The 72,089-nt window shown below is 40.6% G+C and overlaps 3 protein-coding genes across 3 annotated transcripts; all 3 read right to left on the bottom strand.

Annotated features, from left to right (window-relative positions):
* Nucleotides 1–23,372: 23,372 nt before the first annotated feature.
* On the bottom strand, nucleotides 23,373–29,708 carry LOC129253275 (uncharacterized). The gene is made up of 2 exons (XM_054891581.1): nucleotides 27,971–29,708; nucleotides 23,373–23,560 (listed from the first exon to the last, which is right to left on the bottom strand). Exons 1-2 carry the CDS (start codon nucleotides 29,706–29,708, stop codon nucleotides 23,373–23,375), a joined length of 1,926 nt encoding a protein of 641 aa, XP_054747556.1.
* Nucleotides 29,709–40,787: 11,079 nt separating this feature from the next.
* Nucleotides 40,788–42,356, bottom strand: LOC129253268 (uncharacterized). The gene has a single exon (XM_054891573.1). It carries the CDS (start codon nucleotides 42,354–42,356, stop codon nucleotides 40,788–40,790), a length of 1,569 nt encoding a protein of 522 aa, XP_054747548.1.
* A 12,313-nt stretch (nucleotides 42,357–54,669) lies between these two features.
* Nucleotides 54,670–56,520, bottom strand: LOC129253258 (uncharacterized). Its single transcript, XM_054891561.1, has one exon. It carries the CDS (start codon nucleotides 56,518–56,520, stop codon nucleotides 54,670–54,672), a length of 1,851 nt encoding a protein of 616 aa, XP_054747536.1.
* Nucleotides 56,521–72,089: the final 15,569 nt, after the last annotated feature.

The raw sequence follows: 72,089 nt of genomic DNA, 5'->3' as shown, positions 1-72,089 counted from the left end.
AATAAGTCCATCTTTTGTATTATATTTACTTCCCGTCTAACCATTTCCATCCACTTGTAGATCCTTTGAAGCATCCTTGTGAGTATTTCATTCATCATGGATTTCTACCTGAGATGGTAACAGCTAAGTCGCCAGCACTCCCATTCGGTCCGCTATTCACAAGTTTGATGAAAATTAAATTTTTTACTAGGTTCCATAGAAGAGGGCAAACCATTCCTCCCTATGGAGTTCCTCTGCTTGCCTTTTCAAGATTGTACTGGGCCTCCATTCGTCCATCACTATCAGACATATTAATAGGCTGCCAAATGCTGAATAGCAGGTTCCCCTTCAGCTGAATCAAAACTTCCGTAGAGACATTGTTAAAGGGATATGTCTCATCGCATATTCTCCACAGGGCAGCGCTTCCTCTATCTATAACATCACTCAGTGAAGAGCTTTTTCGGCGGACTTCCCCTGCGTGTACGCATGCTGATGTGGTGACAGTAGGTTGGGTTCAATTATTTCCTTAGTATACGAATCTAGCAGCCTTTCGAACGTTTTCCATACGAATGATGTTAGGCGAATTGTCTTTAAGCCCAAGTGACTGCTTTAAACCAATTAAGTATAAAAGTAACCCTAAGGTCGTAATTTAGCCTCAAACAGTATAGGAATATTTCCTTCAGCCATGGTAATAGCACAGAGTTTCCTTTCTGCAGCAGTCTGACTTCAGTGACCAATCCAACATGGTTGTTGAGATGAAGTCTTCCCAGTAACCCGGAAAATGGGTATTTGTTAGTACTTTCAGTGTTTCATTCCAATTTAGTGTCAATTCCCCTGTATCTTTGCAGATGTTGGAACAGTAAGAGATTTGGCAAAAATCTTCCTTCCCATGAGTTCTCTTGGCTCTCCTAATTGCCTTCTTATAGATGGGTAGTAAACCTCTGGAGAGAGAGGAGATAATTTCATTATCTTCTTTGTTGAGCAATGACCTTGTTCTACGATGGCGGTTTGGCTTTTGCTTACGCCTTGAATGTGGAGCAGATTTATGATAGACCAGAAGAGTTTTAGAGGCCAGAAGCCCCCTTTCCGTCTTCAGATCTTCGCAAGTGGAAATATCGGATGACAGGTACAGGTAACATTTTACAGGTTGTTTTTCGTGCCGAGCCCAGTTTGTGTTTTTCGGTTTCTGAAAACTTCTTTTTTGTGTGGTAGCTTAAAAGGCATTGTAAAGATTATGTACCTATGATGAAAGAAGGAGTTTTGTTTAAGAACCCGCCAATCTAAAATTTGTAGGATGTTACCGTAACAGATAATAATATCTAATACTTCTTTCGATGTTGGACCTATGTACGTCAGGGTATTTCCTCAGTTTGCTGATATTTACGTTGTTCTGTAACGTACAGCCTGTTTCGCGGCTACAGCTTCCGACACCGTCTCTTCGCTCCCCATCATGCCCATTTCGGTCGCTTCACCGCCTTTGAGCTGCAGTGCCTGTGTCGCTTGCATCACGGATTTTAAACCGAGATCACGCTCCACCTCGCCAGCCTTCAGCGCGTTGTCGTTTCAGTCCTTCTGGTGACAAATTTTGAGTCGTAGATAAGCACTGCAGGTGCCCCACGACATCTCCCCAAAACGCGCATAGAGCTTGTTCTCTGTTTCCTTATTTATTTGGATAATCAGATCATGTTATTTGTTGGCGTCTGGTTTCCCGGCGTGGAGAAGTTTCCAATCTGCCGTTAATATCAGGGATTTGTCGATACGCGGTGACACGCTCACGACAATTGAGCGTTTCAGGGACCACTTCAACCACAATATTCTTATCGTTGTGAAACTTAGCCACAATGTGCCACGCGACGAGCAATTGTTGCAGACTCTGTGGAAACGTTTGCATTGGAACATAGATCATATTTCTCCTTGATGACACAGCCAATGAGGCATATATTGCGAGGATTCTTATTTTTTGTGCCAAAGAGCGCGCTATAAACGTCATCGCCTTGCAGCCTGATATGGCGGTGCAGGAATGGAGCGACTGGACATTGCAAATATTTCCCATTCAGAAAACTGTTAAACGAACATTTCAACCATTCTACCGAGATCTTTCTCCCAAACATCTAAAAAACATTCATGGACATTAGGCCGGGTCGATTTGTGGGGAGGCAAAAAAATCGCCCATTGCTCTGTAAAAATCATATTCTAAGGATCAAAATGTTGCCTAAGGAGCGATACCTCTAAAACGAATTCTTATGTCCCCCAATTTGGGTCGAACTTTTTAGTTTCTTTTCTCATGTAAAGGCCAAAAATGGTGATATTTTGAAATGATTGTATGGGGAACCCCCCAGAGGAGTTCCAGGGGGTATGCCACTGGCATGGGTGAATCGGTCGTCCAAAGTTAGTGGGGGTCGGTCATACATTTGGACTCGATTGGAGCACTCTAAATGGGTCAAAGTGGGATTTTTCGTTCGACCCAAATGGGGGACAAGGTCCAAAGACGCTTAGTGGGTGTTGGCAAACATTTTTTGAAATTCTATAACTTTATTTAACTAAGGTGTAGAAAAATTAATTAAAAAATTTGGTTGCTCTGCCTGCCCTGCTGTCTGTTCGTATTCTGCCTTTATTTTTTCTACACGGCTTTCGATTCCTATGTTTTTCCCGTTTTTTCTTTTTTCATCGTCCAATCACCGATCGACACGTATTTCAAGGTTGCTTTTGAGCCACAGTAGGATCAACCCTCACCGTGCTACCACACTGTCCGTAACACTTCCCCCTGGTATATCCTGCCGATCAGGATGTACCGAGCTTTTCAGATCTAGAACGGCTATTTTAGCAGCAGGTCTTTCATAGATTCCACAGACTGTCTTGAGAGTAGCGCTTTGAACCCTTCCATCGGCACTCGTTCGCACTCCAATTACCTTACCCTTGGGCCAAGAGTTCCTTGGGTTGTTTGGATCAACTATGTATGCAATATCTCCGAATTTTATTGCTTTTGCGCCTTCGAACCATTTAGTTCTCCTAGTGGTGGTGGGCAAATATTCGGTGACCCAACGTCGCCAGAACGCGTCCGGAAGGTTTTGTGATGTTCGCCAGTTACGACGCATTAGGACGTCCTCAGTAACTGGTTCTGAAATCGGCTTAACACCATTGGAGCTGCCTAATAGGAAGTGGTTGGGTGTAAGTGTTTCTTCTTATTCGTGGTCAATAGGAATATAAGTCAACGGCCGCGAGTTAACTGTCATCTCCACCTCCATTAAAGCAGCACGAAGAATCTCGTAATTTAGACAGTTAGATGGCTACACCTGTTGTAGGACGTCCTTGACTAAGCGAACTAGCGGCTCCCATGCTCCGCCCATGTGTGGAGACGCGGGTGGTATGAAATGTCAGTTGGTTGCGGCCGAAGTAAAGCTTCCCTCTCAATCGATTTTGGTCTAGGAGCGTAAGTGCAGATTTCAATTCCTTCTCAGCGTCTTTGAAATTTGTACCGTTGCCACTCCATATCTCCAATGGGCTCCCTCTACGTGCCATAAAATTACGTACGGCAAAAATGCCGGAGTCTGTGGAAAGCGAATATGCCACTTCAAGAAGTGGGCCAAAGTAGTCAACCCCAACATAGGAAAATGGACGACAAAATTGCGGGCTGTAGGTATGCAGGCCATTCTAGGTGGACGTTGTTGAGCCCTCTGTTTTTGCATACCTGACAGCTGCATCGAATTCGATTAAATGCGATGCGAAGTTTTAAAATCCAAAAGTGTTGCCGAATTTCATTGACAACTGCCTCCGAGTCCACATGATGATATTTGACATGAAAGCGATTTATAATTAAGTGCGTAATATGATCGTTAGGCAGCAAAACTTGGTCCGTGCACCTTATTATTTTAACTCGGTCATCTATTCGCAAAACACCGTTGTCATCCAGATAGGGTGATAATTTGAATATTTTGCTAGATTTGTCAATTGCCTTCCCAACCGATAAAGATGTTATTGAATCCTTGTAAACGTCTTGCTGGGCTTTCCTCCAAAGAAAGTTTTCTGCCTTACGAAAATCGTCGGTAGTTGGAGCGCCTTGTAAGACTTGATTATCTCGCACTACGCTTAACCAAATACGAGCGCAGTACAAGGTCGTGGCGGTTGCTCGGAGGAGACGATCGCATGTAGAAAATCTCTCAGGTTTGGGCACCAAAAGAGTTGATCTGAAATTAAACAATGAGCTCCAATAAACTGAGGATGGAGCTCTTCTGTTGAAATACTTTGCGGTCCGTCAGACACGGGCCATTCGTCACACAGAATTGAATTACCATTTGAGTATCGTAGGTACCATACAGCTGCATAGCTACTTTCACTTGCATCTACAACGGTATGTAGTTCTATTTTAGGTGTATCGTCAAATTTGATTCGCGCATAAGAACGCGCAATCTTTAGGTTTTCTATTTTTGGAATAAGGTTAATCCACCGCAGCCATTTCGCAAATTGGTCAACTGGAATTGGGTTGTCCCAGTCGCATCCAGCTCGCCATATTTCCTGCAAAATAACTTTGGCGTATACAACGTAGAAACCTATCAACTCAATTGGGCCGTATATAGTCATAACCAAGCTCAGAACTTCGCGCTTGGTAGGTCGCCGCCGAGAAAGTAAGAGATCAGAATTCTTATATTTGGATAATACACGAAAGGCGAAATGGTCACTAGAGGTAACCCACCACATGCCTAATACCTTTTCAGTTGGCTGCTCGCTCTCAAAATCAAGGCATAGTGCATCAGTGGAGCTGCCATTTAGGGCGGCTAGCACACGACTTGTATTCGATAAGAAATTTCTTGTGTGAAAACCTCCCATCGCATGTACGTGACTCACATCTCTCGCTAACTTAATAGCTTCTTCTTCGGTGTCCACGCTAACTAACATATCGTCGACGTAATGGTTTTCTATTATGCACTGCGAAGCACCAGGGCAGCATTATTGTTCTTGATATATTGAGCGCAGCTGGGCGAACAAGTGGCCACAAAGGTCATAACAGTCATCACGAATGTAGTTGGCTCGCTGGCATTCTGTTCATACCAAAGAAAACGCAAGAAGTGTTGGTCTTGTTGCCGGACCTGAACTTGGTGAAACATCTCACCAATATCGGCCGACATGGCAATTCGCTTTTGTCGAAATTTAAACAACACCGACAACAAAGGGTTCGTTAGCTCTGGGCCTTTAAGCAACATGGTATTTAAGGATACACCATCTACCTTTGTGGCTGCGTCCCAGACTAAGGGCACCTTGCCTGGTTTGTTGGGGTTAATTACTGCAAAAACCAGTAGATGTCAGTATCTTTCAACGGCGCTATCGACTGGTGTCATGCGTCTAGCGTACCCTTTTTGAATATAATCATTAATTTTTTGCTGAAGCACCGCAGCCAAGTTAGGGTCGCGTTGCATTTTCTTCAGCAAACACTTCACTCGAAATAAGGCCACTGATAATTAATTCTGGTCGCCCAAATCGCATTTGAAGGGTAGCAATAATTTGGGGCACCCAAGAGGAATGCAACAATAAATTTTTAACTGCATTTCGCGCTGGCCCTTCTAATGCCTGCTGCAGTCTTATAAGATTCTCATAGTCCGAGAATCCACAAACCTTCGCGGTTATATGCGGCATAAAATAACGGCCACTCTGTTGACTTGCCATCATATTTCGGCAACTCTTTAGCAAGGCTGTTACGAGAAGCAATCTGGTCTCCACTCAAGCGTCGAGAAATCGAGACACCAAAAGATAAACTATTAACATACCCAGCTGTTGGCAAAGTAGTTTGTGCCGGTGCACAGTGCGGCCGATTCCCAAAAAGCTGGCCAAAAGTCAAAAAAAAAAAGTTTCTAGATAAAGTTTTTTTGTCTTTGGGTTGGCTACAGTAATGCCTTGAGTAGTGAAAACCGTTCATAGCAACGTCCTGTACCCTAAGTATCCTCTGTATTTTCAGTCGCAACGTGGCCTTCGTTTGAGCATCGTATTACTGTCGATGAATAGTGAAAGTTGTACACATTTGAAAGATTTTGTAATGGAGTAAATTGAACAAAACCAAATGGAATCATCTTCGGAAGATTAGTAAAATACGAGAAATCTTTAATACATATCAATACCTCGACACAAAATTTTTAGCTGCAGCAATACGTAGATACATTTTTTGCAATTTTTTTTATAATTTTGAGTTTTCAAACTGTATAGTAATACAACGCCGTCATATGCTGCTTTGAAACCTATTAAAGGTTACTCAAAAAAGTAATGATTACTGAATTAAACAAGATTCAGCTGTTACACTTGCTACCTTGCGACCCCGAAAACATATAAATTTACATGCATCTTGATTATGTTCCAGAATATACGCTATTTCACGTGAGGGGGTGGCCAATAGGGATGGAAGGGAGTGGATTTTCAAAATTTTAAGATCAAATTCGTAATCAGCGACCCCGAAAACCCCCGAGTAAGAAATTTTGAATCAATTACTTAATTTTTTTAGTTTTGGCCAGCTTTTCGGGAATCGGCCGCACTGTGCGGTGTGCACAAATTTTTTAAATTGTTGGCAAACATTTTTTGCAATTCAATAACTTTATTTAACTAAGGTGTACAAAAATGAATTTAAAAATTTGGTTGCACTGTCTGCCCTGCTGTCTGTTCGCGTTCTGCCTTAATTTTTTCTACACGGCTTTCGATTTCCTATGCTTCTCCCGTTTTTCCTTTTTTCATCGACCAATCACCGATCGACACGTATTTCAGGATTGCTTTTGAGCCACAGCGGGATCCACCCTCACCGTGCTGCCAGACTGTTCGTAAGAGTAGGTAAATAGGCAGAGCTTTATCGGAATATGCACATCGTCATAACACCACAATTCAATTTCCATTTCCTGTTAAGCAAAAGTATTACTCTCAAATACGCAAGGCTTTCGATAGCGATACTGCAGACATTTGCTTTCTTTTACCCATTGTACTTCCTGAAAATAGGACTAGTTCCACGTCTGTTATACACCGTGTAGATTGGTTTTTTATGGTACCAGTGGAAACCCCAATACCGGCATACCCTTTTTATTACAGTATAAAGGGCGGCCGCCGTAGCCGAATGGGTTGGTGCGTGACTAGCATTCGCAATTCACAGAGAGAACGTCGGTTCGAATCTCGGTGAAACACCAAAATTAGTTGGGTTAAAACTGTAGGTCCCTCCAAGGCCAAGTGGGTCGTTATTTTGTTCTGCATCAGTGTAGTATTGATCTGTTTAATTTGGGCACGAATGTCTCACAGGAAATATCAACAGCAACAGCCCCTTTTCGAGAACTTTGTCAATGTATCGGTGCTTCAAGCTCTGGTAGGCATGCCTTTTTGGTCAAGAAAGTCCATTTCAACCATTCATAAAATCGTCTGCGTTATTATCTCGTTGGCCGGTGTCATCCTAGGTACCGCTTACAGTACTTACTTGCAGAGTTTTCGTGTAGACCCATCCATAGGGTCCTGGTCAAAGACCATTGATGACTTATTAGCACGCGGTATCAAGGTGGCAGTGTCAAATATTACCGTACATTGGATGGAGTATAATAAAGAATTTGTTGAATACCTTCAAAATTTAACATACTTCAGCAATTATTTGGGTTTATGGACTCCCAAACCTACACGAAGTCATTACTGGGATACAATTTTCACATAAGGAGAATTTTCGGGGCGATCAAAAGTGGCGATATTTGGCGGAAGCGCCGCCACATAGTTAAAGCGACCTCTGTTTCGTTTAAGAGATTACTTAAAGATGCACACTCGTCCAACTGCTTATCTCAAGGCTTAGTAGGCATGAGTTGAGACAAGCTTCAGGCAAGGAATAAGATTGACGAGATAATCGATTTCATGAGTCAATATGACGAATAGCTGACGTCCAAGAGACAAAAATGCGCGCCAGCTCTCCCCTGATAACTGGAGAGGGCTACAACGTGCATCGAAAAGATCGCAAGCGAGACATTGGTGTTGGCCTTCCATTTATATTTAACCACACTGTGCAGTATCGTCCTACCAGCAAAGACATCGCCCGCAGGGACAGGGGTGGGTACGGTCTCCGGTAACGGAGTTTATATCACCAAAAAGGTGTTTTAAATGTTGGGAGTATGACCATGTGGCGACAACATGCAACGGACCAGATCGCACAAAGGTTTGCAGGCGGTGCGGCAAGGATGGGCATCAGGCAACAACTTGCAGAAACGCTAAAAAATGCGTACTATGCGAGGGATCACATGCTGCAGGTAACGCCAAGTGCCCACATTACCAAGAAACAGTACGCAAAATAAGAACATGAAGATTTGCAGCTGAATATCAAGCACTGTAAGCAGCACATGACATGATAAGGCAAACGGTTGTAGAATACAAAGTGGAAGTGGCTCTTCTCTCGGAAATTTTCGTAGACTTCCACTCGCATAATTGGATGCCCGATTGTGACAAACTAGAAGCAGTCTGGGTGGTGGGCAGTAAGACAACCCAGAATAGGATATCTGTTGCAAATGCCGGATTCACATGGACACAGCTAGATGGTTTATACTATGTGAACTGCTATGCACCATCAAGGTGGAGCTTAGAAGATTTTGAACACATGATGACATGTACTGAAATTGGACCTTAGAGGAAAGCGGCCGACTCTCATCGCAGGAGACTTCAATGCATGATCGAGGACAAGGGGTAGTCGGTACCCAACTCCAAGAAGGCGATGATTAGAGGAAACTATGGCAGCAATGGGCCTTGTTCTGCTCAACACCCCAGGAGTGAACACATTCGACTGCACCAGCGGGTAGAGATTTCTGACCACATGAAAGATGTGTGTGATGCAGCCATGCCAAGATGCTGAATACCATGAACTCAAGTTTGAGCTGAAAAGAGCTATTAAACAGAGCATAACTCGATGCTTTGAGGAAATGGGAAACAGCGCTGGCAATGATTCCGGAGGCCTTGCGTACAGAATAGTAATGCAGAAAGTGAAAGGACTGCGAGCAGCCCAACCCACATGCCACATCCCGCTCAGTCAAGTGGTAATGACGTTTTTTTCCCAACAGGAGGAAACTACTGACCGACTCCAAAGACCGACTAGAAGAAGTCTTAAAAGAAAAAAAGGCACCAGGCCCACAAGGCGTTCCTAACAATGCCTTTAAGGCAGCAGTGCAGGCAACGCCAGAAATTTTCGCGTCGAAGCATGACTTAATGAAGGGACCTTTCCGCGCAGATGGAAATTGCAAACACTAATGCTGTTACTCAAAGCAGGCAAGCAACCAAATCAGTCCTCGGCATACAGACCCCTGTGTATGCTCGACACAGTAGGTAAAGTGTTTGAGCGCACTATTTGTGACAGGCTACAAAGCTATCTGGAATACCCAACCGGCCTATCTGACAAACAATTTGGCTTCAGGCGAGCTAGATCGACTGTGAACTCTATTAGAACGATGAAATATATAGCGGGCGACGCCATTAGCGGAGGACACACACGCATGAAGTTCTGTGCAATTATCACGTCATGCGTATCATGCGTTCAATGCGACGAGGTGGTCAAACATTTTGCTGTCTCCAGAAATCTCCAAGTCCCTGGATATCTAATACGTATAATACGGAGCTTCTTTCAGGATAGAATATTACAGTATGATACGAATGATGGTCTAAAGTCATATAAAGTCACTGGTGGCGTCCCCCAAGGATCAGTCCAAGGACTGGCTCTCTGTGGAATGCCATGTACGACGGAGTACTTAGCTTAGCTTGCCGGATAAAGCAACACTGGTAGGTTATGCCGATGACATCGCTCTCGTGGTTACGGACAAGAAGCTAGACCACCTGCAGGAGAAGTGTAATGATGCAGCAGCTAGAGTCCAACTATGGCTCTCTGCAACGGGGCTGAAGTTGGCAGTACAAAAAACTGAAGCAGTAACTGCGCGAAGAAAAAAAAAATTCGCGAAATTGCGGATAAGTGGCACCGACGAAATGCACTAAGAGTCGCGTGCGCATACAGGACCGTATCAGACAACATGATTTGCGTCATCGCTGGAAAGCTCCCAATAGATATACTTGTGCAAGAAATGGGACAACTTTATGACAGACAAGGAGTAAAGCCGACCACTGAAGCGAAAGCTGCAGAACGTCTGCATTCGTTAAAAAAGTGGCAAAGCAGATGGTAGTTGTCTGTTAACGGACGTTGAACCTATAGACTTGTCCCCAAAATTAGCAAATGGCTGACAAGGAAGCACGGAGACGTAGACCACTATTTAACCCAAATATTGAGCGGGCACGGATGTTTCTTGGAGTACCTTCATCGTTTTCACATGGAGGACAATTCGTTCTGTCCAAGCTGCAACAATGCAACAGAAAGCGCGGGGCACGTGTTCTTCTACTGTGACGCCCCCATATTGGGCAATTACAGCATCGCGCTAAAGCTAAAAATTGCTAGCGCTGGTCTGATCAATAGCATAAACTGACGACTTATGCTATCTCTGTGCTCATTTGCCCATTATCGTCTCGATTAAGAGACCTGCCGACTTTGTTTCTACGAATCACCAAACCTATATTAACTTTAACAAAACTAGTTGGACCGGGTTCCCCGAATAAGGGATCACAATTTGAATATTCGACAACTGGTCACGTAGCATAAGAGGATCAAATAGGAGGAGTACTTGAAGTCCTGCAACTTCACCACAGGTGCTAGTAAGCTTGGATCCACCCTAAGGTCTCTATGTAATCCAACGAAACACAACGATCCGGTGAAAAGTAAACAGTTGCACTTCGTCGGACCCGAAGAAATTCTCGAGTTGTTTTAGCCGACATCCTCCGGTCGAGAAGTATAAGTATTGTGCCATTAGATAGGCCACTTTTTTCCTACGATGAAGTTCAGGGAGCCAAACGAAACGCAGAAGCTTCTAAAGTCATTGGCCCTGGTTGACATAAGATGCTGATGTTGAGAAACCTGGATCTATTGGCAGTAAGATATCTCACAAAGGGGTTCAACTTATCCATGACCACTCTCAGAATTCCTGGCAAGAGGAGTCCTATTGTCCAATAGCTCCACTTTCCCAGAAGTGGAAACACTTGAATTCCTCCCACTCGCACTCTATAAAACGAAACATCTGTCCCCAGCCACACATCAGTAAACCCCCAGATAAATCGCTGGTCTTACCAAAACCTCTCCTGTGACTGTCCTAGCAACAGTGGATTTAAAGAAGACTTTCGGGCTATGTTTCAGACCTAGACAAATCTTATTATTCGGAAGTAATCAACAAACTAGAACAACATTTGGACGAAGTGTATAATCCTAAACGGAGACCAAAATGGCAATCAGAAAATGGCCAGTGTCCCACACAGAAATGACACCCCACGCACATGGGGCGCTATGAGTTTTTAGGTTAAATTAGATGTAAGAAACAAAGTGCAGTTTATTATAAATGAAATTTAATAGAAAAAATATGTCCTCATACACCACTAAAAACAAATAAACTAAAAATTAATTAAAAACATTACCTTATACACTGTGACCCTTAACACCTAAGGCACAATAAAAAATATACCAAAAAAATGATTTTAATTAAGTTAAAAGTGTGAAAATGGATGCAATAGAGGGAACACTTATGACATAAATACAAAAATAATATTTATATAATGGATAGTAGAATTCGGTATTTTACCATTTACCAAGAAAACCAGTTTAGTCATCAAAACAAAACGAAAAAGTTCGGGCAAAGAACGGAAGTTTTCAACTCAAACATACACAAGTCGAGCATCTTCAGTGCGACCAAAACATGCAGCTTTTTCGCAATATAACTGCGCTGCTTAGCTTAATCGAACTGTCACCTATCTTACAACAATTCAACCAACTGGTCAAGAATATTTGCATTGCAACAGCCTCGGAGCAGGAAATTTTCACTTTCATCTACACGAACATCGGGAGTACAAATTGCGGTACACACAGCCACTTCCACTTAAATGTGCCACTCATCTTGCACACACTTCACACTCAAAATCCAACAACAGCCGTGATCAACATCGACAAGCGTACGCCCATCGAAAGCTACAGCGAGCAGTTCAATCGTAAAGTACTTAGTATTGTGCAACTTAGCCAGAACAAACCTAGAGATGAGCAATTGTTGCAGTCACTGTGGAAACGTATTTACTTGAATAGACAGAGTGCACTTATACTGCTTTTCGATGATAGGGCCACTGAAGCATATGTGGCGAGGATTCTTAACTTCTGTGCAGAGCAGCGCGCACCGAATGTAATCGCTTTGCAACCTCATATGGCAGTGCAAGATTGGAGCTACTGGACATTGCAAATGTTTCCCATTCAGAAAACTGTCAAGCGAACATTCCAGCCATTCTACCGAGATCTTTTCCCCAAACATGTAGAAAACATGCATAGACATCCTTTACGTGTAATGGACAATGCATGGCATCCACAGTTTTACAACTACACACCCAAACATGGACCAAAGACGCTTAGCGGGTATATGGGCAGTGCTTTAACGGAATATGCACATCGCCATAACGCCACAATCGAATTTCCATTTTCTCTTAGAAATGAAGTTAATGCTATTTCCAGAATGCGTCAAGCTTTTGAAAACAACGAGGCAGACATTGGTATGCTTACACCCATAGAAATGGGTGATAATATATTTCGATCCACGTTTGTGGTACTCCGTAAAAACTGGTGTCTTATGGTACCAGTGGAAAACCAAATACCAGTATACACTTTTTATTACAGTATAATGAGCAAGTGGGTCGTTATTTTATTGTGCATCAGTGTAGTATTGATCTCTTTGATTTGGACACGAATGTCTCACAGGAAATATCAACAGCAACAGCCCCTTTTCGAGAACTTTGTCAATGTATCGGTGCTTCAAGCTCTGGTAGGCATGCCTTTTTGGTCAAGAAAGTCCATTTCAACCATTCATAAAATCGTCTGCGTTATTATCTCGTTGGCCGGTGTCATCCTAGGTACCGCTTACAGTACTTACTTGCAGAGTTTCCGTGTAGATCCACCCGTAGAGCCGTGGTCGAAAACTATTGATGACTTATTAGCACGCGGTATCAAGGTGGCAATGTCAAATACTACTGTACGCTGGTTGAAGCATAATAAAGAATTTGTTGAATACCTTCCAAATTTAACATACTTCAGCAATTATACAGAGCTACTATTGCTACGAGACACATTAGATCCCAGCTACGCATTTCCAGTCTCCGGCATATGGTTCATCTACGATGAGCAACAAAAGTATTTCTCGAAACCCCTTTTCCGCTTATCGGACATTTGTTTCGGAAGAAATATACCATCAGCATTGCCACTGCAGAAGAATTCCGTATATCTTCAAAGCCTAAATAAACTCGTTTTGAAACTGCAGGAAGTTGGATTAATGAACTACTGGATGCGTCACAGCTTCGTAGAGTTACTGGAGATGGATGTGATTTCACTAGAAGATCGAAATAAGCAGCCTCTTTTCGTTCCAATGAAATTGGAGGACTTGCGTGTGGTATTCATAGGAATGGGTGTGTTAATTTCTTTGAGTATTTTATGTTTCGTGTTGGAGTTGTTTTGGGTAACGCTTCGAAAATATTTCCGTGGAATGAAAAAAATAGTAAGAAAGATAATGAAGATTTAAAGATTTAAGTATGATAGAGTATTTATTTTTTTCTATTTAGGTGGGTGAAGAGAAAGTTTCTAATTTTATCCGCTAGATGTTTTTAGTGTGCCATCGGACGATTTGAGAGTGGCATTATGCTTCATAGAAAGTGCTTTGAAAATTTTTTTATTAAGTATTATAGCGTTCAAAAATAAAGATAAAAATGAATAGTTCCATATATATTAATTACTTAGTTCCTCCACGCCGGAGATACATGCAGCTAAAAAGATTTGTGTTGTTCATGAAATCATTTTATTATGTAACAGCACAGCGGTGATTCCAACGATTGTGTTCTGGTACTCATCGAAAAAAAGCATACATTTCACTTCACCTAATATTTACATGCTTATACTTATCAATGTCAATCTACATATTAAACTATTACAAATAAACAGCAGTTGAAAAATTTATAATATTCTTGTCTACTGTCTCGCTGGGGTAAGAAATATAAAAATTATTTATGATTGGTACAGAAAGGGGAGAAATGTATCTACTTCTAAGCCTCTAATTTGTTGCAGGTAAATTTTTGCATCCAGAATCGACCAGATATGCACAACACTTATTTAATATATGCCTAGCGTCTCCAACGATATGGAAGTGACAAAGGCTGGTTCTTCAACCCAAACCCGGCAAACCTACCATAGAACCGTCTAGCTTTAGACGAATCCGACTACTCGACTCTGCAGGTAAATTACTGAAGCGAATCATTTACAGCCGCCTCGAGAACGTGATCGAACCCGCAAGTTGACAGATTCAGACAATCAGTTTAGTTCCAGTAGTAGTGTTCACCGTTGAGGTGAATACTGCCACAAAAATTGCACGATAGGTGATAAGTGATACCGGATGGCTCAAAGGTTCCAAAGACTGCTACTTAGTAGTAACTCTGGATGTAAAAAATGCATTCAAAACCGCAAGTATCTTGGTGCACTGTACAAGATCAGAGTACCGCTTTATATATATAAATATAAAAGGGTCCATTTTAGGGTGTTTGGCCGATCTCCTACTCCTATTTGAGGTGTGCGTCTTGATGTTGTTCTACAAATGTTCTTCCCAATTTTTAAGCCGACTCCGAACAGAAGTTATTTTTTATGAAGAGCTTTTTAGCCTGCCGAGGAGCGACCAATATTAGATAGAAAAACTTTTTCTCAATTTTGGTATTTCAGCGAGATTCGAGCCTATATTATCTCTGAATTCCGAATTGTAGTCACGCACCAACCCACCCCGCTACAGCAGGTATCTCCTTACCTTGCCTCGGAAACGCGTACTGGATTCCGATACAGCAGCAGGCAGGAAGAGTTATAAGGTGTCACGCGGCGTACCCTAATGTTCTGTGCTTGGACCATTACTATTGGCCTTCATGTACGATGCTGTTCTGGGCCTCAATATAAATAATGGCGCCAACATTATCGGGTTTTTTGAGGATATCGTAGTAGTCAAATTTTGTACGGAGCTCCTGTCTGGCATACGAGGTGTGTTCAAAAAGTATCGGGATATTTGGTTTTTTATCAAAAATTGTTTATTTATTCATTAATATCTATTTTGTCCCCTTCAAAGTAATCCCCATAAGATATTATGCACTTGTGCCAACGTTTTTTTCAACCTCTCAAGCACTTCAAAAAATCATTGCTTTTTATCTTGTTCAGCTGCTCCTTCGATGCGGTCTCTATCTCGACAATCGTAGCGTAGCGTCGTCCTTTCATGGGTCTCTTCAGTTTCGGGAACAAGAAAAAATCAAAGTGGACCAGATCTGGGCAATACGATGGCTATGACATCATAAGTGTGTTTTTTTAGCCAAAAAGTCGCATACAAGCTGCGATGTGTGAGCAGGGGCGTGATCGTGATGCAAGAGCCAATTTTAGTTCTGCAAATTCCGCATAACTTGCAGGTAATATTCCTTATTGGCCGTTCTACCCTGTGGAAAGAACTCATGATGCACAACGCCCCTGCAATCGAAGAAAACGGTAAACAGAACTTTTACATTCGAGCGAACTTGGCGCACTTTCTTCGGTCTTGGTTCGTGCGACAGCTTCCATCGAGATGATTGAGCTTTGGTTTCCACGTCATAACCATAAACCCACGATTCAAATGCAAATTTGGATCGTCACGGACAGAGTCCAACGTCTCATTAGCAATATTCATGCGATGCTGCTTCTGGTCGAAATTGTTTTGGTACGAATTTTGCGGCGACCCGTCTCATGCCTAAATCATTGAAAAAATCGAGTCACACGAGCCAATTAATGTGTCGAGGTCCTCAGCTGAACTGAACATTAAGAATGGCCGAACTCATCGGAATGAGTGAGAGACATGAGTGTCAACATATCGCCACAAAAAAATTGAAATTCGAATATTCGTAACCTGCGAATATTCAAAATTCGCGATACTTTTTGAACCCACCTCGAATATCTACGCAATATTCGTCTTATTTCTGCGATATAAAGGCAGCGTATCGCCTTTAAAACTGTGACGGAAGAAGCAGCACTAGTTATCGCTGGAAGCAGTGTTAGCTAAGAGTGTCACGCAAACATGGGAAACTAGTACCCAAATTGGGCAGAATAAATCAAACAACACAACGAAGTGCCGCTGCATTCCTGACTTGCGAAGCTGGCTCGAAAGAAAACACGGAGAACTGGATTTTTACCTGATTCAGTTTTTAACCAGGCATGGATGCTTCAAAGCATACCTCCATCGGATGAAACACGAATCAGATCACAGTTGTGAATATTGTAGAGAAAATGGCATGGCACATGTCCACCCCGTATTCTTCGAATGTAAGCGATTCAATTGCTCTAGATTGAAGCTTACTGCAACCCATGCTACAAAGTAGGGAAAAATGGGAGGCAGTATGCGATGTCGATTGTCGACTGTTTTGTGAGAGATTTTATCGCCGCCTGGGTAGCAGTGAAAATGTGCAATAGATATCATATCCAGGTATCGAGTCGCACCGTACTTATATCACGGCTCTTATTATTGCCTAATGGCCTAATGTTCAAGATACTGCAGTAGGTGGGAAGCCAAAATCTGCCATCTGTTGTATGTATACACAAAAATTTATAAAAAAGAATTATAAGTCACGAATAGCAAATCAGAAAGTGATCCAACACATATTCTGAAAACTGGTTAATTTAGAGGCTTAATATAGATATATGTAATAAAAAGTTAATTTGAAAAAATTTTCAAAAACGTTTTTTAATTCTGAGATTTATTCAATGGTGAAAATTTAGATGTAAACTTTTTGAAAAATAAAATAAAATAAAATAAAATATTTCCAAGCAAGTTTTGACAAAAAAATTAAATTCTTTGCAGACATTTTTTGAACAAAAATTATACCCACATTTCCTATCACCTTCTAAATCTTTTTTTTCGAACCCTTTCACATTCGGTAAAGAAGGAATCATCCACACCTTCATCCTTTCGTAAACTTGAACTAATCTAGGCTAGGTCAATGCGTTTTAAATCTTTTAAAATGACAGATTACGAACCAGTTCTCATTTTTCCTTGTTCCCAAATACTGATTTATACTTTTCAAATTTAATGCCAACAAATAGCTATTTTTCTCTATTTTTTACATCTGCACCAACTGCCTTACTTACCAAGATTACTAACCTTTCACCACATTATTTCTGAAGCAGCTTTTGGTAAAAGTTGCCCAACTCAATAAATAAGAGAATCCTCTTTTGGTTTTGTAAGAAGGTTGAAATTAAAATGTCCGAAACATTACAAAAGTGGCATCACACTAATGGTATGTGGGGCATGCTCCCACTCCTCTTCGGCTGATTTTCACCCCGGAATCGCGGTAGAATTTCTTCGAGGTAGAGCCACGTTTATGTCTATTGACACTACAGGTTCCTGTGCCCATGTTCCACTCCTGTGGACGTATGGAGACTTTACGCCATCGATAGTGTCCACTCCTTCCACTGCCTCGAAAGCTGTTGTGGGAGGAATGAAAAATCGGAGAAAGTGCAATAGTTCGATACTCGCAAACTCTTGTCTTGTCTTCGCTTTCGAACTGTAGTGAGTGTTTAACTCAAGCGCCTGTATCTGTCATCGGTTCCTTTTTTTACTCAAAGTTGTTTAATTATGACTTAGCTGGATTGAGTACTAACGTAGCAGACGATATATGTCCAGAAGAACTTCAATAAAAAATAATCTGGCTGGCCTTGCCACCTAATTAAATAAATATTATAATAGTATTGAATACTTAATCAATCTTTCTGCTGCCCGTGTTGTTCATGTAGTTGAAACTGTTGCTGTCGCTTCTGGGCTTTCCTCTCCCAGTCAATTTGGTTGAGCCTCATCACGACTGTAGCCGCGAACATTTTTACAGTGTCCCATGTAGCGATGGTCGAACACATTTCCTGAACAAATCTTGTGTGAGATGGCGGATGTTCGAATGTCTTCTTCAGCACTGTTCGTTCTTCACTGAAACGTTTTCAGTGAAAGGCTACAGTTTCTGCGATTTCGACTGTGGTCGAGTAACTGGGGCAAAAATAGCTACCGACCAGCTGGAAGCGGTTAGGTATTCCAGGTAGCAGCCGTATCCAGTGAGCATCTGAGTTAGATAGTAGTCGATATCGCCATGCTTCCTATTCATTCACTCTTCAAGATTTGGTATGAGATTGTATGTCCATCGGCCTTTGATTGACTCAACCCATCTTCTTCACCATTCAGCCATCCATCGCGTTCTTTCTGCAGCCTTTTCTGCTACGTCGGTTTCACTCCATATAAGCGATGTAACTCCATCACATGGATGACCTCTCTTTGCGGGTCACCTATGTTAGGCAAAATTCTTGCGAGTGTGCGATTAACAGCCACTACTTTACAATTAACTGCTGCCAAATGATGATTGAAGCTTAGCCTCGTGTTGAGCATGACTCCGAGATCTTTAATCGGCTCCTGCAAGAATATTTACGGCCGACGAACCGTAATCCTCATAATCTTTTTTTGCTTCCGTGCGCTTATAAGCACGGCCTCCTTTTCTGGGCTGCCAGCTCCAAACCCGCATTACAGAGCCATCGCTGTACTCTCGCTGCTGCACCGTAGAGCTCTGACTCTTAGTTTTGAATTCGCCGTTAGTACTACTTTATATCCATGACTTTGTTTAATTTTGTTACTCGCTTTCCCTTTCCGTCGTCGGTAAATACATCGTCTAAGCCATTTCTTCCACTACCGATTCAGACGAGAACGAAAAGAAAGCAGTCTAAAAGGTATAGATAACTGATAAATTAAGTATAGTTAATACGCATTTCGATATAAAATTTTCAAATAATTAACCCCAGCCTACCCTATCGTATTTTTATGTCAATAAAAGTTTCTGAAAAACAAAAATATGCCAATCTAAGTACGCATTTATTTATTAAATTTTTTTAATTTTAAGTGAAAGCCTTCAATATTAACATCAAATAAAGATTATAAATATAAAATTTTATTTTTGTAATAAGTATAAAATACTTTATTATTTACTGCATTATCTTTCGCATCATTTCTGTCATCCGATTAAAAAGTTTATGCAGTTTTACCCAAAATATCTCCAATATAAAACAAAAAATGCTCAAAGTAATTAACACACCCATTCCCATGAATACCACACGCAAGTCCTCCAATTTCAGTGGAACGAAAAGAGGTTGCTTGTTTCGATCTTCCAATGAAATCACATCCATCTCCAGTAACTCTACGAAGCTGTGACGCTTCCAATAGTTTATCAACCCAGCTTCCTGCAGTTTTAAAATGAATTTATTCAAACTTCGACGATACACGGAGTTCTTCTGCAGGGGCAATGCTAATGGCATATTTTTCCCAAACAAATGCCAGTAAACCGAAAAAGGGGTCGGGAGAAATACTTTTGTTGTTCATCGTATATGGACCACATATCGGAGACCGGATACGCATAACTAGTATCTAATGTATCTCGAAGTAATAGTAGCTCTGTAAAGTTGTTGAAGAATATTATATTTCGATCGGATTCATTAAATTCTCCATTATACTCCATCCAATGTACAGTAATATTTGAGACTGCCACCTTGACACCGCGTGCTAATAAGTCATCAATAGTCTTTGACCAGCGCTCTTTGGGTGCATTCACACTGAAACTCTGCAAAAAGGTACTGTAAGCGGTACCTAGGATGACACCAGCCAGCGAGATGATAATGCACATAGCTCTATAAATTGTTGAGTTTGACCTATTTGTCCAAAATGCCATGCCCAATAGACCTTGAAGAGCCGATACATTGACAAAGTTCTCGATAATTGGCTGTTGCTGTTGATATTTCCTGTGAGATATTCGTGCCCAAATCAAAGAGGTCAATACTACACTGACACAGAATAAAATAACGACCCATTTGTCCATTATACTATAATAAAAAGTATATGGAGGTATCGGCTTTTCCATAGGTACCATAAAACACCAGTTCACATGGTGCACAACAGACGTGGTACTTACCCTATTTTCAGGAAGTATTAAGGGTAAAAGAAAGCCAATGTTTGCAGTATCATTGTCCAAAGCTTGGCGTAATTCAGAATAATATTCTACCTTAAGAGAAGAAGGAAATTGAATTGTAGCGTTATGATGATGTGCGTATTCCGCTAGAGCTCTGCCCATATACCCACTAAGCGTCTTTGGTCCTTGTTTCGGTGTATAGTTATAAAATTCTGGATACCAAGCATTGTCGATTATACGTAAAGGATGTCTATGCATGTTTTTTAGATGTTTGGGAAAAAGATCTCTGTATAATGGTTGAAATGTTCGTTTAACAGTTTTCTGTGTGGGAAATATTTGCAATGTCCAGTAGCTACGTTCCTGCACCGCCATGTGAGGCTGCAAGGCGATGACGTTTATAGCGCGCTCTTTGGCACAAAATTTAAGAATCATCGCAATATATGCCTCATTGGCTGTGTCATCAAGGAGAAATATGATCCGACTCTCTATGTTCCAATGCAAACGTTTCCACAGAGTGTGCAACAATTGCTGGTCGCGTGTGGCGTTTTGGCTAAGTTGCACAATGATAAGAATGTTGTGGTTGAAGTGATCCCTGAAACGCTGAATGGGCGTACGGATGTCGATGTTGATGACAGCTGCTGGTGGATTTTGAGTGCCAAGTGTGTGCAAGATGAGTGGCACATTTAAGTGGGCCGGATTAGGAGCACCGGAATTATATTTCCCGATACTCGTATAGACGAATGTACTAATTTCGTGCTCAGAAGCTTTAACTACGCAAATGTCTTTGACAACTTGGGCAAATTGTTGAAAAACAGGTGATAGCTCGATCAAACTGAGTATTGCGGTTAGGTTATGAAAAAGCTGCATTTTTAGTCACACTGAATATGCCCGACTTTGGTATGCTAGACTTAAATGCTTTAATTTCTTCCAACCGTTTCGCTTGTGTTTGTTAAATAAACTGTTTTCTTTGGCAAATTAGTGAATTGCACTATCCATGTAAGAGTAACTATTTTTTTTTTTTTGGTATTTATGACACAAGTGTTTGCTTTATTGCTTCTATTTTCACACTTTTAACTTAATTCAAATAATTTCTCCTGGTGCACTTTTTATTGTGCTTCAGGTGTTAAAGGTCAATGTATCCACCAATAAGCTCCTAAATGCATTAGCATTCACGCATTACGATATTTCAATATCAAGGGCTATTTTGAGTATTGTTTATAAAGTTAAGTGAATTTCTTTTGACTTTAGAATGCTTTAAATCTGTCTTGAATGACCTTGTGTTAGAAACATTAACACTCGGTTCGATATACCGATGACGTAGCGGCAAAGATAGCTGAATAAGTGTCCGACAGCGAGGTCAACGTAAACGTCTTATCGCTATCTCACAGAAGGGAAGGAATCAGCGACTTTGACAGGGAGCTGAAGCTGTTGAGGCAACTCGAATGAGGAAACCGCCATACACGAATCATGTGCTGGTATCACCTGAACAGATTTCTTAAGGTGGCTCATAAAAGCTGGTTCGTCTTCTTCCTGATTGGCGCGATAATTCTTACGCGATTTCGAATTTAACAAAGCGCACCAGTCGTTTCTGTCTCATACTAACCGGCGCCATTTGCTTACAGCAAGTCAACCCAAATACTTTCCACATCATCTTTCCAACGCAGAGGATGCCTTTCCTCTTCTTCTGCTGCCATCAGCTGGTACCACATAAAAACTTTCAGAGCCGAAGCGGTAGCATCCATACATACGACATGACCCAAGCCTCGAACCCACTGGATTTTTATTCCCTGCACTATGTCTATGGCGTCGTAAAGCTCATATAGCTCATTGTTCGTGCCAAGATCCAAAACTCTCCCATAGAATCTTTCTCTCAAATACTCCAAGGGACGCCTCATTGGCATCGTCTAAGCTTCTGCGCCATACGTTAGGACGGGATAAACACAAGAATAAGTAGCCGTCGCCATCTGATATCCCTTAACGAATAAAATAAGCTATTAGTCTCCCACCGTGGGCAGAATACTTTTATTATTAACGTACTCGAACTTCCATAATCTCAAAAATATTTGTCAGTTGACATAATATTTCAGTTGTCAAATGTTTATCGAAATTGTGATAAATATCGTAGGTTTTACTACAAATTGGCGCTAATTTTAAACAAATTATAAAGTTAACATTAATATCTATATATTGGCGAACTTCCAAATAAAGTAGGCGTTTTCTTATCAGGACTGCCTGACTTATGCAGAAGTTTCTATTGAAGCTCACCTAGGCTTAATAATATGCCCAGCGAAGTAACTCATATCCTGTATGTGGTGTGGATGTGCTAATGACGCTTACAACCTGAAATACGTACGAGTAGTTATCGGTCATGCACTTTAATAATTCTCCGGTGGGCTGTCCTACGCATAGTAATTTTTTAATTGTTCGATGTATTTTATCACCAAATTGCAACATTTATTTCAAAATATACGAACTTATATACGCTAGGAAGTTTGAAAAAGCTCTCCCAAAAGCTCACAAGGTGTTTATATATTAGATAACTGCCATGAAAGTAATTAAATTTTCAAACTGTTTTTTCCGAATTCAGTATTTTTTCAAAGTTGAAATAGGAGTAAAGCAGAGAGATGCGCTGTCCACCCTTGGGCTCAGTCTGATCCCAGACTATGTAAGTAAAGACGCTGATCCCTCTGAGACTATAATCACCAAAGTTTCCCAAATGTGTGACATTGCTGATGAGCTGGTTATTCTCGCAAGAAAAGCAAAACCAAATTTCTTTGGATTAAAGACCGACGGCGCGGCCCCCGTAGCCGAATGGGTTGATGCGTGACTAGCTTTTGGAATTCACAGAGAGAACGTAGGTTCGAATCTCGGTGAAACACGCACACCACAAATAGGAGCAGGAGCTTGACCAAACACCCAAAAAGGGCGTACGCGCCAATTATATATATATACTAGCAAACCCCGCCCGCTTCGCTGGGCACACTAAAATAGAATAGATATGGTTTATTGTTTTTTGTTTTTCTATTTGTTTTTGAGTAAATATATAATGCTGTTGGCTTCCCAACACGTGAACAGCCAACGTATAGTTGACCATGGGTGAATACTGGTTCTTCTAAATTCATCCCGCATATTTCTAAAGTTTGCCCTTGTGATTTATTGATAGTTATTGCAAATGCTAATCGAATGGGCAGTTGCAAACGCTTGAATTCAAATGGCAATTCAGGTGGAATCATTGGAATTCTCGGTATTAGAACGTCTTCATTCTTGTTAAAATAGTTGATTCGATAACATTATTCATCAATCGTTTGACTACAAGTCTAGTTACGTTACATAGCAGCTTTGTTCAAATTGATGTCTCTGGGACGATTTGATCTGGACGGTGCCATTCGTTGCCGATTCGCTTCATTTTCTTCTTGACGTTCTTCTGATGTCCCGTTATTCCGAGCATTTCTCATGCGCCTATTATTATTTGCCGAGCGACTAATATGAATACGCGATTGTCTTGGCATTTGTACTGTAATAAACATTATTGTAATTATGGTATTCTGAAATTTTGTGGACTATTTTTTTTTTGTTTTTTTATTTTTTTTTATATTTTTTTTTATCATTTGATTCACTCATGGTGCATCGTAGTTTATCGCATATGAACCGAAAAAAATAAATCCACTAAATTTGATGAAAACTTACATTAATTAATTCCAATTTACCACGTGAAAATTCCTAAATGTATAAGAAAAATATAAGCACGTGAGCGATTGTTAATTGAAAAAATAATAAATTTCTTTTTTCTTTTTGACGATTGTTTCTTAGTTATTCATTTGCGTCGATTTGAAATTTAAAAAAAATCTTCTTTCTTCATGATCATCAAGTGTTAACAATGTGTGTAAGTTTGGTTTAATTCGGCGCAAAGACACGGCGGGTCCACGTTTTGGCATATATCTCGAGACCCTAGTCATCAATAGGTATGAAAATTACCCCGTATTAAAGCACTTATCGACAGCTTTCATTTGATGCCCATATTGTACATACACAACCAAAGGTTACCCGGGTCCACGTTTTGACCTATATCTCGAGACCCTAGTCATGGAGCGGCATGAAAAATACTCTGAACTAAAGCATTCACCAACAGCTTCCATCTGATATCCATATTATACAAACACATTCTAGGGTCCACGTTTTGGTCTTTATCTCGAGACCCTAGTCACGGAGCGGCATGAAAAATACTCTGAACTAAAGCATTCACCAACAGCTTCCATTTGATATCCATATTGTACAAACACATTCTAGGCTCCCCGTTTTGGTCTCTACATCGAGACCCTAGTCACGGAACGGCATGAAAAATACTCTGAACTAAAGCATTCACCAACAGCTTCCATCTGATATCCATATTGTACAAACACATTCTAGGGTCCACGTGTTGGTCTCTATCTCGAGACCCTAGTCACGGAGCGGCATGAAAAATACTCTGAACTAAAGCATTCACCAACAGCTTCCATTTGATACCCATATTGTACATACACATCCGAAGGTTACTCGGGTCCACGTTTTGACCTATATCTCGAGCCCTATCCACCAATAGGTATCCAAACTATACGTAAACCTACTTAACAATGTGTGTAAGTTTGGTTTAAATCGGTGCAAAGACACGGCCGGTTAGCGAACACACACAAAAAGTTGAGTTTATTTTATATATAAGATAAAGACCGACGAAATCTATAAGAAATACCTTGCAAGACTTAACATCCTGAGTAAAGCACCAGGCCTTGGACTTGGCGTCGACTAATTCTCAGTAGAATGGTGATACAACGATGGCTATACAATACCGTGTGCAAGATGCAAAGAGAGCATATTTGCCCATATAACTGTTAGAAAACAAGTTCATGAATAGAAAAACGAAAATTAAAATATATAAAACACTGATTCTGTAGTAACGTAAGGATGCGAAGTGTGGACGCTGAAAGTGGATACAATTAAACATATTGGAAAGAAGAATACTAAGACCAGTACGAGAAGAAAAAGCTCTCTATCGCATCAGATATAACAGCGAGCCAGATGAATTCTGGTTCCATATGTAGAAGTCCATGCAAGTGTAGAAAGTCACTGATCACCATTCACAAGGCATGCAGCGGAAGAGTCCAGTACTTTAATGGGGAAGGTGTATCTACCCGGCTGGTTGATTTTCTCGTAAGGCAAAGGCTGACATCACTGACAAAGAAAAATATACGCCCTTGTGACGTCTACTACAGCTGCCAGGTAAAAGTATGATGACATGATTTCGAGATTGTAAGACACTCCGTTTATTTAGGAAACCGCGTTAACTCCGAAAAAAATATCAGCCTTGAAATCCAACGGAGAATCTCGCTTTGAACTAAGTAGACAATTGAGTAGTAAAGTCCTCTCTCGACTAATAAAACCAACACTATACAGGGTTCTCATCATGCCCGTATGGCGCAGTAGCTGGCACATTGACAACATCCGGTGGAGCGTCACTTAGAGTGTTTGAGAGAAAATTTCTGCGGAAGATTTTTGTTGCGTAAACATTTATCGCGCCAATCAAGATGGTTAGACGCCAATGACGACGATCTAAGAAGCATAAGAGCGACCAATTATCATAGCATGCATGGAAGAGGAAGGTAAGGCTCACAACGAGTTGTAGTGTTACATATGATGGTGATGATACTATGGAAGATAGTCTCGAGATTTTGGGTAAAATTATAAGATCCATAGCCAGAATAACTCCTTATAGCATACTGCATTTGAAGAACAATTCAAGGAAATGCTTTCCATATTTTAATAATTTTTACTCTTTTGTATATCTTCAGCATACGTGGTGAAGTGGGGAAACCGCTTCGTCTCTTTAATAAAAGTTTTAATATTGATGCAACATCGCCAGGCATCCACAAAAGTAAGAGTCTAACCAGCTATTAATGTTCTGGCAAGATCGAGACAGTGACAGACGAAGTATTCAACGCTCTCCACCTTATTCTTGCAGCTCCAACAGAAGCCCTAAGGGGGGACCCACATACGCTTTCCATGTGTTTCCATCAGGTAATGCCAAGTGATGAATAAACTACTGGAAAGTCAGTCTAGATTGAATATGGACTTAACTCTGTAATTATACCTTCTATGCTAAACCTGTCTAGTGTGGTCCCCCTCTCTCTGTGTGGTCCCCCTATTTGGCTTCCGCGATGCGGTTCGCACTGATCCCGAGCTTATATATATATATATATATATACAACCCTTTTGGGTGTTTGCCCGAGCTCCTCTTCCTATTTATGCGTATTGATATTATTCCACAAATGGAGGAACCTACAGTTTCAAGCCGACTCCGAACGGCAAATATTTTTTTATGGGGAGTTTTTTCATGGCAGAAATACACTCGGAGGTTTGCCATTGTCTGCCGAGGGGCGACCGCTATTCTTCATTTTGGTCTTTCACCGAGATTCGAACTTACGTTCTCTCTGAATTTCGAATGTTAGTCACGAACCACTTCATTCGGCTACGGTGGCCGCCAGAGTTTCCTTTGGTATAAAGAACGCCCACATACTACGCAGAATTCACTATATTCAATATCAGTTCGTTTCCTATGCAGCTCATCAGTGACACTATTTCCAGGAATATATCTATTTCCATGGCCTCAGACAACGTTCATGATACTTTAGAAAAAGTTCTACATTCGATTACTATTTTGGATGAAGTGCGTGAAACAATAAAGCATTTCTTCTACGAAAAAGCTTCTCATGAAAAATATCTGCCATTCAGAGTCGGCTTAAAACTGCAGTTCCATCGATTTGTGGAACAACATGCCACGCACGCCACAAATAGGACCAACACCTAACATATTATTTATTTTGTTCCCGTTTTTAACCTGACATTTAGCTATTTTATGGTAGCTTGACTGCCAAAGCTGATGGTGAATCAATGATGATCAGTTAAGTTGCGAGAGACGAGTACCTGCCCAAAAATGCAGCTCCGCTATAGAACTACTTCTACGAATAAATGATAAGGTTCGAATACTAGTAATAAAAATCATTAATGGCTATAAGCAAGATCCGTTTCCACACCCCGGACAAGTCGTCAAGGACATCAATTGAGAATTAGATAGCCCTCGAAGAAACCGTTGTCGCGTACATATATAGACGAGGGGAATGAACAAAATATTTTTTAGTTATTTTACGGCAGTCTCAACGTCATGACCATCCGAAAACCATAGTCTCCGTAACTCTTATTTTAAATTTAAAAAAAGTCAAAACCACAGCCTCTATGAGCGCCTGGAACATTTCTATAAAAGCTGCCCAGCCACAACATACAAATTGTGCTTGCCGACTTCAATGTCAAGGGTATCCAAGTTACACAGCGAAATCTTTGCTGCCGGCATAAGGCTGATCGTCTTCGCTGAGGACTGAAACGTGGTAGTCTGAAGCAATAGATTCCATAACAAAGGAATTAATTCAGCTACATGGCCTGCCCCTGATTGACAACCGTGAAACCTCACTCATATTGAGAAAGATGGAAGACACGTTTTCAGTGCTTTAGCTGTACATGCAACCCAAGGACCCAACATCGACTCGAATCATTACCTTGTTGCAGCCAAAATTCGCACACGCCTCTGTACAGCAAGTGCAAGCCCAATCGGCTGCGACGGTCGTTTTTTGTTTTGCACCGTTTAATTCCATTCTTTAAATATAAAATTTTAAATTCATGTAAATAAATGACCATTGAATGAAAACCCAATGAATTTTTAAATTTGCCAATAGATGATTTATTACCAAGATTTATAGGACGAGTTTTCATCGCATATAAGGATTGATTTATTTTTGTTTAAGGTATAAATAAAAGTTCGATATTGGGATGAGAAATTTATGAATTCTTTCCCAAAATACTTCTAACACAAAACAAAAAATGCTTAAAGTAATCAATGCACTCATTGCCATCAGCACAATACGCAAGTCCTCCAATTTCATTGGCTCGAAACCAGGCTGCTTATTCTCATCTTCTAAGTAAATAAAATCCATTGCTAAAAATTCCCAAAAAGCTTGACGCCTCCAATGACCTATCAATCCAACTTCATGTAGTCGTAATATAAAAACATTTAAGCGTTCCTCGTGAAGAGAGTTCTCGGGTAACATCAAAATCATCGGATGACTTTTACCAAAACAAATATCTGAAAGGCGAAACAATGGTCGGGAGAAATACTTTTGTCGCTCGTCGTAGATGGCCCACATGTCGGTGACCGTGAATGCATAACGTGGATTCAGTGAATCCCGCATCGATTGGAATTCATTAAAATCATAGATAAAAGTAAACTTTTCAAAGTATTTAGTGAATTCGAATGATTTCTGAAGAAAAGAAATCTCAACGCTGCTAGCAGTTACCGTAATTCCACGATTTAGTAAATCGTCCATGGTTTTCATTGGTGCGGTAAGAGGTACATCTACAATGAAACTCTGCAAGTAAGCGCCATAAGCGGTTCCAATGATGATGCCTGCCAACGAAATGGTCAAATGAATGACACTCTGCCCGGCTGAGTTGCTTTCGCTCACCCAAAATGAAGCGCCCATTAAACCCTGAAGCACATTAAAGAAATAATCGATGATTGGCAATTGCTTTTGTTGGGAACTTCGCCAACGATATGAGAAAGCCCAAACGCAAGATATAAATATTGCAGTACCACAGAACAAAATCATAGCCGATGTTTTCACTATGATATAATAGAAAGTAGATTTCGGCAATGGCTGTTCAACTGGCACCATTAGACACCAATCCGTAAGTTCAAACACAATCGATAAACTAATGTTAAACTCGACAGCTTCGATTTGTACTATTGCGCCTATATTGACAATCTCACTCTGGAGGAAGTGAATAACGTCAGCAAGGCTTGTAAGTTTCTTATTTAGTGAAGCGACCGGATACTCCTTTGTGGCATTGCAATGATTTGCATACTCAGTTAAAGATCGACCCAAGAAACCACTGAGTGTTTGGGTGCCGTCCTTGCTTTCATAGTAATAAATTTGCGGATACAAAGTACGTTCGACCATACGCAGCGGATAGCCGTACATGTTTTGTAGATGATCAATAAATATTTTTCTATAATACACCGGAAAGGTCTCTTTGAGAACCTTCTCTGCAGGGAATAAACGCAGAGCCCAATAGTTTCGCTCCACTACAGTCATAAGTGGTTGCAAAGCAATCACATTCGTAGCATGATGCTTCACACACATTCTGAAGATTCTGGTCACATACGCTTCGCTAGCGGAATCGTCGAACAGAAGGATGAGACGACTTTGTGTGTTGCGCCAAAGACGCTGCCACAGCGACGCCAACAGATGATCATCAAATTCAGAATGCTGATTTAGTTTAGCGATGGTCAGCAACTCGGCATTGAACATTTTCTTATAACATTCGACGGGAGATGCCGAGTCAAAGTGCAGCAATGGTTGTGGCAGTTCCCTAGCAAGCGCGCTTAGTATAATCGAGGACTGCAGAACGTTAGCTGAGTCGAGGGTAGTCTCATTTTCGTAGCTCGTGTAGAGCACAGTGTCCACCCGGCGTTCCAAGGATGTAGCAATCACAATATCTGTCAGCGTCTGGATAAACTCTTGGCCGATTACTGATAATCCAATCAAATTGAGTATAGTTGTGATGTTACTGAATCTCTGCATATTTGTTTGCTTAATTTTGTTAATTCGATTTCTTCTAACTCTCGCTATTGCTTTGGTCAAACTAGAAAATGCATTAAACGTTTGTGATATTTATAGACTCGAGTGGAATCGTGTGTGTGAATGTGTGTATGTACGCGACTGCTTGCGGCAAGTACATTTTTCAATTAATGGAATGCAGTTAACCCCTAGGTTCCCACTCTACCGGATATTGTTCAACTATTATATAGCAAGAGATAACAACTTTTTTTGTAATTATAATATTAATACATTTTCGTTATTATTGTTATGGCGGCTACATAAAATATTCGCCTTGAATAGTTGTTGCCTATGACTCCTCGCAAAATAACTTGAAATCAACCTTTGGGCTTTTAGATAGCATCTATTTCTGAAACATAGGATGTGCAAACTACTTAATATAGGACGAATGGTGTACCAATTACACTTACTTCGATTTCAACTTCTTTTGATGCTGTTTCGGACTAAATTTGAAATTCAGTACCGGCAACTAGCAACGCAAATGAAAGACGTCTTCAAGTACGACCAACTATAGATTAAGCACCAACCAACCAAGAAAGTAATATCTGGGAACTTTACAGGTGCGAAATGGGCTAGTGTAGTTTACTTCTCTAGGGACTGATCAGTTTCAACCAATCTCCCATTTCCCAGGTTTAAAATCCAAAATGGGCAAAAATAGGCATACCGAACGGATACTTTCCACGACACCTTCAATGCCGTGGAAATTCAAATTTTAAGTGAATGCGCCAGTTGACGGCTCTCACAATTTTCAAGAATTTTCTCTGATACCGTGTTCCCTTTGCACTGAAGGTATAGTTCATTAAATCTACCGCCAAAATCCTTGACGACTTCGGGTGAATTCGAAACGAATTTGTAAAGCTTACATTCAGCATTTTTGTGAATATCGTGACCGTCTCTTGGCACGCTGATGGCTTTTTCGCTATCCTAGAGGGTATCAGCAAAGTCATCGACGTAATGATGGTCAGTGATAACTTTGACAGCAAGCAAATTGTGTTCTTTGTGGTCCAACGCCTTAGTATTTTTAACGAAATGGACTGTGCTGAATAAACAACACGCTTCAAAGGTCATCTCTGTCATATCATGTAAAGCGCAGTAAGAGCGCTTCAACTTTTTTTGACTGACTTTTTTAACTATTTTTTTTTTTGGGCATAGCCTTAGAGTAACTGCATAATGTGCCGACTCCAGGCGCCTTGTAGGTGTGAACTTCGACACTACCTCCTCCAGGAAAGTAGCGTTCGTTAGAGGTATGCTTTTTCCTCCCCTTTTGATTGTAAAAGTATTGTAAGATTGTAAGTGAACGTAGCAAATTGGAAATTTTTTACAACTTTTCCCCTCTGTCACATTTGGCGTATCTCGTACCTGCTTTATTTGACTAAGTACCAGTTTTTCTAGTCGTCCGAGACGAAATCAAAGCTGTTCCATCACGCCGCTGACATTACTCACTTCGCTGAATTAATACCGCCCGACTCTGATTGTTTTCAGAGCTTGAGTATCCAGAAAACTCGAATAAATCACGAATATGCCTAGGTGTTAACATCATCATACTTTACCGAGGAATCATCTTAGCTGCTGTTGCGGTGAGGTGTGATGCAGCGACGCGGGCATTGATTGACGTCACTCTATATCTCCCTTCAGTTGGTTTTACAGCTTGGTAATCTGTCGTTGTAAGGCAAATATAGAGTAATTGTGTATGGCGAACATTGGCTCGTATGTGCCAGGTAGCGGGACAATGGCTCATGGTGAAAAGGTTTTTAGAGCAGACCGTTATTACGCTCTCAGCGAATTTGACAAAATCAGCTGATAGGCCAGCGTCACTTGGTATGTGTTTACAAAAACCGAAACTGATATTATGTTTGTGATCTATGAAAAAAATTAACCAATGGCACCTCGTCGCCGTCTGAACAACGACTGATTGGACGAGTGTGTGAATGTATGGGAAAGGATCGTGCAAATTTCGGTTGACGATAAGATCGTGTTAGTGATATACGAAAACAAACCAACACAATTTTTGCTCATGTGGCTTCATTGCTTTCTCAATAACGGTCGATTGGACGAGTGTGTGAATGCATGTGAAATGGTGGAGAGTAATTCGGCTCAATCTTTCAAGTGACGTGGCAGCCGAAGTTCCCCTCACAATTTTCTTTTTCACCATAGTTAAAAAGCAAACCTGGTAAATCTATCATCCATGATAACGGCTTTCAATGGAATATACACACTGTAAGGGATAGGGTTCGATACTGCAGGCGCAAATGACAATAGCGTTAGGATGCTGAAAATAATTTACTTATAAGCGTCCGTATTTGGTGACACTCCGTTGTTTTCTTTTTTTTTCTTATCATGTTGGTCTCCATGCAGCGGGGATGGGACTTAAATAGTGGCTAAATTTTATTTATGAATTAAACCCACCATGAAGTAAAAGGAAAGCTCCATATGGGGATCGGTTGACCACCTATTCGCGGAACGGCGTGTGCGGTGTTCATCCAATTATCTATACGGAGAGTACCGTACCAACTCATTCCCAAGTCAAGGTGTACTTGGAATCGTGCCGAGGGTTCAACGGTGCAGAGAATTAAAACATGTGCATCACGAACGGAGCTTCCCTCTCCAATACCTGGCCGCCTTCGAGAGTAGCTGTGGTCTTACCGCGGTAAGGAGGGCTGCCGCGGGGGACCCCATTACTTCCCCTTAATACTCGTGGAGCTTGACGCTGTCAGGCGAAGCGACCGTAAGAACCAGATGATGAATACACAATGCAGCGCTGCGACACAATACCATTCTCCGAGGCTGACAAGGTAAAATACCAACAGGTGGTAAAGGAGTATGTAGACTTCATATCCAAAAACCTAAAGCGGACAACAATAAAAAAGGCGATGCGACGAAGAGAAACTGGTCACAGGACGTGATAGATCAGTCACGGAAAAGACCTAAGGTGTCCAACAGCATCGAAGAAACAAAACAACGACCATTCAGTGAGGTGGTTAAGGGTAACCTCCTCTACGCACTGATCGACGAGATAACCTATAGCGGCAAAGTAGTCTTGCAGAAATGGGGGCAAGTGGAGTCCAAACTGTACAAGCTCGTGCTAGACAAGCATGTAGTTGGAGCACCGGGAGGAGCTCTCTCCCTTCCTTCGATTCTGCAGGAGCAGCATGTCTTTGGTTCTGCAGACTTACGATGAGTGCCTGCCAATACTCAAAAAAAAAGACAACAAAATGCGGTTTGGTCTAAGAAAGGTCAAACTGGAAATTTTCAAACCAGACAGCAATGAAAATGAGGATGAACTAGATGAGTTCGACAGCAATATACAGCTAGAAAAGCTAGAAACACTCTACCTAGCTGAAGACGACAACAAACCCGATGCCTAAGGTCATACAGGTGATCTGCAGCACTCGAAATGGGCTAGAGAGAACTGGGATATTTTCCTCAGGGAAGGGGACATCGACATCGGATTTATACATCAACCCTGATGTTAAAGGGTTTCAGGACAACAACAACTCCCACATATTCTACAATAAAGCAGACGGTAAGTGCCGATCATGCATAGTCCCTAAAAAAGCCTTAAAAGCTCTTCTGTGATCTAGTTTTAGTACTCCCGACTTTACTGTGGTAAAGATGGAGCTGCGGAAATCGACAATATACTTGGCATCGGTGTATATGTCACATTATAAACCGGTGCCGCCAGACGAAGTGGCTCGATTCCCATCAACACTAAACAACACAGATAAACTGTTGATAGGCTGCGGCCCGAAAACCAGAAACGAGCTCTGGAGCATTTCAGAGACGGATGAAAGAGGTGTGTCACTTTTTGAATTCCTATTAAATAGCAACCTCGACATATGTACTGTAGGGACCACCCCAACCTTCCCCTTTCCGAGCTCGGCAAATTTTCCAGGCTGGGAACAGGTCTTAGACGTTACCCTACCCACAAACAATAATTACCAAATAGGTATCCGACAAGAAATACTTTTCAGACCATAGTTGGATTCTCTTCGATATCAACCTCAAGGCTGAGAAACCGTAGAGTAACTCTCTCTAAACTTCAACATATAAATAAAACTAAAACGTCAAGTGAACACTTAGATGAGAGAGTAAGAGCTTTCAAAGTTTCGTTTTCAATCAAAGAGTCAGGAACAGAGGCTTGGAGAGATTTTTGTAGTTCCACCGAATCAACCGAAGACACGGTCAGGCTAGGTAAGCTTTTATCCAAAGAACACTCCTGCCCTTCCTTCTTGAAGAAAGATAACGGAGAATGGACAAAATCCTGGGCCGACATACTCAACTATCTTATAAATACTCATTTCCCAGGTAACACAGACGATATTGAGAACAGTAGTAACAGTGTTCAAACATCTAACCTATCATCTATCTTACAATCAACCACATCATAGCCCAAGGCAGAATTCTATGGGTGATGAAAAACTTTGAACCATACAAAGCAGCCGCCCAAACAATTCTCACTAGTCGCTTGTCTCGACGATGTTAGCACAAGATCCATAATAAAGGTTCTTAATATATTAAGCACAGACATAGGTCTTAACGAATGGATAGGGAACATGCTTAAAACTAGAATAATCATCGGTGAGGTAGGCAGCAGCACGGTAAAACGCTCTGTCAACAGGGGAACCCCTCAGGGAGGAGTCTTTTACCCTCTGCTGTGGTTACTAGTTGTCAACTATTAGAGTAGTGGCGTTCGCGGACGACATAGTGCTTATGGTTTCAGGTTTATGGAAGGAGCTCTGGTATTACTCAGCAATTGGGCACCGGACTGTGGTTTAAGTGTAAACCCGAGAAAAACTGAACTGATGCTATTCACTAAGCAAACCAAGGTAGTAAACTTTAATCCGCCAAAACTAAACGGCGTTAATCTAACGCTAACCCAACAGGCAAATACCTAGGTGTTATCCTAGACCCCAAACTCAGCTGGAAGTCCAACATAGAGTACAGTTTACCCTGTAAGCGAATATAGCACTTTACATGTGTAAGAGAATGTTAGGTCAAAAAGGGGGTCCGCAACCAAACCTATCCAATTGGTCCTACACAGCCATTGTAAGGCCAATATTAACATATGCGGCACTAGTTTGGTGGACTATAAGAGAAAAGAAATACAAAAAAATAAGCTGAACAAAATCCAAAGAACAGCGTCCATCTTAACTACAAGAGCACTTAGAACCAGTCCTACTGAAGCGCTAAATATACTAACTCATCTTGTACCATTAGATTTACTCATTAAAATAATTGCTACTTGCAGAGCGGTGAGATTAAGAGACATAGGAAGCTGGACAACAAGGTCGTACGGTCACTGTAAAACCCTTCTACAGGGACCCACGGTGCTCAAACGCAGATCGGACTACACAGTCCCCGACCTTAACTTCAAGAAAGCTTTACGGTACGTTATCCACCGAGAGCCGAAAGGAGCAAAGGGAAGGTGATTGGAGAATCGATATCGAAATCTATACCGACGATTCTAAGATGAACTGTGGTGTGGGAGCTGGCTTCCATTCAGAGCCACTCAGCCTATCTCAGTCAATTCGTCTTCCTGACTATGTCGGCGTGTTCCAAGCAGAACTTTTAGCGATCAGAGTAGCATGCGCATCACTAAAACTCTACAAGGAAGTTTGTGCAAGAGTAGCTATCTTCTCCGACGTCAAGCAGCCATATATAAAGGCCTTAGACTCCAACTCCACTTCATCCAAACTAGTCTTACAGTGTAGAGTGGAGCTGGAATTGCTCAGTCATTGTCTTGAAATTACTCTGATATGAGTTCCCGGTCATAGGAACAACAGGGTAATGAGATAGCGGATCAGTTAGCAAGGAAAGGTTCGACAATAGACTTAGCAGAGGCGGAGGCAGTATTCACACCACTGAACACAATAAAAGTATCCATTGCTTCACACTATCATGATTTTGCCGAAAGAAGATGGGCACGACTCCACTCCTTCGGTAAGTCGTTGCAACAGCAAATAAAGGAGATCTCAGACATCGAGATAAATGCTTCGCTGTTATACATGGCCCCACGAAATGGATCTGACTTGGAAACAAACAAAAAAACACAAAAACGACATCTCACGAGACAGTGGTAGTAAAACGGTACTGGTTTTTATTAGGATTTTTATTTAATTAGGATTATTTCAGTGGAAATATTCAATTACTCCAACAACAACAACAACACCGGACGGCGGAGACAGCTTGATGGTTGGCGAAGAATCGGACTCACCCGTCACATACAGCCGAAATATATCTATAAGGCATGGCTGGTGCCTGCATTAGCGTCTGAGTATTGAAGGGACTAACGTAATGGCGGGCGCTTAACCACAAACCATCGCGATGCATCGTCGAGCTAGACAGAAGTGGAATATACCCGTCGGGTAGCAGGCTAGACGGCACTGCCAGAGTGTAACCGTATAACCCGGAAAGTTTGTGATAATTGGCGTTATAGTGGTCGAAGTAGGACAATTTACTTTAAAATATTACTCACAAGATAAGCATCAACGGCAGTCAAAGGGTTAAGTCCACAATTTTGTTAAACGCATTTATTTGGTGTATCATTAAAGACATTAGTATAATTCTAATATTTTGTATTCCATTTTAATTTAAGCGTATCAAGCCGATTCATATGTATATAAGCCGTAATGGATTAGTTTGGCTTAGCGTAAATTAAATTTTCCATAAATCGAATCGGTATTGAAATCTCTTGAATTTTCAAAGCACTTTAGGTGAACTTCATTTCATTAATGTCAATATTAATATTCACTAATGGGATTATGATTTCGTTGCTCGAGAACTGTTTTTAGTAAAATTCACTTATTTTGGTGGGTGAATTTAAAAAGAGACATGTGCAGGAATGTTTAGTATCATGCGGGGATACTAATGTCGGGGTTAATTCTGAATAGGTAGGAGTTTAAACTGCTACAATATCTGGAGCGTAATTATGCCAAGATAACGCTGGTCTCACGAGACAGCTGAAACTCTTCGCCTGCGAGAGGTGGGGGTTGGACAGCTATGACGACATTCGAGAGTTTAGGAAAGAGGTCAGGAGTTTCGAAAAAGAAGCGAAAAAGGCTGGGAAGGTAGTCGTTTACTTCGAAACACAAGCTTTCTATGCCATTGACAGATGTCATTATCGAGTAATCGTCAGAATAAGAAATCAGCGAAACTTCCTTTAGTTATTGAGGAAGCTTCGAAATTTTGAAAAGTTGAAAATTAAAAATGAGACAACCCACCCCTGGCACTCCTTGCATTATCTTTCTCTTGTTGGATTTTTAATGTCGATATATTTATTTCATATTTCACGGACCACCTCTTCAGTTCCAGCGGGAGGTTGGACTGTTGCAAGTCATTGAGTACCGCAGAATGTCTAACTGTATCGAACGCTAACAAGGACAGTCCTCTCGCAGTGCCAGTTTTGGCAATACCGAGTGTTGATAGCGGTAATTAACATAATGGCACTGGTCTAATTCTTCTTTTTGATAGGCGCCATAATCGCTTACGCGATTTTGGCCGAGTTTAACAAAGCGCGCCAGTCGTTTCTTTCGTGTGCTAACCGGCGCCAGTTGGAAACACCAAGCAAAGCCAAGTCCTTCTCCACCTGATCCTACCACCATAGAGGAGGTCATCCTCTATCTCTGCTATCATCAGCTGGTACCGCATCGCTGCATCTTTATTCGCTGCACTATGTCTATGTAGTCATAAAACTCATACAGCTCTTTGTTCCATCGCCTAAGATACTCGCCGTTACCAACGTGCAGAGGTCCAAACATCTTCCGCAGAATCTTTCTTTCAAACACTCTAAGGGACGCCTATCGGATATTGACATCATCCAAGCTTCTGCGCCATACGATAGGACGGGCTTGATGAGAACCCTGCATAGTGTTAGTTTTGTTCGTCGAGAGAGGACTTTTCTACTTAATTATCTACATAGTCCAAAGTAGCTCTTGTTGGCAAGAGCAATTCTCCGTTGGATTTCAAGGCTGGCATTGTTGTCGGTGTTAATGCTGGTTCTAAATAATCGAAGCCTCTAAAAATCTCGAAATGATAACTGCCAACAGTGGCGTAGGTGTCGATATGAAAGTGCTCAAACTATTTTTTTATGACAGGACCATTCACTTTGCTGGATAAAGTCCAATTTGGAAAAAGGTAGAACTAATAAGTGGTTCTGGTCACTTAACGGAAATAATGTTTACGTGTAGCTGGGGTCAAGTGTTATGTAAAGAGCGGGAGTAGGAGGGCCTCAGTTGTCTTCACTATTGGGGAAAAAAGAGTTACCAGTCGATAAGACTCCCTTTAGTTGTAGTGTTTCCAAGATTTCAATAGTGGGACCACTCTCGTCGATTTACTGGCTAGAATAGCTCACACATCGCTTCGGGTCTGACGAAACTCAACCCCTGTTGGTATACCAGTTAACGAATCTCCAAATTAAGATCCTTTATTAAAGAATCCTTTGGATCGACCTGACGTAGTTAGTCGCGCTCCTATCCTAAAACGGCTGCTTCCGCTGAGAAATTGGGATGTTTGTCACGGACTTTTCGAACAGGAATGAAGCGAGCCGCGCGTTCCTCTAACTTTATTGTATTATATGTTTTTTTTTGTTATGTTTTATAAACACTGTCTCGCACTCTATGAGAAGAGCGGCGAAGGTGTCCGCGAAGACGACCTAATCATCTTAATTAAAGTTAATATAGGTGCAATGATTCGCGGAAGGCAACGCAGTCACTTGTCTCATCTCCAATTGTACATGGGACAGAGCTTTTGGATAAGATCAAGAGGGTTGAGGTGCTTGATGGCTAGCTTCGGCTGATGGCGAGAGAAACATGTGGCCCAACAACGTGTGGACCACTCCCTGTGGGTCTTAAAACCTAAGCACGTATTAAAATGGCACCACCAAAATTACACTAATTACATGCAAGTTAAGCTCAATGGCAGCCCTTAAAAAAAAGTATAAGGAATAGCTTTGCTGCACAGAGCCGCTCCAGGGGCGATAGGTGAGGGATGAGGTTCAGCGCACTAGACAGAGCTAGTTTACGGGGGTGACAATCCTGCTATGGAAATGTCCTTGGAGACCGTTTGCTCGTGGATGGTGCCTCATTTTGTCAGCCACGTCCAATCCATATCCAATCCAAAATTAGGCAATAATGCCCTTAAGTATCCAGGACGACTTCATGGCTAAACTTACCGGTGACTTTTTGGCTATTATCTTTTTAAACAGTTGGTGTAAACAGCTGACGCACCCTTCGTGTTTTGTTTCACTGTCAAACATCTTCAGTTTGGTCTATAATTTAACCATGAATCGTCTTACAAACGAACAACGCTTGCAAATAATTGAATTTTATTATAAAAGTGCGTGTTCTGTTAAGAAAGTTTATCGCGCGCTTCTTCCATTTTATGGTCAGTTTAATCGACCCACTGAAGCGGCTATTCGAGCTATTGTGACTAAATTTAGAACCAAATTTACATTATTGGACATCAAACCACGCTTACGTAGAGTGCGAACTGAAGAAAATATCGCAGCTGTATCGGCCAGTGTTAATGATGACCATCAATTATCGATTCGTCGCCGTTCGCAGCAATTGGGCCTCTATTACTCAACAACGTCGAAAATTTTGCGAAAGGATTTTGGTGTGAAGCCTTTCGAAACACAGCTGGCGCAAGAATTGAAGCCGAACGGCCTACCGCAACGCAGAATTTTTGGTGAATGGGCTCTTGGAAAGTTGGCCGAAGATCCACTTTTTTATCGAAAAATTGTGTTCAGCAACGAAGCTCATTTTTGGATCAATGTGTACGTAAATAAGCAGAATTGTCGATTTTGGAGTGAAGCGCTACCGTGAAATGATATCCAACTTTTTTTTTGCCCAAAATGCAAGAGCTTGACTTGCATGACATGTGGTTTCAGCAAGACGATGCCACATGTCACACAGCACGCGTAACAATGGACTTGTTGGGAGGCGAGTTCGGTGAACATTTTATTTCACGTTCGGGACCTGTCAATTGGCCACCCAGATCGTGCGATATAGCGCCTTTAGATTATTTTTTGTGGGGCTATGTTAAAGCTCTGCTTGAATTAACGCATTGGAAGACAACATTAAAGCATTTATATGTGAGATATCGGCCGAAACATTGGAAGGAGTATGCCAAAATTGGACTAAGCGGATGGACCATTTGAAGCGCAGTCGCGGTCAACATTTGCATGAAATAATCTTCAAACATTAAATTGTGTGGACTGTACTATCGATTCAAATAACAATTTCATGGATTTCACTGAATTTTACGTGTGTTTTTTTGAAAAACCTTTCCTAGAGCTCTTTAAAAATCACCCTTTAGTTTCTTTATTAAAGTAGCTCATTCAACTATCTACAGAAGAATTAACATTTTTTTAATACTGGATTAAGAATTACGCTCAAAAATATATGTCACATTAACCGCCTTAGCGATTGACATAATGTAGCGTGCATCTTATTTTGATATTCCAAATATGATGACTTAAAAAGGTATGGTAACTCCAGTTGTAGATACAACCTTCTTTTGACAGAAATACTTTCAGTTTCCCAACGCCAGTAAATGTTCGATTTCGATAAGAAAAACCTTTCCGGTCAGTTGCTGTGTGCTCCCAGTTGGTTTCGCTACGACTGTCGTTTTTGTTTTGTTTAATTTCATGTAGGTAAATGACCACGGAATAAGAAAAAAAGAATTCTTAATTTTTAAGCAGATGTTTTATTACCAAGATATAGGTGCCGAGTTTTTAATCGGATAGCTACCATTAAAGTCTGATTTATTTTCGTTTTAGATATAAATAAAAGTTCGATGATGGTATGAGAAATTTTTGAATTCTTTTCCAAAATACTTCTAACACAAAACAAAAAATGCTTAAAGTAATCAATGCACTCATTGCCATCAGCACAATACGCAAGTCCTCCAATTCCATTGGCTCGAAACCAGGCTGCTTATTCTCATCTTTTAAGTAAATAAAATCCATTGCTAAAAATTCCAAAAAAGTATTACGCCACCAGTGGCCTATCAACCCAAATTCATGTAATCGTAATATAAAAATATTTAAGCGTTCCTGGTGCAGAGATTCTCTTGCAAGGTCAAAATCATCGGATGACTTTTACCAAGACAAATATCTGACAGACGGAACAGTGGTCGGGAGAAATACTTTTGTCGCTCGTCGTAGATGGCCCACATGTCGGTGACCGTAAATGCATAACGTGGATTCAGTGAATCCCGCATCGATTGGAATTCATTAAAATCATAGATAAAAGTAAACTTTTCAAAGTATTTAGTGAATTCGAATGATTTCTGAAGAAAAGAAATCTCAACGCTGCTAGCAGTTACCGTAATTCCACGATTTAGTAAATCGTCCATGGTTTTCATTGGTGCGGCAAGAGGTACATCTACAATGAAACTCTGCAAGTAAGCGCCATAAGCGGTTCCAATGATGATGCCTGCCGACGAAATGGTCAAATGAATGACACTCTGCACGGCTGAGTTGCTTTCGCTTATCCAAAATGAAGCGCCCATTAAGCCCTGAAGCACATTAAAGAAATAATCGATGATTGACAATTGCTTTTGTTGGGAACTTCGCCAACGATATGTGAAAGCCCAAAAGCAAGATATAAATATTGCAGTACCACAGAACAAAATCACAGCCGATTTTTTCACTATGATATAATAGAAAGTAGATTTCGGCAATGGCTGTTCAACTGGCACCATTAGACACCAATCGGTAAGTTCAAACACAATCGATAAACTAATGTTAAGCTCGACAGCTTCGATTGGTACTATTGAGCCTATATTGACAATCTCACTTTGGAGGAAGTGAACAAAGTCAGCAAAGCTTGTAAAATTCTTATGTACTGAAGCGAGCGGATACTCCTTTGTGGCATTGCAATGACTTGCATACTCAGTTAAAGATCGACCCAAGAAACCACTGAGTGTTTGGGTGCCGTCCTTGCTTTCATAGTAATAAATTTGCGGATACCAAGTATTATCGATAATGCTCAGAGGATGGCCGTACATGTTTTGAAGATGATCAATAAATATTTTTCTATAATACAACGGAAAGGTCTCTTTGATAACCTTCTCTGCAGGGAATAAACGCAGAGCCCAATAGTTTCGCTCCACTACAGTCATAAGTGGTTGCAAAGCAATCACATTCGTAGCATGATGCTTCACACACATTCTGAAGATTCTGGTCACATACGCTTCGCTAGCGGAATCGTCGAACAGAAGGATGAGACGACTTTGTGTGTTGCGCCAAAGACGCTGCCACAGCGACGCCAACAGATGATCATCAAATTCAGAGTGCTGATTTAGTTTAGCGATGGTCAGCAACTCGGCATTGAACATTTTCTTATAACATTCGACGGGAGATGCGGAGTCAAAGTGCAGCAATGGTTGTGGCAGTTCCCTAGCAAGCGCGCTTAGTATAATCGAGGACTGCAGAACGTTAGCTGAGTCGAGGGTAGTCTCATTTTCGTAGCTCGTGTAGAGTACAGTGTCCACCCGGCGTTCCAAGGATGTAGCAATCACAATATCTGTCAGCGTCTGGATAAACTCTTGGCCGATTACTGATAACCCAATCAAATTGAGTATAGTCGTGATGTTACTGAATCTCTGCATATTTGTTTGCTTAATTTTGTTAATTCGATTTCTTCTAACTCTCGCTATTGCTTTGGTCAAACTAGAAAATGCATTAAACGTTTGTGATATTTATAGACTCGAGTGGAATCGATGTGTTGAATGTGTGTATATACCCGACAGCTTGCGGCAAGTACATTTTTCAATAAATGGAATGCAGTTAACCCCTAGGTTCCCACTGTGCCGGAAATTTCTGAACTATTATATAGGAAGAGATAAAAACTTTTTTTATAATTATTAATACATTGTTGTTATTGTTATTGCGACTGCATGAAATATTCGCCTTGAATAGTTGTTGTTTACGACTCCTCGCAAAAGTACTTTAAACTAACCTTTGGGCTTACAGATAGCATTTATTTCTGAAACATAGGACGTACAAAAATACTTACGATAGAACAATGGGCTATTTCGGACCAAATTTGAAATTCAGTGCCGACAACTAGCAACGCAAATAAAAGGCGTATTCAAGATTGTGCAACTGTAGATGAATCACCAACCCACCAAGGATGTGGGGCCTGTGAACTTCACAGGTAATCTCTTTGACTAACTGTTGCCGAAATAAGTTCCAAGTTCTATTTACTTCACTGGCGGCTGACTAGTTCCAACCAATTTCCCACTTCCCAGTATTGAAATCCGAAATGGTCAAACATAGGCATGCCGAACGGATACTTTCCACGACACCTTCAATGCCGTGGAAATTCAAATTTTAAGTGAATGCGCCAGTTGACGGCTCTCACAATTTTCAAGAATTTTCTCTGATACCGTGTTCCCTTTGCACTGAAGGTATAGTTCATTAAATCTACCGCCAAAATCCTTGACGACTTCGGGTGAATTCGAAACGAATTTGTAAAGCTTACATTCGGCATTTTTGTGAATATCGTGACCGTCTCTTGGCACGCTGATGGCTTTTTCGCTATCTTAGTCAGTAAAGTCAGTAAAGTCAGTATCTATCAGTAAAGTCATCGACGTAATAATAGTCAGTGATAATTTTGACAGCAAACAAATTGTGTTCTTTGTGATCCAACGCCTTAGTATTTTTAACGAAATAGACTGTGCTGGATAAACAACACGCTTCAAAGGTCATTTCTGTCATTTCGCATATTTTGGGAAGTCTCGCTGTGGATATCGTTGGCCCCATTTGTCGTCAGGTCGAATGACAATTTGATGGATAATTTCTTTTATATCCGCGTAGACTCCTACTGAACTCTGTCGAAAAGAAAATAGCACTGATGCTAGGGGCCGACACTGCTGAAGACTCTTTAGAAGGCAGAAGTTTAGTGCTACTCCCTTAAGTGTTCTGGTGATTTCGAAAAATAAGGCGTATCTTTCTCGACTTGTTTTGGGCTACTGCAATAAAATGCGGCAAATAGCGTTTCCTCGAACTTCTCATATCGAGAGGTTCTGTTAACAACGTTCGTCCGGATGATGTTATTTTATGAAGCAAAAAACTCTAGATTCCTTTTCACCTTCCGTTCTACACCAATCAGCACGATTCCGTTGGCCTTCCAAAGCAGCCCTGCCTGAAACCGATTGCGAGCTTTCTTAGTAGTCTCTTTTAGAATTCGTCGCTTTGGCGCCATGCAATAATTTAGGGATCGCAGACATCTGTCCATCGGACATGTGTTGCGGCGCCGACATTCGCGAGTAGTTCGACTTCAGCGAGTCTTAACTCTTAGCTTTATTCGACTTCCCGAAAGTGGAAGCATCTTTGAGATGTTGACATTAAAAGGCACTATTTTCATCTCGCCATTATAAGCATTTGGCTTGCTCATCAGTTGCGGCACACAATACCTCGTGATGTTTCGTATCTTGATCCTCGAGCTCCATGATATCTGAATATAGTTTGACACATCGGTCAACTATGAAAGTAGTGTTCGTTGAAGGTATGCTTTTTCCCCCCCTTTTGATTGTAACAGTATTGTAAGATTGTAAGTGAAGGTAGCAAATTGGAAACTTTTCACAATTTTTCCCCTCTGTCACATTTGGCGTATCTCGTACCTGCTTTATTTGACTAAGTACCAGTTTTTCTAGTCGTCCGAGACGAAATCAAAGCTGTTCCATCACGCCGCTGACATTACTCACTTGGCTGAATTAATACCGCCTTGGCGGCATCTCGTGTATCGCCTCTGAGGCATTCTCTTCGACTTTGATTGTTTTCAGAGCTTGAGTATCCAGAAAACTCGAATAAATCACGAACATGCCTAGGTGTTAACATCATCACACTTTACCGAGGAATCATCTTAGCTGCTGTTGCGATGAGGTGTGATGCAGCGGAGCGGGCATTGCCTGACGTCACTCTATAACTCCCGTCAAATGTGTTTGCAGCTCGGTAATCTGTTGTTGTAAGGCAAATAGAGAGTAATTGTGTATGGCGAATATTGGCTCGTATGTGCCCAGTGGCGGGACAATGGCTCATGGTGAAAAGATTTTTAGAGGTAAGCTATTCAGCAGACCGTTGTTACGCTCTCAGTGAGTTTGACAAAATCAGAGGGTAGGCCAGCGTCACTTGTGTTCACAAAAAAACTGATATTGTGTTGGTGATATACGAAAAACCTCAACCAATTTCACTTCGTTGCCGTCTAACTGATTGGACGAGTGTGTGAATGCATGTGAAATGATCGTTCAAATTTCGGTTGGCGATAAGATCGTGCTAGTGATATACGAAATCAAAGGAACACAATTTTCGCTCATGTGGCTTCGTTGCTATCTCAAGTGTGTGAATGCATGTGAAATGGTGGAGCATTATTCGGCTCAATCTTTCAAGTAACGTGGCAGCCGAAGTTCCACTCACACTTTTCTTTTTAATCCTTTACAACGGCTTCACCACTCCGGTCTTAAAACCTTCTGTAAGCCGCCGAACTTTCTGGTAGAATTTTCGGGCGTTGTTCCTGTTGGCCAGCATCTCAAGCTCCTCGCACTCACCTATTTCGGCCTTTCGTTTCTTCTCTCGGATAATACGTCTCTCTTCCTTTTTCAGCTCTCTGTAGTGATCCTACATGGCTCGCGTTACGCCCGATCGCAGCGTGGTTCTATAGGCGGCATCCTTTCTTTCTGCGGCAGCATGACATTCCTCGACGTACCTGTTTTTTCGGGCTCGCCGGAATCCGATTTCTTCTTCGGCGGCGGTACGTAGGGAACGAGAAATGTTGCTCCATTGCTCGTGCATGCCGGTTTGTTGGGCAGTGCTCTCTGAGAGCAGGAGTGAGAGTCGAGTGGCGAATCTTCTGGGTGTCTGTTGTGATTGTGGCTTTTCGATGTCGAACATTCTTTGCGTAGGTAGATGTACGTTTTCAGATACACAGAGGCATGTGCGCAGTTTGGCTGCATCAAGGTAATGATCGGAGTCGATGTTTGGTCCTCGGATCGTACGTGCATCTAATACACTAGCAGCGTGTCTTCCATCTATCACAACATGGTCGATCTGGTTTCACGTTTTTCGATCAGGGGACAGCCAGGTAGCTTGGTGTATTTTCTAATACTAGAATCTGGTGCTGAAGACTACCATATTTCGGGCCCCGGCGAAGTCGATCAGCCTCTGTCCGTTACCGGATGTTTCGTTGTGCAGTCTGAATTTTCCGACTGTGGGACCAAAAATTCCCTCCTTGTCCACCCTGGCGTTGAAGTCGCCAAGCACGATTTTTATGTCGTGGCGGGGGCAGCGTTCATAGGAACGTTCCAAGCGCTCATAGAAGGTATCTTTGGTCGCATCGTCCTTCTCTTCCGTCGGGGCGTGGGCGCAAATAGGCGAGATATTGAAAAATCGCGCTTTGAACGACAGTACTTGGCGACAAAGTCTCTGTCTCGCCTTTTAAGTGGCGGGTCCCAAGCCCAGCGCATAATTAGCTATCCTTGGCCTTCTTACAATAGCTCACTCCCGAACGGGTGTTCGGAAGCTACCCACAGGATACGTGGGCTAATCCCGGAAGTTGTGAGCTGCTTGAACCATATGCAGAAAAATCGTCCTGGTCACTCCGAACTGAATGGCGATCAGTAACTTTCTCCACTTGCGTTGACTTCTACACATGGACCACATTACTTCTCCTTAATACTTTTAGGTTGTGGAGTTTGTCGCACGAATACACAAGATAAAAATAATAAATTCGTACAGCGCTGCGACACAATACTGACACTGCTGGCTTCCATCCAACATACGGCTGAGTCAGGGAAGTGCCAGCCGTAGCACACCTCTCCAAGCAAGCAGGCAACAGCAACCAACAACTTCGCAAAAGGCGGCAGACGGCACTCAGAGAGAGAGTCAGGCCACAAGAAAACCCAAGTCAGAGGGTGCCCTCGCTATACGAAGGCCAGGTTCATTCTAAGCAACATTGCTAAGGATGAACTCGCTGGGGCGTCTGACAAGGTAAAATACCAACAGCAAATAGCGGCAAAGTAGTCCTGCACAAATGAGGGCAAGTGGAGGCCAAAGTGTACAAGCTCGTGCTAGACAAGCATGTAGTTGGAGCACTGGGCGGAGCTCTCTCCCTTCCTTCGATTCTGCAGGAGTACTTCGGGGCTTTAGGGTAATCAAGTGCGACGACGACTGGTCAAGGGTTGTCCTAGAAAAGTGCGTTGTCTGATCAGCAACTCACTGGAAGGCTTAAAGGTCAAGCTTATTCCGGCCAAGGACATACCTCGCCCTCCTCGCGCTCGCATTTCGCTACCGGTGATGGACTTAAGCGGCGCAGATGTGCTGAAATACCTAAAGTCACACAACCCTGCGGTGCCGATGGACGATTGGGCAATCATGAAGGCAGAAAACCCGTTCTGAAGGTAAACGATGAGTGCCTGCCAATACTCAAAAAATCTGTAAACAAAATGCGGTTTGGTCTAAGAAAGGCCAAACTGGAAATTTTCAAAGCAAACAGCAATGAAAATGAGGATGAACTAGATGAGTTCGACAGCAATATACAGCTATAAAAGCTAGAAACGCTCTACCTAGCTGAAGACGACAACAAACCCGATGCCTAAAGTAATACAGGTGAATCTGAAGCACTCGAAATGGGCTACAGAGAGCTTGGATGTTTTCCTCAGGGAAGGGAACATCGACATCGGATTTATATATCAACCCTGATGTTAAAGGGTTCCAGGACAACAACAACTTAAACATATGCTACAATAAAGCAGATGGTAAGTGCCGATCATGCATAATCCCCAAAAAAGACTTAAAAACGTAAAGATGGAGCTGCGGAAATCGACAATATACCTGGCATCGGTGTATATGTCACATGATAAACCGGTGCCGCCAGACGAAGTGGCTCGATTCTCATCAACACTAAACAACACAGATAAACTGTTGATAGGCTGCGGCCCGAACGCCAGAAACGAGCTCTGGAGCAGTTTAGAGACGAATGGAAAAGGTGTGTCACTGTTTGAATTTCTATTAAATAGCAACCTCGACATATGTACAGTAGGGATCACCCCAACCTTCAGCTTTCCGAGCTCGGCAAATTTTCCAGGCTGGGAAGAGGTCTTAGACGTTACCCTACCCACAAACATTAATTCCCAAATAGTCACAAATTGGAAGGTATCCGACAAGAAATCCTTTTCGGACCGTAGTTGGATTCTCTTCGATATCAACCTCAAGGTTGAGAAACCTTAGAGTAACTCTCTCTAAACTTCAACTTATAAATAAAACTATAACGTCAAGTGAACACAAAGTTTCGTTTTCAATCAAAGAGTCAGGGACAGAGGCTTGGAGAGATTTTTGTAGTTCCACCGAATCAACCGAAGACACGGTCAGACTAGGTAAGCTTTTATCCAAAGAACACTCCTGCCCTTCCTTCTTGAAGAAAGATAACGGAGAATGGACAAAATCCTGGGCCGACATACTCAACTATCTTATAAATACTCATTTCCCAGGTAACACAGACGATATTGAGAACAGTAGTAACAGTGTTCAAACATCTAACCTATCATCTATCTTACAATCAACCCAGCCCAAGGCAGAATTCTATGGGTGATGAAGAATTTGAACCATACAAAGCAGCCGCCCAAACAATTCTCACTAGTCGCTTGTCTCGACGATGTTAGCACAAGATCCATAATAAAGGTTCTTAATATATTAAGCACAGACATAGGTCTTAACGAATGGATAGGGAACATGCTTAAAACTAGAATAATCATCGGTGAGGTAGGCAGCAGCACGGTAAAACGCTCTGTCAACAGGGGAACCCCTCAGGGGGGAGTCTTTTACCCTCTGCTGTGGTTACTAGTTGTCAACTATTAGAGTAGTGGCGTTCGTGGACGACATAGTGCTTATGGTTTCAGGTTTATGGAAGGAGCTCTGGTATTACTCAGCAATTGGGCACCGGACTGTGGTTTAAGTGTAAACCCGAGAAAAACTGAACTGATGCTATTCACTAAGCAAACCAAGGTAGTAAACTTTAATCCGCCAAAACTAAACGGCGTTAATCTAACGCTAACTCAACAGGTAAATACCTAGGTGTTATCCTAGACCCCAAACTCAGCTGGAAGTCCAACATAGAGTACAGTTTACCCTGTAAGCGAAGATAGCACTTTACATGTGTAAGAGAATGTTAGGTCAAAAAGGGGGTCCGCAACCAAACCTATCCAATTGGTCCTACACAGCCATTGTAAGGCCAATATTAACATATGCGGCACTAGTTTGGTGGACTATAAGAGAAAAGATATACAAAAAAAATAAGCTGAACAAAATCCAAAGAACAGCGTCCATCTTAACTACAAGAGCACTTAGAACCAGTCCTACTAATATAAAACGCTAAATGTACTAACTCATCTGCTACCATTAGATTTACACATTAAAACAATCGCTACTTGCAGCGCGGTGAGATTAAGAGGCATAGGAAGCTGGACAACAAGGTCGTACGGTCACTGTAAAACCCTTCTACAGGGACCCACGCTGCTCAAACGCAGATCGGACTACACAGTCCCCGACCTTAACTTCAAGAAAGACTTTACGGTACGTTTTCCACCGAGAGCCGAATGGAGCAAAGGAAAGGTGATTGGAGAATCGATATCGAAATCTATACCGACGGTTCTAAGATGAACTGTGGGAGCTGGCTTCCATTGGGAGCCACTCAGCCTATCTCAGTCAATTCGTCTTCCTGACTATGCCAGAGTGTTCCAAGCAGAACTTTTAGCGATCAAAGTAGCATGCGCATCACTAAAACTCTACAAGGAAGTTGGTGCAAGAGGAGCTATCTTCTCCGACGTGAAGCAGCTAAATATAAAGGCCTTAGACTCCAACTCCACTTCATCCAAACTAGTCTTACAGTGTAGAGAGGAGCTGGAATTGCTCAGTCATTGGCTTGAAATTACTTTGATATGAGTTCCCTGTCATAGGAATATACGGGGTAATGAGATAGAGGATGAGCGGAAAGGCTCGACACTAGACTTAGCAGAGGCGATGGCAGTATTCACCCCACTGAACACAATAAAAGTATACATTGCTTCTACTATTATGATTTTGCCGAAAGAAGATGGACACGACTCCACTCCTTCGGTAGGTCGTTGCTACAGCAAAATAAGGAGATCCCAGACATCGAGATAAAGGATTTGCTGTTATACTTGGCCCACACGAAATGGATCTGACTTGGAAACAAACAAAAAAAAAACACAAAAACGTCATCTCACGAAACTGTGGTAGTAAAACGGTGCTGGATTTTATTAGGATTTTTATTTAATTAGGATTATTTCAGTGGAAATATTCAATTACTCCAACAACAACAACAACACCGGACGGCGGAGACAGCTTGATGGTTGGCGAAGAATCGGACTCACCCGTCACGTACTGCCGAAATATATCTATAGGGCATGGCTGGTGCCTGCATTAGCGTCTCAGTATTGAAGGGACTAACGTAATGGCGGGCGCTTAACCACAAACCATCGTCGAGCTAGACAGAAGTGGAATATATTCGTCGGATAGCAGGCTAGACGACACTGCCAGAGTGCAACTGAATAACCCGGAAAGTTTGTGATAATAGACGTCATAGTAGTCGAAGTAGGACAATTTACTTTAAAATATTACTCACAAGATAAGCATCAACGACAGTCAAAGGGTTAAGTCCACAATTTTGTTAAACGCTTCTATTTGGTGTATCATTAATATCACCGTGCAACACTGAAAATACACCTGATAAATTACACACTGTATACATTGTGCACACTGCAATACACATGATGGCCTATATTTTCTATTAACGAAAAACTAGCGTAGTTTACGCAATTTTTATCCGATTATTGAAAGTAATACATTAATTTCTTCGTTAATAAATGCACTCAAAGAATATTAACAAACATCTTTAATTTTCTTGTAAAATTATACAATAAAAAATTGTTAAAGTTAAAAAAATGATAAAAAAAGCACTTTCTCCAGGTTTAATCAAATAAAAATCACAACTAACTAGTTTGAATAATTACTTGTTGTACATCATTTGAAAGGTCTGACAATATCCTTTCCAAAACATACACAATAATATATTGAAAATCGGTGAAAAAATGACTGAGATATCCGTAGATTACCGCGCAAAGTCTGAAAAAACGGTTTTTTTATAAATAAATAAAAATTGGAGGGTACAAAAAATATAACAAAAATATTTTTATGCATTATTCGACCATATAAACAACCAGCAGTGTGTAATTTGTCAGGTGTATTTCGTTTTTTTTTTTTTGTAGCGCAGTGTATTTTGTATTCCATTTTAATTTAAGCGTATCAAGCCGATTCATATGTATATAAGTCGCAATGGATTAGTTTGGCTGACTAAGCATAAATTAAATTTTCCATAAATCGAATTAGTATTGAAATCTCTTGAATTTTCAAAGCACTTTAGGTAAACTTCATTTCATTAATGTCAATATTAATATTCACTGATGGGATTATGATTTCGTTGCTCGAGAATTGTTTTTAGTAAAATTGACTTATTTTGGTGGGTGGGTTTAAAAAGAGACATGTGCAGGTACATATGTTTAGTGTCATGCGGGGATACTAATGTCGGGGTTAAATCTGAATAGGTAGGAGTTTAAGCTGCCACAATATCTGGAGCGTAATTATGCCAAGATAAAGCTGGTCTCACGAGACAGCTGAAACTATTCGCCTGCGAAAGGGGGGGGTTGAAAAGCTATGACGACATTCGAGAGTTTAGGAAAGGGGTCAGGAGTTTCGGAAGGTGCTAAAATACTCCCCATGAATATTGCTAAATTCCTGTCTTTATTCTGTCTGATTTGGTAGTTTTGTTCGGTCCTGGATTTTGTCACTGTTGTTAAAAAGATACCTCTTATCGCGCCTAAGAGTGGATTCAGAACCCAGGAAATACAGGGAGGGGTGATTGCTGGAGTAGAAGCCCCGCAGGAATTGCTTGAATAGCATCTTAATATGTTCTTTATGCGTAATATACTCCTTAACCGTGAGCATATTAGCCTTTCTGTGAAGATGTTATAGGGGAGACAACAGAAAGTAGCCCGTGGATGCCCCGAACGCTGTTTAAACCTTACTCTACTACGGTACTGCATAATTCCCAATCGGCCAGCCAATAGCTCTATATATCGTCAGCAACATATTTTTGTCTTTGCCCCAAGGTCTACCATAGCGGCAATTGCGGTTATATGCCCCGAGAAGGAGCGCAGATTATCAGAGATGACCTCCAGTAGTTGGCTTATATTGGTGTATCGTCGTCTTTGACCCATAGCTTTAGTTTGACCTCCTTCGTCCAGATGATATATAGGGTCGTCGTGTATTTAGTTACGGGGAAAACTGATTCTTCGTAGTGAAGAAGCGAAAAACACTAGTCGTTTACTTTGAAACACAAGCTTTCTATGCCATTGCCAGATGTCATTATCGAGTAATCGTCAGAATAAAAAATCAGCGAAACTTCCTTTACTTATTGAGGAAGCTTCGGAATTTCGAAAAGTTGAAAAGTAAAAATGAGACACCACCACCCCTGGCACTCCCTGCTTATATTCCTCTTGTTGGGTTTTTGATGTAGATGTATTATATTTCCAGCGGGAGGGTGGACTGTTGAAAGTCATTGAGTACCGCAGTCATTGAGTACCGCTAACTGTATCGAAAGCTAACAAGGGCAGTCCTCTCGCAGAGACAGTTTTGGCAATGGCGAGTGTTGATAGCGGTAACTATCATAACGGTACTGGTCTAATTCTTCTTTTTGATAGGCGCGATAACCGCTTACGCGATTTTGGCCGAGTTTAACAAAGCGCGGCAGTCGTTTCTTTCGTGTGCTAACCGGCGCCAGTTGGAAACACCAAGTGAAGCCAAGTCCTTCTCCACCTGATCCTACCACCATAGAGGAGGTCATTCTCTATCTCTGCTATCAGCAGCTGGTACCGCATCGCTGGATCTTTATTCGCTGCACTATGTCTATGTAGTCATAAAACTCATACAGCTCTTTGTTCCATCGCCTAAGATACTCGCCGTTACCAACGTGCAGAGGTCCAAGCATCTTCCGCAGAATCTTTCTTTCAAACACTCTAAGGGACGCCTATCGGATATTGACATCATCCAAGCTTCTGCGCCATACGATAGGACGGGCTTGATGAGAACCCTGCATAGTGTTAGTTTTGTTCGTCGAGAGAGGACTTTTCTACTTAATTATCTACATAGTCCAAAGTAGCTCTTGTTGGCAAGAGCAATTCTCCGTTGGATTTCAAGGCTGGCATTGTTGTCGGTGTTAATGCTGGTTCTAAATAATCGAAGCCTCTAAAAATCTCGAAATGATAACTGCCAACAGTGGCGTAGGTGTCGATATGAAAGTGCTCAAACTATTTTTTTATGACAGGAGGTACTTCATTTTGTCCTTATTCGCCAGAACCATTCACTTTGCTGGATAAAGTCCAGTTGGAAAAAGGTAGAACTAATAAGTGGTTCTGGTCACTTAACGGAAATAATATTTATGTGTAGCTGGGGTCAAGTGTTATGTAAAGAGCGGGAGTAGGAGGGCCTCAGTTGTCTCCCTTTAGTTGTAGAGTTTCCAAGATTTCAATAGTGGGACCACTCTTGTCGATTTGCTGGCTAGAATAGCTCACACATCGCTTCGGGTCCGACGAAAATCAACCCCAAAAGTACTGCCACTCTGTCATTCTACTTCGCCGAATTCGGCCAAGACCTTGCGGGGAACCAAAGTTTCCCAAACTCAAGGCGAAATTGCAGGTCTTCAGGTTTTCCACCCATTTAGAATGCTTATGTTGGTATACCAGTTAACGAATCTCCAAATTAAGATCCTCTATCCTAAAACGGCTGCTTCCGCTGGGAAATTGGGACGTTTGTATCGGACTTTTCCAACAGGAATGAAGCGAGCCCCAGTAGCAATGATCATCTTTCGGAATGCGCGTTCCTCTAACTTTATTGTCTCATATATATGTTTTTTTTGTGTTTTGTTTTATAAACACTGTCTTGCATTCTATAAGAAGAGCGGCGAAGGTGTCCGCGAAGACGATCCAATCATCTTTATTAAAATTAATATAGGTGCAGTGATACGCGGAAGTAAAGTCGGAGGGTTCTTCAATCAACAATCCATAATAGTAAATGGTCTAATGCAAGAGGTAGCATAGATTGCCAAGTTATGCTATTACTCTGCAACAGGAGGCGACGTAGTCACTTGTCCCATCGCTAGTGGTACACAGGCTAGAGCATCTGGGAAAGATCAAGAAGAGTGGAGTGGTGTTGCTCTGGTGGGCTCCGAAGAGACGTAGATGTTCCGGTTGTGGTGCTTGAAGAAGGCACTGGCGTATTATGCGAAGTAGGAGACGCGGTGGCTAGCCTCGCCTGATGGTGAGAGCAACAAGTGGGTCTTAAAACCTAAGCAGGTATTAAAATGGCACCGCCAATTACACTGATTACATCCAACTTAAGTCGAGTTCGGGTGGAGCTATTTTTGGCAAACGCAGCAGAAATAAACTTCAAGTTATTGGGCCTAAGCCAGCTCTTAGAGTAAGTATTAGAAACAGCCTTGCTGCAAAGAGTCACTCCAGTGGCGATAGGTGGGGGATGAGGTTCAGTGCACTAGACAAGCCCGAGTGGTTACGGATCCTAGAACCAACTACCATGGGAATGTTCTTGGAGACTGTTTGCTCGTGGATGGTGTCTCATTTCGCCAGCCACGTCCAATCCAAATCCAATCCAAAATTTCCTAAGTAATAATGCCCTTAAGTATCCACGACGACTTTCCTAGGTTTTGATGGATAAACGAGTTTCATTATTAAGGAAGCTAAAAAAAACAATGAATTCTTAATTTTGCCAATAGATGTTTTATTACCAAGATTTATAGAACGAGTTTTCATCGCATGGCTACCATTAAATACTCTTTTATTTTCGCTTTAGATATAAATAAAAGTTCGATATTGGGATGAGAAATTTATGAATTCTTTCCCAAAATACTTCTAACACAAAACAAAATATGCTTAAAGTAATCAATGCACTCATTGCTATCAGCACAATACGCAAGTCCTCCAATTCCATTGGCTCGAAACCAGGCTGCTTATTCTCATCTTCTAAGTAAATAAAATCCATCGCTAAAAATTCCCAAAAAGTTTGACGCCACCAATGACCTATCAATCCAACTTCATGTAATCGTAATATAAAAATATTTAAGCGTTCCTGGTGCAGAGAGTTCTCTTGCAAGGTCAAAATCATCGGATGACTTTTACCAAGACAAATATCTGACAGACGGAACAGTGGTCGGGAGAAATACTTTTGTCGCTCGTCGTAGATGGCCCACATGTCGGTGACCGTAAATGCATAACGTGGATTCAGTGAATCCCGCATCGATTGGAATTCATTAAAATCATCGATAAAAGTAAACTTTTCAAAGTATTTAGTGAATTCGAATGATTTCTGAAGAAAAGAAATCTCAACGCTGCTAGCAGTTACCGTAATTCCACGAGTTAGTAAATCGTCCATGGTTTTCATTGGTGCGGCAAGAGGTACATCTACAATGAAACTCTGCAAGTAAGCGCCATAAGCAATTCCAATGATGATGCCTGCCGACGAAATGGTCAAGTGAATGACACTCTGCACGGCTGAGTTGCTTTCGCTTATCCAAAATGAAGCGCCCATTAAGCCCTGAAGCACATTAAAGAAATAATCGATGATTGACAATTGCTTTTGTTGGGAACTTCGCCAACGATATGTGAAAGCCCAAAAGCAAGATATAAATATTGCAGTACCACAGAACAAAATTACAGCCGATTTTTTCACTATGATATAATAGAAAGTAGATTTCGGCAATGGCTGTTCAACTGGCACCATTAGACACCAATCCGTAAGTTCAAACACAATCGATAAACTAATGTTAAGCTCGACAGCTTCGATTGGTACTATTGAGCCTATATTGACAATCTCACTCTGGAGGAAGTGAACAAAGTCAGCAAAGCTTGTAAGATTCTTATTTATTGAAGTGAGCGGATACTCCTTTGTGGCATTGCAATGACTTGCATACTCAGTTAAAGATCGACCCAAGAAACCACTGAGTGTTTGGGCGCCGTCCTTGCTTTCATAGTAATAAATTTGCGGATACACAGTAAAGTCGATAATGCTCAGAGGATGGCCGTACATGTTTTGTAGATGATCAATAAATATTTTTTCATAATACACCGGAAAGGTCTCTTTGGTAACCTTCTCTGCAGGGAATAAACGCAGAGCCCAATAGTTTCGCTCCACTACAGTCATAAGTGGTTGCAAGGCAATCACATTCGTTGCATGATGTTTCACACACATTCTGAAGATTCTGGTCACATACGCTTCGCTAGCGGAATCGTCGAACAGAAGGATGAGACGACTTTGTGTGTTGCGCCAAAGACGCTGCCACAGCGAGACCAACAGATGATCATCAAATTCAGAATGCTGATTTAGTTTAGCGATGGTCAGCAACTCGGCATTGAACATTTTCTTATAACATTCGACGGGAGATGCGGAGTCAAAGTGCAGCAATGGTTGCGGCAGTTCCCTAGCAAGCGCGCTTAGTATAATCGAGGACTGCAGAACGTTAGCTGAGTCGAGGGTAGTTTCATTTTCGTAGCTCGTGTAGAGTACAGTGTCCACCCGGCGTTCCAAGGATGTAGCAATCACAATATCTGTCAGCGTCTGGATAAACTCTTGGCCGATTACTGATAATCCAATCAAATTTAGTATAGTTGTGATGTTACTGAATCTCTGCATATTTGTTTGCTTAATTTTGTTAATTCGATTTCTTCTAACTCTCGCTATTGCTTTGGTCAAACTAGAAAATGCATTAAACGTTTGTGATATTTATAGACTCGAGTGGAATCGATGTGTTGAATGTGAGTATGTACGCGACTGCTTACGGCCAGTAAATTTTTCAATTAATGTAATGCAGTTAACCCCTAGGTTCCCACTGAGCCGGAAAGTGCTCAACTATTGTCTAGCAAAAGACAGAAATTAAATGGGTAGAAATCCTAGATCACGGGAGAATATCGGTTATGCCCACTGCATAGGAAGAGTTCGGATTATTTTGAAACATTTTCACTTTCAGCCTAAATTAAATTGTTAAATTTTGTTAGAGCGAGCTTTAAGCCTATACTTTTTATACAATTCGTAAAGTAATGGCACAAAATGTATAGAGTTGCTGAAAAGCACCAAATCCATCACAAACCTGTTTTATTTATTTATTTATATTTATTATTATGAGCCTTTCAGTCTCGGTCATAATCTTTTTAGTCAACAAGGAAAATTTTAAAAATTTAAACGCAGTTTAAAGTCACTGGAACTAAGACACACTCCAGTTGAAGTTAAAGGGCCGCAGTATACTTTGAAAAAGAATAGGAGACTATTCGTAGCCCTATAAGAAATTTCATGACAATTTATTTTTAAGATATCATTCGGGAGAGAAGCGATAACGGCAGTCAAAGGGTTAAGTCAATAACTTTGATTAGCACACTTATACGGAGTAATTTAGTGGTATCATTGAATTTTTAGTATAATAAGTTTAAGGGTCCGATTGTGTTTTGTTTGTGCTTTAGGTTATTGTTATGCCAGTTAATAAAAATAATCGATACATTTTTTAACAAGTAGTGACAGCTAAAAATGGATGCTTAATAAAATTGTGAATTTACGGTTTCCGACAAAGTGTTTGTAGCTTTAAATCATAGAAAACAATGTACATGCCAACCATTCCGTAAATTATTTTCAAAACTATATGGGCGCCGTAGCCGAATGGGTTTGTGCGCGACCATCCTTCAGAAGTGCATGTGTTCAAAGCCTCGAGCAAGGAACACCAATTTATAGAAAAATATTTTTTTCTAATAGCGCTCGCCTTTCGGCAGATAATATCAAACCTTCGAGTGTATTTCTGCCATGAAGAAGGTCATCATAAATCGTAAGCGTAAAACTGTAGGTCCCTCCATTTGTGGAACAACATCAAGACGCACGCCACAAAAAGGAGAAGGATCTCGGCCAAACACCCAAAAAGCGGGTAAATGCCAATTATATATAATGTGCCTCACAAAAGTATTCGGAAATACTTTTTCGCTGGTAACAATTCATCAATGAAAACCTCCATCAGGATTTGCTTGAGCTGCTTTACGAATATTTCAAATTGAGTTGTTTTTTTGTGTTTTTTTGAACCGCTTGTGATGCAGCAAACGTTTTGTACGCTTATTTATTATGTTTTTATTAAAGGCTTTGCTTCCCTATACGAGTATTTTACAATAGGCATGTACCTATTTATACAAATTAACCTACAATTTTATTATGTAATCAACTCATTTGGTACATTTAATAAAGGTGTTTTTTTTAGAGGCTAGGTTTTCAAGATGAAATAAAACGTATATAATTTAATGTTATGGCCAAGAATTTAGCTTTATTATAAAGATAAGGGTTTGCCATTATGTTTTAAAAATGATTTCGGGCAAGTGGCCGCCGCGCCTGGCTCGAATAAATTCCAGCCGAGAGGCCCAATTTTCGACCACTTTTTGCAGCAATTGGGTCCGTATGTCAGCAATAACGCGCCGAATATTCTCTTCCAAGACGTCAATCGTCTCGGGCTTATCTGCGTAGACAAGCGACTTCACATAGCCCCACAAGAAATAGTCCAGCGGTGTTATATCGCACGATCTTGGAGGCCATGCCACAGGTCCACGGCGCAAGATAATGCGCTCACCAAAAGTTTCCTTCAATAAATCGATTGTTGCGTTGGCTGTATGGCGTGTAGCGCCGTCTTGTTGGAACCAAAGGTCGTCCACATCAACATCGTCCAATTCAGGCACGAAAAAGTCATTAATCATGGTTCTATAGCGCTCTCCATTGACTGTAACATTATGGCCGGCTTCATTTTTAAAGAAATATGGACCAATGATTCTCTCTGCCCATAGAGCACACCAAACAGTGACTTTTTGAGGATGTAACGGCGTCTCAGCAATGGCTTGTGGATTATGTTCACTCCAAATGCGACAATTTTGCTTATTGACATACCCATTCAACCAAAAGTGAGCTTCATCGCTGAGCAAAATTTTCTTGTGAAAATCGGGATCGGTGGCCATCTCGTTTTGGGTCCATTCACCGAACGTGCGACGCGCTTGATGGTCGTTCGGCTTCAATTCTTGCACGAGTTGGATTTTGTAAGCCCGCAAACCAAGATCCTTCCGCAAAATCTTCCATAAAGTGGATGGGCACATCTCCAATTGCTGCGCGCGATGGCGGATGGACTCATTCGGGTCTTCTTCGATACTCTGCTCCACAGCAGCAGTAGCGTCTTCGGTGCGCACTGTACTCTGAGGATGCGTATTATCCACTAGAGCAAACGTGGTGCGAAACCAATCCATGGTTAATCGAATTAGTGACTCTGATGGACTATTATGTCGACCGAATATTGGACGCAGCGCGCGATGCGTTGCGCGAATCGAACCATTATTTTCGTAATAAATTTGCACGATTTGCAAATGTTGTTCAGGTGTAAGTCTATTCATTATGAAATGGCAAACCAAACTGAGCATAAATCAAGTGACAGCTGTCAAAAAGACCATCTACGAAAAAAGTAGTGCCAACTTGAAAACCTAACCCCTAAAAAAAACACGCTGTACCTTTTATACATACACACATATTATACATGGACAAGGTGGAGCAACAGAATGGAGCTGTGAGTTTTGCCAATCGCCTTAAATTTATTTGTTCATTCTATATGTAAGTGTGAATATTCTCACATTCGTAATGTAATCGCAATTGGCGAGCACAGCGCATTGATTTAAACACAGCACTTTAGGGATTCAAATTCATATCGTATCGTAAATGCAAATTAAATTTTAAAATTGACGCGTCCAGAATTGTATATGATTTTTTTATGTGTCTGAGTTGAAAAGCATCAAATATACAATTAGTGTATTATTGCTTTATTAGCTGCCTACATACAGACATAAGATATTTTGGGCGTGTTTCAAAATACTAACATATGCAAAGTGGCGCAAACTTAATCATCCTTTTTTTACAGTTTTACTAAATAAAAAATTACTTTGAGAATCAAAGTCTTGTTGCCCAGTTTAAAAGTGCCAAATTTCAAAATTTTAAATCTTTCAAAAATTATAAATCTTTCGATAGGGTGACTAATTTTACGCCACCTTGTAGATATGTTTGTTGCATTGGGGGGGCTATGCCAGCAGTTCGATTGCATTTATGTATTTTCCAGTGAAACCAAATGCAATGTGAGTACTAAACTATAATTGGAGGATAGGTATATATTGTATATAGGTGGGTAGTTGGATTCAAAATAGGTGAAGGAATAATGTGTTATAATTGTCTCATGGTTCACAATTTACTTATCCCTTGTTTTGCCACCCAAACAAATATCTACATATTCTGCCACCCGTGTACCCCGACGACTTTTTTTTGGGAATAAGTCCTCTATATCCCGAAATAGTTGTATACATTCGATAAATATTTATTTATTTATGTTTTCAGAACATATTTCTAACTGAATACATCAGCTGCTGTATATAATAGCAGCTTTCGTACTCCTATATCAGGTACAAAAAGCAGGCAGCTGCACCCTTAATTTCTCGTTTTTGTGAAGGCCAGGTTGATTGAGCTTGAAAGGTAAGCGAAAAGTTCGGTCCTCCTAATCCGTTACACCTGAGGCATGTTCGAGAACACTTTTGAAACCAATATGGTTAAACATTTGGAAAAACAGTTTAGTTCCGTTTTCATCGTCGAAGAAGCAAGACGTAGCAGTGCACAGTCATTACTAAGTTAGTTTTGATACTTTAGCGTACGTGAGCACGCATGTGTTAATATTTTATGGATTGTGTAACTTTATTTATTTATTTAATTACAGACGTGAAATAATACCACAATTATTCTTACACGTAAAAAAGGAGTACTGGCTGCCAGGACCTTCGGCTAGCTTAAAGGTCTTACATATAAAAGGAGACTAGAAAACTTAATTAATTAAGACTACGGAAAAAATATAGTAACCATGTTAGAGGAGCAAACTTCAAATCATTTTTATTTGTATTACATATTTTCTGAGGAAGTAGTTCTTAACAGTGTAGAAGGTCTTTGGTTTTGGAAGATACTTTTCCTGATTTATTCAAAATGTGGGCAGTCGTCGAGTTAGTGGCAGACCGTTAAAGATGATGAATGACAGTGTTGGAAGCATGGAGGGCTGGAACCACTAAAAAGGTATGCATGTGTGGCGATTATGTGCCCTCCACGAAGGCGGATAAATGATTTGATATCGTTGCAATGGCAATTAAATGAGTAGTTCGGTTTTATACTGTTAGGATTATTTACTATATAATGATGGGAAAGGGATCCCCAATTGACCATTTGGGTGGTTCTTACCCAGCGAGTTTAGCCCGTTCGTCCGCTAGATTGTTCCCTCTTATGCTTGGATGGCCTGGAACCACATAAGTTTTATGCGGTCACTATTTTTTAATAATTTGCTCCGGATACAGGAGATGATGTGCGTCTTGTTCATTGTGTTCATTATTGAGTAAATGACTGATTTGCTATCCGAGCAAATTACTGCTTTCGGTAACGAGTTTTCAGCGAAGGTAATACCATGAAGGATCGCTGCAGCTTCGGCTGTATAAACGGAGGCATAGCTAGGGAGGAGGCCGGGCGTGATTGTTCATCCTTTCGAGTTGACAACTGCAAAGGAGATGTTAGTATCAGTTTTTGATCCATTATTGAAAATTACACTCCACTCGGGAAGTAGAGGAGTTGTTACTTCTGTAAAAAGGCGTTGGTAAATAGTAGCATTGGTGTGATTTGTACCATATTTCGCTAGGTTTAATATGAAATATTTTTGTAATTCGATATTTAATTGTAATATATGTATATTGAATAAATTGTATGATCGCCTATACCGTTCAAGAATGAACCACGAGCTGTATGAGCTCTACGCCGACATTGACGTAGTTCAACGCATCGCCATCCATCGCCTGCGCTGGCTAGAGCATGTCCTGCGTATGGATGAAGAAGCTCCACCAAAGAAGGTGTTCGAGGGCGAAGTCCAAGGGAGCCGACGCAGAGGAAGACCATTGCTGCGGTGGAAAGACCAGGTGGTGTACAGAATTGGAGAAGGCGCGCGCGGAGCAGAGGCGCCTAGAGAGAGCTAGTGAGGTCGGCCGTAACTCGGTAACGGGTTGTTATGGCCACCTAAGTAAGTAAGTAACAAATAAAATTGTAATAAGTGCAAAACCATGGAAGAGTTATCGGGATTGGATTTTTTGAGGTAATATAAAGAATATATGTAAATAGGATATCAAAAATATTTATAATTCATTTAGTTTTTATTTAGATTGAGTGAAGCTGAAAAAGAAGCTGCGTAATTGAAACAGCTGCTAGGCGAGGACGATGACGATAGTTCGGATCCTTCGGACAGTGAAGACAACCAGTGGTTTCCAAGCGGCAATATAACGCATAATTCTCGTGATACTGAAGCGTCAGATAATGAAGAAAGTGCAAATGTCAACGAGGAACAACAGCAAGAAGAAGAAGAAGAAACGACGACAATGATCATATTGCACGCCGTATACGAGCAGCCACAGACAAATCTGCACCAATCACTGATGTATGGAACGTGATGAATGGAAACCTAGCAACGGTGTATAGACCAACGGAATACTTGACTATTGATGAACAGCTTTTTCCTTATCGAGGAAGAACGAAGCTTACCCAGTGCATGCCACCACAGCCTGCTAGGTACGGTCTCAAAGTATTTTCGGTGTGCGAAGCAAGTAATGCTTATCTGCTGAAAGAGAGAGAGGTGAATCAAGGAGAGCGAGTTGTGAAAGAACTTGTCGTGGCTTACAAAGGATCTGGCCGAAACATTATCATGGACAGATTTTTTACAACGTTACCTCTGGCTAAAAGTCTTCTTTCTTGAAACCTTACTATCGTTAGTACTTTGAAAAAAAAAACGTAGGTACATTCCTTCAGAAATGAAACCGTCGAATTCTGGAGAACTTTTATCAACTCTTTTTGGCTTTGAGGAACAAGTTACCATGTGTTCATACGTACCAAAGAAAAACAAAGCCGTGATCCTTCTTAGTACGATGCATTACAATGCTATGATCTCTGATTTAGCACATCAAACACCAGCAATGACTTTGTTTTACAACAAAACCAAAGCCGGCGTTGATATTATAGATCAAATGTGCATGAGGTTCTCTACGCAAAGGCGAACTTGCAGATGGCCGCTAGCTTTCTTCTACAATATGTTGGATATTGCTCTTGTTGCTGCTTACGACGTTTATTATGAAAATAATAATATGCTTTTCAACAAAAGCAATCGACGCTGAATCTATTTGCGCCAGCTTTCAAAGAAGAGCGAGCTTCCAACCAGCAGGTTATGCGAAACCACGCAACGAGACTTGCAGTCGAAAGTTACTTCGAAAAACCAGTAGCGGTGGTAGTACCTGCTGACAACCAACGTCGTGACGTCACTGGCAGAAAAGTTGTAGTTGGGTCATGCTACATTTGCAACGAGCAGCCTATTCGTAAGCGAAGAAAGACAAGGAAGTATTGTCCCGAGTGCAAGAAGCCCGTTTGTGATGAGCACTCAGTAAAGGTCAATAAATTTTTACATTGCCATCAGTCATTTTGAATAAGGCTAAAGATTAATCTTTAAGATTTAAATATTTATATATATTTCTCTATTTATTACTTTTATTCTTTATGCTGCAAACAGTTACCGACGTAAACGCAGTCCCCTATCAGCTGTTTCGATCAAACTAATGAGAGCCCCATGTAAATGAGAAATTACTTCCCTTCCGTATCGTAGTATCGTAGATTTGATCGCAGGGTTTTTGAAAAATCCCGTCGAACCGTGTCAGTTGATTGCCCTCTCACTACACAGTGTTGCCAAACAGTACATTTCGAAATCGTTTACAAAATAAACTTGGAAAAATTTTAATTTTTGTTAAAACAATTTAAAAACAATGTGGAATAATATCAATGGCAACATTGTGTAGATACAACCAAACACATACGCACACAAACTGATGTACTGTGTAAATAACATATGTAACATCTCTACGGGATGAGTTTTGCTATATTTTATGCTCTCTAGGGACTCCGGTAAGAGACTACTATACGTCGGTCACTGTTTGCAGCATTACTTTTATTAATTTCTCACGTATTACTGTCTATGCAAATAGTGCAATGTCGATATTTTTTGTGTCGTAACAATCACATTACAAAATGTAATAATTATTAATGTAGACAGTATATTTATTCAAAACAAAAAAATTAAAAAAAATGTAATCTATAATTAAATACTAATAATACTTATTTACTTTTTATTTGTATAAATAAAGATATTTTCACGGCTTAATACATGAAACTCGTGTTTTCTGTATAGGGGCACCGGCGTGGCTTATATATTATATTTACTTTTTTTTCAAATGCAAAAGTTTTTAAGTCAAACAATTTTTCAAAATATGCCTAATACATATTTCGATACAAAATAAGTCAAATCATGGGGATCCATGAGGAGGTTGGCCTATCTCTCATAGGGAAAAAGTTATTCAACAAAATGTACTCCGACACAACGGTTAACATACATAACTTAGGATTCTAAAGCCTACAGCACGATGTTTTCTAGGATAAGTGGAGTTTAGACTACCCAGAAACACGTTATTCTGGTATTGTAGGTATAGATAGGTAGAAGTGGCGGTCGGTCTCTAACCCAACTCGTTTAAATCGTTGTCGATCAATTGTATGTAATACCGCAGCCGCAGTTTACCTGCACCTGCTCCATTTCGTTTTAAGTGCAAACCAATTGATCGGGCGGGTACTTATATAACCTAAGGTCATCAGTATCATTCAAGAACAATGTAAATAAAAGTGTAAAAGTAAGCCTATTTTGTTCGCCTAAGCTATGCAAAATTGTATCTTAATATTGGATGATAGAGCTCGTACATTTTTCCAAAGGAAATATTGCCGCAAATGCCTCCGAAATACATAAGGAGTTACATATGTCCAGAATTTTCTAAAAATCGATTTTTTTACAGATTATTATTCTTTATAGTTTTAGGCGGGTTTCTTCTATTGCAAAAATTCCCCATCGATACAAAGTTATGGTGGAAAATGTAACTGAGAGTTTGATGCGCACAGGTAGCTGTCCTTCGTTTGAGGCAGTTGGCGGTCACACTCGGAGGGGTCTGCATGATAATTCATGCAGTTTTTAATATTTTTTGATGCGGTTTTTTTTTTAATATTCGACATGTTTTCTTTATAGCCTGTCGATTTTTGAAGGATTTTTGATATTTTTATTAAAAAATTGTATACATTTTTTATTAAAGTGTGACATTTATGGCGTAAAACATATACCTTTTTTTATATGCAATTAAATTGCAAAATTTTTCAAAATTCAACCGACTATAACCACAACTTTATTTTACAAGAATTTTATTTCTTTTTACAGATCCATCACAATTTCAAGGATAAATGACGCATACCGTGGAGCAACTTTTTTCATTGTACTTTCGGTCAAGTGATTTTTTATATACTAATTTTTGTAAACAAAAATAAAAATAATTTTTTTGCAAAGTTTAAGTACTAATAAACAATGCATACATTTTTTTATATTTATTTCTATTGTTATCCCTTCTAAAAACAGTTTTTCTTTTCGCGCACTTTTGGCGCTGCTGAACATATAGTAGGTATGTAAACACTTAAGATAAGATTTAGATGATCACTCCATTTCAAAGAGAGAATGCAGACCTTGACTCAATAATATGGGGATGTATTTTACAAAATATTTGCTGCATTGAAGATGAAAGACCTGCAAAAAATAATTATTTTCAAGAGAAAGGAAATGCATAGAAAAAAAGGGTGTTTTGTAAGAGCTAATTAATTTGCGATAATAATTTTTACCCCATTAGCGTAGCACTAAAATCCAATATGATCCCCCTCGAAGTTTTCCCACTACTGCTCTAATGCGTTTTCCAGGAAGGAAGTGATTTTCCTATTTTACAAGTTAGAGGAGAATATAATTATATTTGAATTGATATTACATTCATTGGAGGTTTTTCAATTAGTTTAGTTTGCTTACTCGCTATCGATATAATTAAATTTTATTTAGTACTTAAATTGCTACCTATACTCAAAAAAATCCTCGTAAAACTAACAAACAGTCATTTGAGATATATCATTCGAGTATGAACTCTGTAAAGAACCCTTAAGAAGCTTTCAAAAGCTCACGAACATGTCTTGAATAATTCAAATCGAAGCTTTTAAGTTGGCAAAGGAACCTTAATAAATATGCACAATAAAATTCATGTACATGAAAATTATATGTAGGATTTAAATACAGGGTATCTCATAAAAACCGTTTTTTTATGTATATGTACATCGTGGCTTAGTAATTTCTGATGATGTGTTCACTTGTACGTTATTATTTCGTTTATTAACTCAACAGTACAAAGCAAAAAATGAGAAGTTAAAAGCAAATAAAAAGTCAAACATGGTTGCATTTCAAAGTATTAAGAATGAATAAAAGTATATGAACAAATTTAAGGATAATTATTAAGAATGTAGCTGTAGTGTCCCCACTTATATGTGTATTTCCTTTGAATATTCTGAAGTCTAAAAATGAAAGCCAAACTGTATACTTGATAGTTTCGTCATCCTCTTTTATTTATTTTACTTTATCTTACGCATATTTTACCTCATTTATTTTAATTTGATTTTGCTTTAATTTAGAATTTGCACGAGGTAACGGATGCCTGTCGTAAGAGGCGACTACAACTCATCGATAGGAGGCTGAGCGAAACAGAAACGGCTTGGTGACGATGAGAACACTGTCGTCATTGTAGCGTTCAACCACCTATCAGTGCATAGTATTACATTTGCTTGTCGTGCTTGTGGGTCACTCCGCAATTAGGGTTGGCCCCACGTGCAAGTGAGTGTAACATAGCAGAGACTCAATCTGCTCTTATGCATTTTCTTTTGGAGCCTAACCAAAACAAGGGTCTGTCTACCGAGTCAAGGCGGTATAACTTTGGCTGCACTTTAAGCTAAAGTGTTGAGGAACCCGTGCCGAGAGCTGCATGACTGGTAGTGCTTAAATAACCAGTCGTTAACGGTCTGCCTGGGCAAGATCGGCCTTACCGCGGTATGCCGGCTTTGCCGCGGCGGACCATTTTCTTTCGTGCATATTCGTGGGACCAAAATTTGAATTATGGAACATAAAACAAAAACCACTACGGAAACAACAAAAACTGAGAGTGTGCCCAGCACACGAGCTGCTGGCTTCTAGCTAGGACACAATGGTCGGACCCAGCACGTCGAGTTCTCACCATAGCACTCCACTGCTGAAACCCAACCATCTACAGCCAATAAACCAACAAACGCAATCCTCTTCTCCGGCGACCTCTGGTAGGGATGCTAAAAAGAAAAATAAAAGATCCTCTGGCTCGCTGCTCAAAACGCGCTACCTGAGTTTTTCATTTTATTTTATTTAATTTTTTTGATGTTCTTTACTAGTTTTATTTTTATTTTTTTATTTAACTTAAGTTTATTTTACATAAATTTCTTTTACTTGAGTTCATTTTATTTTATGTTATTTTATTTTCAATTTTTTTGTATTATTTTGCTTCTCTTTTATACAATTTTTTATTTCATTTTAATTTAAATGAAAACATAATTTTAATTTATTTTAATTTATTTAATTTAATTTCCAGTCTCCGACTATCACTCGCAACGTTCGGACGTTAGTTTTACTATTTGCGCTTGTAGCTCGGTTAAACAGCGAATTTTCATTCTTCCTTTTAGTTTCTGCTTCGTACATTCATACACGTGTTCATTTGATTTTGCTATATTAATTCTCTATATAGTTCACAAGTGTCGCAGTGATGGCCCCCGGGCCCCCTGATTTAGGGGAAAATCGTTTCTCCCTACTATCTGAAAGCCCGAAAGCGAAAAAGAAAAGGTCTATTTTGAAACTTCAAAGTGATTTTCCTGAACTACCAACTATCCACAAATCAGAACCGAAATTTGTAGTTGTTGCATCAACCGACGCTGGCAAGCCTCTTTCCGCATACTCGTGTTTCGCAGTACACAGAGGGCTTAATGCTATCAGTAAAGAAATTATATCAATATCTAATTTAAGAGACGGTAATCTCCTGTTATTGGTAAAAACGAAGTCTATAGCAGAAAGATTTATAAAGACCAATAATCTAGCAGGTATTTGCCAAATTACTTGCAAATTACATGAGCAGCTTAACTATGTGAAGGGTACCATTTTCGCCCCCTGCCTCAATAATATTCCTGAAAACGAAATCGTCGAAGAACTCAAATCTCACCATGTGGTGTCAGCTTACAAATTTACAAAAACCCTGGATGGAGTAATCAAACCAACGGGAGTTGTCCTCCTGACTTTCGACCTTTACAACTTGCCAAGCAAAATAGATATATCCTGGCATAACGTAAAAATACGTGAATATATTCCCAACCCGATGAGGTGCAAATCTTGTCAAATGTTTGGCCATACGATAAAACATTGCAAGAACCCACCGAGCTGTGTAAACTGCAGTCTCCCACCACACCCCCCACAAAACTGTTCACGCGTTAAATGTGCCAATTGCGCCGAGGAACATCCCTCCTCCTCTCCACAATGCAAAAAATTTCAGCAGCAAAGAGATATATTACGTATTAAAATAAACAATAAATGCACGTTGCGTGAAGCATTTAACATATACAGAAAGCAAACAACAACAAATGAACTCTCCCCAATAAGCTACTCGGCAATCACAGCAAGAACGAATGAAATCAATGAAAAGGAGAAGAATAAAACCTATGAAAAGGATCACAATCAAACAGAAAATATAAAACAAAAACCAGAAACTCACCACGAAATTCAATCGCCTACGCATCATTCACTGAATTTGCATTCAAATCTCAACTCACACGCAAAAAACAACCCTGCAATAAATTCCCACCTATCGCCAGTTACCTCTCACACTCTTTGCACTACGCCAAACATATCAAATTTCCCTCATTCACTCGCTAATCTTCCCAGCGAAGCAACAAATATGACACCATTAACTTCTCTCCCTAATCTTGCACGATTACACTCTCCGGAAACAGTTAAGCCCAAAAATTCATTTACGCATCAACCGAGCATATCTGATGAGAGTAGCGCTCTTAAATAATTAACCAACATGAACACCTATTTACCGCTCTTTTTTCTTTCTCGTTTTTTTACCTTGGTATGTCTCTTAAAATAGTTCAATGGAATATGAAAGGCTATTACAATAATTTTAATGAGCTATGTTTGCTTTTGAATGACCAAAATCCAGATGTTGTATGCATACAAGAAACGCATATTCCTTTTCTCACGTCCAACTCACATATAGTTACCCCAAGAACATATATTGGTTACTTCTCTAATTTACCCAATAATCAGTCGTCAAAGCAAGGAGTTGGCATCCTTATAAAGCCTCACATCCCCCACAAACTAATCACCATAAATTCTAGCATTGCATCTATAGCATTAGAAATCTACTTAAACTCAATCCTCACAGTAATAAATATTTATATACCCCCGATTCAAGACTTTTCGACTGAAGAATTGATATCATACATATCCCAAGTTAACTCTCAGTTAATAATAACTGGGGATTTCAACGCTTGGAGCCCTCTCTGGGGCTCCAGTACTACCAATAGAAGGGGGACTAAAATTGAAAACCTAGTTTTCTGTGAAGACTTAGTTGTCCTCAATGATGGATCGGCTACGCACTTCACTACGCACAATACATTTACGCACATCGACCTAACCTTAGTTTCATCCCAGATTAGTCCAAGCTGTAGTTGGAATGTCTGTGACTCGCTATACGGAAGTGATCACTACCCAGTCTTCACTACATTAACACTGCAAAGCACCTTCATAATTAAAAAACATGTTCCTAAATTCAAGCTTGATCATGCTAACTGGGATTTATATCAAAGTGAATGTAATAAATGCTTTCAAAGTTGGTCGACCACCAATGTTAACCAAGAAGTTGCGAAAATTACCAAGGCCATTAGAACAGCTGCTAATATAGCCATACCTCAGAGCAAGCCAAGCTCTGGTAAACGTTTCATCCACTGGTGGAACAGCGAATTAAATAGGTTGAGACAAAAGAAACAACGACTTTGGCACAGCTACAAACTCTGTATGACCATCGCGAATTTGATAGAATATAAAAAAGCGAACGCAATTTTTAAAAAATCGGTAAAAGAAGCCAAAAGAAAAAGCCTAGAAGAATTTACGTCGAAAATTACACCCGCCTCCACTCCTAGCAAGATATGGGCTGATATAAAAACATTAACCGGCAACCCGCATATCCCTATTAAAGCCATAAAACACAATGATTCCTTTCTAACGTCCCCAAATATTATAGCTGAAGCTTTCGCCAAAACCTGGTCTACAAATTCGGCAGACAACAATTTTTCAAGCGAATATTGCTCAAAAAAAGACGAAATTATTTCAAATATATATAGACAAAGCCATGTACCCCGTGTAGCAAGGCACTTGGAAACTGAATTTACATTAATTGAACTAGAGTTTGCATTAACTCATGCGAAAGGCAAAACCCCTGGTGCTGACCGAATTTCGTATTCCATGTTGAAGTATCTCCCGATATTTGCAAAAAATAGATTATTGTATCTATATAACAATATCTTGCTAAACGGAGTTTACCCCCATGTGTGGAGGTCGGTTGTTGTTATACCTATACTAAAGCCTAATAAAGCTCTACTTGACGTCAATAGTTACCGACCAATCTCTTTAATTTCGTGCATTAGTAAGACTTTGGACAAAATGTTGGCCAAACGGCTTATGTGGTACATAACGAAGTGCAAACTAATTAGCCATAATCAAGTAGCTTTTAAGAACAAACATAGCACAACCGACGCACTGCTTCATCTCCAACATTACGTGTCTAAAGCACTTTCAACCAAAAGTCACGTCTCTGTACTAGCGACGGACTTCGAAAGGGCATTCGATCGCGTGGGGATTCATGTGGTGTTATCTCAATTTGAGGCATGGAGAGTCGGTCCTAGGGTTTTTAATCTCGTTAAAAACTTTATGACTGGGCGCAAGTTTCAAGTTAGAATAAATGGCAACCTCTCCAATTGTCACCCACTCAACAATGGGATCCCTCAAGGGTCCCCTTTGTCAGTTGTACTATTTGTCATAGCATTTGAACAATTTAATAAAATTATTTTAAAATATAGAAACATAGGTCTATCTGTTTATGCAGATGACGCAGTAATTTTTACAAAAGAAAAGAATTTAACTAAAGTAAACAACACATTTAAAAACATAATTACAGACATAAATACGTGGGGTGAGCTTTCCGGAGCAAACCTATCAATTGGAAAATGTAAAATATTGCATATTTGTAAAAAACGTAACTGTTTATACCCTACTTTGACAATTAATAACTTGAATATAGAAAATGTAAACTTCTTAAGAATTTTAGGCATAACATTTGATAAAAGATTTACATTTAAGCAACATTGTTTAGGTTTAAGAAAAAATCTAGCTGCCAGACTCAATATACTCAAGTATTTGTCATCCAAACACTCTTTAATCCATACAAACACCTTAGTCAATATCACTAGAGCAATGATACTTTCTAAGATAGACTACGGGCTACCTGTGTACGGATGGACTGCCAATACTAATATTAAGCTACTTGATGCTCCATACCATACTGCTGTTCGTCGTAGTATAAACGCGTTCCCAACATCCCCCGTAAAATGCGTTTTGGCAGAAGCTGGTCTCCCTACTATAAAGGAACGTGTAATCGAAGCGACATGGCTACTAATTCCGAAACTCTTTTCTACTACTAATCATATTTTGCACAAAGATTACATATCGGCGTTCCGACACAAACGTAGATATAGGCTCAAGTCCACAATTTGCCGCTGTATTTCGTATGGCTTAGAGATTGATTTGACTCCACCTAGGAGCTGCACTAAATTAAACTGCCAACCATCGTGGTTTATATATAAATCGAAGTTCAACACCGTGCTTCACGCACTTAATAAATCTACGACAAGTAGTTCGACCTATCAACAACTCTTCGCAGAACAGGAAAGTAACTACCGGAACAACAATTGGAATTTTTTATATACGGATGGTTCAAAAACCAGCACAAACACCACGTTCGCTGTAGTTAATCAACAAGGATTGCTCATTTCTGGAGGCCAGTTATCTAAACACTGCTCGGTGTTCACAGCGGAAGCAATGGCCATATACAAAGCAGTAGATTTCGCGCAGA

This window comes from Anastrepha obliqua, chromosome 1 (genome assembly GCF_027943255.1).
Source record: "Anastrepha obliqua isolate idAnaObli1 chromosome 1, idAnaObli1_1.0, whole genome shotgun sequence".
NCBI classification, from domain to species: domain Eukaryota; kingdom Metazoa; phylum Arthropoda; class Insecta; order Diptera; family Tephritidae; genus Anastrepha; species Anastrepha obliqua.
The sequence above is the reverse complement of the archived record's forward strand: the minus strand, read 5'-3'. Positions and strand labels throughout refer to the sequence as shown.

Excerpts from the sequence above, each read along its gene's own strand:
- LOC129253258 (XM_054891561.1), bottom strand. The coding sequence starts at position 56,520 with ATGCAGAGATTCAGTAACATCACAACTATACTAAATTTGATTGGATTA.
- LOC129253268 (XM_054891573.1), bottom strand. The coding sequence starts at position 42,356 with ATGCAGAGATTCAGTAACATCACGACTATACTCAATTTGATTGGGTTA.
- LOC129253275 (XM_054891581.1), bottom strand. The coding sequence starts at position 29,708 with ATGCAGAGATTCAGTAACATCACAACTATACTCAATTTGATTGGATTA. Across the intron at positions 23,561-27,970 it reads TATTGTGCTGATGGCAATGA|TACAAATGCCAAGACAATCG; the intron begins GTGCATTGATTA and ends TGTTTATTACAG.